Genomic DNA, 71,934 nt, shown 5'->3' on the forward strand with positions numbered 1-71,934 from the left:
TCACCCCAAATCTCCCCCTAACTGACCTTCAGACTGGGCCCCCTTAGCTCATAACAAGGTTACAGATATATAGAAACATTGGGGTGTCACCCTGCTATAGTTCCAGTGGTACCCAGGGCACAAATAAACACTCACCCCAAATCTCCCCCTAACTGACCTTCAGACTGGGCCCCCTTAGCTCATAACAAGGTTACAGATATATAGAAAACATGGGGTGTCACCCTGCTATAGTTCCAGTGTACCCAGGGCACAAATAAACACTCACCCCAAATCTCCCCCTAACTGGCCTTCAGACTGGGCCCCCTTAGCTCATAACAAGATTACAGATATATAGAAACATTGGGTAACAGTCACCCTGCTATAGTTCCAGGGTACCCAGGGTACAAATAAGCACTCACCCCAAATCTCCCCCTAACTGACCTTCAGACTGGACCCCTTAGCTCATAACAAGGTTACAGATATATAGAAACATTGGGGTGTCACCCCTGCTATAGTTCCAGGGGTACCCAGGGTACAAATAAACACTCACCCCAAATCTCCCCCTAACTGACCTTCAGACTGGACCCCTTAGCTCATAACAAGGTTACAGATATATAGAAACATTGGGGTGTCACCCTGCTATAGTTCCAGTGGTACCCAGGGCACAAATAATCACTCACCCCAAATCTCCCCCTAACTGACCTTCAGACTGGGCCCCCTTAGCTCATAACAAGGTTACAGATATATAGAAACATTGGGGGTAACAGTCACCCTGCTATAGTTCCAGGGGGTACCCAGGGTACAAATAAACACTCACCCCAAATCTCCCCCTAACTGACCTTCAGACTGGGCCCCCTTAGCTCATAACAAGGTTACAGATATATAGAAACATTGGGGTGTCACCCTGCTATAGTTCCAGGGGTACCCAGGGTACAAATAAACACTCACCCCAAATCTCCCCCTAACTGACCTTCAGACTGGACCCCCTTAGCTCATAACAAGGTTACAGATATATAGAAACATTGGGGTAACAGTCACCCTGCTATAGTTCCAGGGGTACCCAGGGTACAAATAAACACTCACCCCAAATCTCCCCCTAACTGACCTTCAGACTGGGCCCCCTTAGCTCATAACAAGATTACAGATATATAGAAACATTGGGGTAACAGTCACCCTGCTATAGTTCCAGGGGTACCCAGGGTACAAATAAACACTCACCCCAAATCTCCCCCTAACTGACCTTCAGACTGGGCCCCCTTAGCTCATAACAAGGTTACAGATATATAGAAACATTGGGGTAACAGTCACCCTGCTATAGTTCCAGGGGTACCCAGGGTACAAATAAACACTCACCCCAAATCTCCCCCTAACTGACCTTCAGACTGGGCCCCCTTAGCTCATAACAAGGTTACAGATATATAGAAACATTGGGGTGTCACACTGCTATAGTTCCAGGGGTACCCAGGGTATAAATAAACACTCACCCCAAATCTCCCCCTAACTGACCTTCAGACTGGGCCCCCTTAGCTCATAACAAGGTTACAGATATATAGAAACATTGGGGTGTCACCCTGCTATAGTTCCAGGGGTACCCAGGGTACAAATAATCACTCACCCCAAATCTCCCCCTAACTGACCTTCAGACTGGGCCCCCTTAGCTCATAACAAGGTTACAGATATATAGAAACATTGGGGTGTCACCCTGCTATAGTTCCAGGGGTACCCAGGGTACAAATAAACACTCACCCCAAATCCCTCCTAACTGACCTTCAGACTGGGCCCCCTTAGCTCATAACAAGGTTACAGATATATAGAAACATTGGGGTAACAGTCACCCTGCTATAGTTCCAGGGGTACCCAGGGTACAAATAAGCACTCACCCCAAATCTCCCCCTAACTGACCTTCAGACTGGGCCCCCTTAGCTCATAACAAGGTTACAGATATATAGAAACATTGGGGTGTCACCCTGCTATAGTTCCAGGGGTACCCAGGGTACAAATAAACACTCACACCAAATCTCCCCCTAACTGACCTTCAGACTGGGGCCCCCTTAGCTCATAACAAGGTTACAGATATATAGAAACATTGGGGTGTCACCCTGCTATAGTTCCAGGGGTACCCAGGGTACAAATAAACACTCACCCCAAATCTCCCCCTAACTGACCTTCAGACTGGGCCCCCTTAGCTCATAACAAGGTTACAGATATATAGAAACATTGGGGTGTCACCCTGCTATAGTTCCAGGGGTACCCAGGGTACAAATAATCACTCACCCCAAATCTCCCCCTAACTGACCTTCAGACTGGGCCCCCTTAGCTCATAACAAGGTTACAGATATATAGAAACATTGGGGTGTCACCCTGCTATAGTTCCAGGGGTACCCAGGGTACAAATAAACACTCACCCCAAATCTCCCCCTAACTGACCTTCAGACTGGGCCCCCTTAGCTCATAACAAGGTTACAGATATATAGAAACATTGGGGTGTCACCCTGCTATAGTTCCAGGGGTACCCAGGGTACAAATAATCACTCCCGTAGACTCAGTGAGTGTGGAAGAAAGCAAAGCAATAACAGATATAAAGTGTGACATCATATAAATAGTAGAAGTAATATATATATATATATATATATATTATGTCTGTGTGTTATGTGGCCTCTTGTTACAGTACCGAATCTTCAGAACTGGACCCTGAATGTTGCTCTCACTTTATATAATTTATTTGAACCAAATCAGAACCTGAGAAATGGAAGTCAAAACCTTTTTCTTCATCAGAATATGCAAATAAAGTGTTTGGGATTGTTTGTTATTAGGCTTTATGTGGACACATGGATTTGGGGTCCCCCTACACAAAGACATCATGTTTCAGCAAAGGAAAAGTAAATGGCAGGTTTTATTAGCAAAGCTAAAGACATTCATTATCAGTAGTAGAGTAGTAGTAGATAACATTGATTATCAGTAGTAGAGCTGCACTGCTGGTTGCCCTGTACAATCTCCACTAATCTCAGCGCGTAGATCAGTTCATAGTCGGCCCTATGGGGAGGGAGAGGTGCGGATGAGTCTGTGCCGGAGGATTCAGAAAGACAACAAGATGCAAATCTCCTCCAAACTCAAAATAGTCGCCAGTGACCTCACGTTGGGCTAATCCATTGGGGATGAGTCAGAGGGGCCCTTGTATGAAGCTGAAATAATCTGCAGGGCCGAGTGTTGGATTCTTCAGGGTTCATTCAGAGGAGCAACACCCTCATGTCCACTTTGTGGGGTTCAGCTGTGAGTATCTGTCCCACACTGTAGCACGTCCTTTATATTACTCCTTGATTTATATTACTCCTTGATTTATATTACTCCTTGATTTATATTACTCCTTGATTTATATTACTCCTTGATTTATATTACTTCTTTATACTCAGGTGAATGTCCTGCCAGGCACAGGTAGTGGAGGGGTAACTGGGGAAGTCACAGGCATTTTAGGAAGTAATAGTTACAGTTGCTCCTCCTGGGGCAGTCGCAGAGCTTTCCAACCCGGGCCCCCCTCTTTACTGCGCACACGTCTCCCAGGGTGCACTGCAAAACAACAACCAGTACTCTCCGTTACTCAGGCAGAATTATAGACATGGGAAGAATCAACAGCAAACAGGTATTTGGCAAAAGTCTTGGGCCCCCCAACAGGTTGTGTCACATGATGTGAAGTCTAATTAGATCTGCAAATGAGAAGCCCCTCCTATAAACACCTGTCACAGGTCCCACCCCTATGTCTTGTTTTAGTTTGGAGGGTGAACCAGCAGTTTGGGTTGAACACACCTTGCTACTTGCACCTTTAGGGTAAGGACACACGAGGAGATTCGGAAGATTAGTTGCCCAACGACAAATCTCCTCTTCTTCGGGCGACTAATCTCCCTGAACTGCCTACCCGTTGGCTAGAATCTAAATCGCAGACGGGATGACACTTGGAGTGCTTCGTTTTCTGAAGTTGCCTCTTGACTATGGAAAACTAATCAATATGAGTGCCATACCGCCGGCGATTTAGATTTTACCCAACGGGTAAGCAGTTCTGGGAGATTAGTCGCCCGAAGACGAGGAGATTTGTCGCCGGGAAACTAATCTCCTCGATTACTGAGGCAACTTTGGGCGACTATTGAAAACGCATCGCCGCGTGTGCATTAGCGCAGGCGACTTTTCATTCTAGCCTATGGGGAAAAACGCAGAGGCAGTTCGGGGAGATAGTCGCGCAAAAGACGAGGCGATTAGTCACCAGGCGACAAAATCTCACCGAATCTCCTCGTGTGGCCTTACCCTAAAGGTGCAAGTAACAAGGTGTGTTCAACCCAAACTGCTGGTTCCCCCTCCCAACTAAAACAAAGGTGTTTTATAAAACACTGTGATTGACGCTAAGCCTGTGATATAGGGGTGGGACATGTGATTCCTTCCTCCTGCTGTTTATCTTTATCCAAAGCACAAACAGTTTGGGCCCTAATAAACACCCTCAGCTAAACACTCACATACACTCACATACACACTGATACACATACACACTGATACACATACACACTGATACACATACACACTGATACACATACACACTGATACACAGACACACATACACACTGATACACAGACACACTGATACACAGACACACATACACACTGATACACAGACACACTGATACACAGACACACTGATACACAGACACACTGATACACAGACACACTGATACACAGACACACATACACACTGATACACATACACACATACACAGATACACAGATCACATTGCTGACACTCACCTTGGCAACTTGATTGAGTTTTGACTCCCAGGACAAGACCCTTTTAGACTGAAGTTTCTCCAGAACATCCTGAAGCTCCACCAACTGTATGACGGAGAACCAACATCAGATGTAAAACAATTCGGTCAAAGCATTAATTTCCCAACACCGTGTTTACTTTCTAATGCAAGAACTATTGTGTATTCTCGAAAGTTACACAGGGAAGAACTTAATCCTTCTGAAAATACATTTTCTGGTTCATTGAACTGAAACCAGAACCCTAGGGAGTTGCATCACTTTCTCTATCCCCTGGGGATCGGGTCTGTAGAACTGAACCCAGAGCTCTAGGTGAGACCTTACCAGGGATCTATAAAGTGGTATCACTGTCTCTCTCTGTCCCCTGGGGATCGGGTCTGTAGAACTGAACCCAGAGCTCTAGGTGAGACCTTACCAGGGATCTATAAAGTGGTATCACTGTCTCTGTCCCCTGGGGATCGGGTCTGTAGAACTGAACCCAGAGCTCTAGGTGAGACCTTACCAGGGATCTATAAAGTGGTATAACTGTCTCTCTCTATCCCCTGGGGATCGGGTCTGTAGAACTGAACCCAAAGCTCTAGGTGAGACCTTACCAGGGATCTATAAAGTGGTATCACTGTCTCTCTCTGTCCCCTGGGGATCGGGTCTCTAGAACTGAACCCAGAGCTCTAGGTGAGACCTTACCAGGGATCTATAAAGTGGTATCACTGTCTCTCTGTCCCCTGGGGATTGGGTCTGTAGAACTGAACCCAGAGCTCTAGGTGAGACCTTACCAGGGATCTATAAAGTGGTATCACTGTCTCTCTCTGTCCCCTGGGGATCGGGTCTGTAGAACTGAACCCAGAGCTCTAGGTGAGACCTTACCAGGGATCTATAAAGTGGTATCACTGTCTCTGTCCCCTGGGGATCGGGTCTGTAGAACTGAACCCAGAGCTCTAGGTGAGACCTTACCAGGGATCTATAAAGTGGTATCACTGTCTCTCTCTGTCCCCTGGGGATCGGGTCTGTAGAACTGAACCCAGAGCTCTAGGTGAGACCTTACCAGGGATCTATAAAGTGGTATCACTGTCTCTCTCTGTCCCCTGGGGATCGGGTCTGTAGAACTGAACCCAGAGCTCTAGGTGAGACCTTACCAGGGATCTATAAAGTGGTATCACTGTCTCTCTCTGTCCCCTGGGGATCGGGTCTGTAGAACTGAACCCAGAGCTCTAGGTGAGACCTTACCAGGGATCTATAAAGTGGTATCACTGTCTCTGTCCCCTGGGGATCGGGTCTGTAGAACTGAACCCAGAGCTCTAGGTGAGACCTTACCAGGGATCTATAAAGTGGTATCACTGTCTCTCTCTGTCCCCTGGGGATCGGGTCTCTAGAACTGAACCCAGAGCTCTAGGTGAGACCTTACCAGGGATCTATAAAGTGGTATCACTGTCTCTCTGTCCCCTGGGGATTGGGTCTGTAGAACTGAACCCAGAGCTCTAGGTGAGACCTTACCAGGGATCTATAAAGTGGTATCACTGTCTCTCTCTGTCCCCTGGGGATCGGGTCTGTAGAACTGAACCCAGAGCTCTAGGTGAGACCTTACCAGGGATCTATAAAGTGGTATCACTGTCTCTGTCCCCTGGGGATCGGGTCTGTAGAACTGAACCCAGAGCTCTAGGTGAGACCTTACCAGGGATCTATAAAGTGGTATCACTGTCTCTGTCCCCTGGGGATCGGGTCTGTAGAACTGAACCCAGAGCTCTAGGTGAGACCTTACCAGGGATCTATAAAGTGGATTCACTGTCTCTCTCTGTCCCCTGGGGATTGGGTCTGTAGAACTGAACCCAGAGCTCTAGGTGAGACCTTACCAGGGATCTATAAAGTGGTATCACTGTCTCTCTGTCCCCTGGGGATTGGGTCTGTAGAACTGAACCCAGAGCTCTAGGTGAGACCTTACCAGGGATCTATAAAGTGGTATCACTGTCTCTCTCTGTCCCCTGGGGATCGGGTCTGTAGAACTGAACCCAGAGCTCTAGGTGAGACCTTACCAGGGATCTATAAAGTGGTATCACTGTCTCTGTCCCCTGGGGATCGGGTCTGTAGAACTGAACCCAGAGCTCTAGGTGAGACCTTACCAGGGATCTATAAAGTGGTATCACTGTCTCTGTCCCCTGGGGATCGGGTCTGTAGAACTGAACCCAGAGCTCTAGGTGAGACCTTACCAGGGATCTATAAAGTGGATTCACTGTCTCTCTCTGTCCCCTGGGGATTGGGTCTGTAGAACTGAACCCAGAGCTCTAGGTGAGACCTTACCAGGGATCTATAAAGTGGTATCACTGTCTCTCTCTGTCCCCTGGGGATCGGGTCTGTAGAACTGAACCCAGAGCTCTAGGTGAGACCTTACCAGGGATCTATAAAGTGGTATCACTGTCTCTGTCCCCTGGGGATCGGGTCTGTAGAACTGAACCCAGAGCTCTAGGTGAGACCTTACCAGGGATCTATAAAGTGGATTCACTGTCTCTCTCTGTCCCCTGGGGATTGGGTCTGTAGAACTGAACCCAGAGCTCTAGGTGAGACCTTACCAGGGATCTATAAAGTGGTATCACTGTCTCTCTCTGTCCCCTGGGGATCGGGTCTGTAGAACTGAACCCAGAGCTCTAGGTGAGACCTTACCAGGGATCTATAAAGTGGTATCACTGTCTCTCTGTCCCCTGGGGATTGGGTCTGTAGAACTGAACCCAGAGCTCTAGGTGAGACCTTACCAGGGATCTATAAAGTGGTATCACTGTCTCTCTGTCCCCTGGGGATTGGGTCTGTAGAACTGAACCCAGAGCTCTAGGTGAGACCTTACCAGGGATCTATAAAGTGGTATCACTGTCTCTCTCTGTCCCCTGGGGATCGGGTCTGTAGAACTGAACCCAGAGCTCTAGGTGAGACCTTACCAGGGATCTATAAAGTGGTATCACTGTCTCTGTCCCCTGGGGATCGGGTCTGTAGAACTGAACCCAGAGCTCTAGGTGAGACCTTACCAGGGATCTATAAAGTGGTATCACTGTCTCTGTCCCCTGGGGATCGGGTCTGTAGAACTGAACCCAGAGCTCTAGGTGAGACCTTACCAGGGATCTATAAAGTGGTATCACTGTCTCTGTCCCCTGGGGATCGGGTCTGTAGAACTGAACCCAGAGCTCTAGGTGAGACCTTACCAGGGATCTATAAAGTGGATTCACTGTCTCTCTCTGTCCCCTGGGGATTGGGTCTGTAGAACTGAACCCAGAGCTCTAGGTGAGACCTTACCAGGGATCTATAAAGTGGTATCACTGTCTCTCTGTCCCCTGGGGATTGGGTCTGTAGAACTGAACCCAGAGCTCTAGGTGAGACCTTACCAGGGATCTATAAAGTGGTATCACTGTCTCTCTCTGTCCCCTGGGGATCGGGTCTGTAGAACTGAACCCAGAGCTCTAGGTGAGACCTTACCAGGGATCTATAAAGTGGTATCACTGTCTCTGTCCCCTGGGGATCGGGTCTGTAGAACTGAACCCAGAGCTCTAGGTGAGACCTTACCAGGGATCTATAAAGTGGTATCACTGTCTCTGTCCCCTGGGGATCGGGTCTGTAGAACTGAACCCAGAGCTCTAGGTGAGACCTTACCAGGGATCTATAAAGTGGATTCACTGTCTCTCTCTGTCCCCTGGGGATTGGGTCTGTAGAACTGAACCCAGAGCTCTAGGTGAGACCTTACCAGGGATCTATAAAGTGGTATCACTGTCTCTCTCTGTCCCCTGGGGATCGGGTCTGTAGAACTGAACCCAGAGCTCTAGGTGAGACCTTACCAGGGATCTATAAAGTGGTATCACTGTCTCTGTCCCCTGGGGATCGGGTCTGTAGAACTGAACCCAGAGCTCTAGGTGAGACCTTACCAGGGATCTATAAAGTGGATTCACTGTCTCTCTCTGTCCCCTGGGGATTGGGTCTGTAGAACTGAACCCAGAGCTCTAGGTGAGACCTTACCAGGGATCTATAAAGTGGTATCACTGTCTCTCTCTGTCCCCTGGGGATCGGGTCTGTAGAACTGAACCCAGAGCTCTAGGTGAGACCTTACCAGGGATCTATAAAGTGGTATCACTGTCTCTGTCCCCTGGGGATCGGGTCTGTAGAACTGAACCCAGAGCTCTAGGTGAGACCTTACCAGGGATCTATAAAGTGGTATCACTGTCTCTCTCTGTCCCCTGGGGATCGGGTCTGTAGAACTGAACCCAGAGCTCTAGGTGAGACCTTACCAGGGATCTATAAAGTGGTATCACTGTCTCTCTGTCCCCTGGGGATTGGGTCTGTAGAACTGAACCCAGAGCTCTAGGTGAGACCTTACCAGGGATCTATAAAGTGGTATCACTGTCTCTCTCTGTCCCCTGGGGATCGGGTCTGTAGAACTGAACCCAGAGCTGTACATGAGGCAGATATTTCTGGGGATGTTATTGCACTTTTAGGAACCATAGAAATTCCTCTGATAAAAGAAACTCACCATCTCTTTCTCATTGACTCTTCGTGCTTCTCTGGGAGGAAACAATTCTGCAGATTCCACTTTGAAGACTCCCTGGATGGTGACAAGATAGACTAGGAGGCAAATACATGGGGCAATGGCTGATAAAGTCTGAGCCATCTCTCCGAGGTCTGTACTTGGGGCAGAGCAGACTCACTGGTTCTATCCGTGGCTCTTCCTCATCTTTAGAGCAGGGAGGATTAACTTGAGAGAATTAATACAGTGATTATCTTTCACTCAAGGGGGTGTTAAGCTTTATATCCCCTGATTAGCCTTGATCTTTAGCACAACGACCCCTCCCCGACGCTTTCTCTGTCAGGGCTAATTTGAATAATGAGAAGTCAAATTCTGAAGATCTTTTCACTCTTGTTTGTATTGAAACTATAGGATTTAGCCTAAAATGTTCCAGTTGAAAAGTTGCTTAAAACTGGTCCATATATAATGTATAATGTTACAATAGAGCTTCTTCAGTAAACAGAGCTGATATTGGTGATACCACCCCGATAACATGGGGGTCACATTGATCAGTGGCAGGAGCCTATAGAATTGGATGAATATTTCCAGCTGAGACTGATGGAAGGAGCTGCACCCGCTATTCACACCAACACCCCATTCCTGACCAGTCACTTTCCTCCCTGCCATTGCTCTGCCCTTCATTAAACTTGTCTCCTTTCCCTTAATATTCTTTGTTTTGTTTTAACTTTCTTCTGATATCTAATGACCGTCAGGGAGCAGCAGCGACGTCACTTTTAAATAAAACCACAATCCGCCACCTTTTTATGGTAACAATATAGAATGGTGTGATGATATATGCTCACAGATATATGAGAGGTTCTCTTGCTCATTAACACAAAAAGATTATTCTATTGCCCTGGTTAGTGTGTAGCGTATTTGGATTTGCCCCTGTATTTATCTGCTGTGGGTTCTGGGGTATTATACATGGAATTGGCCCTGTATTTATCCTGCTGTGGGTTCTGGGGTATTATACATGGAATTGGCTCTGTATTTATCTGCTGTGGGTTCTGGGTATTATACATGGAATTGGCCCTGTATTTATCTGCTGTGTGTTCTGGGGTATTATACATGGAATTGGCCCTGTATTTATCCTACTGTGTGTACTGGGGTATTATACATGGAATTGGCCCTGTATTTATCTGCTGTGGGTTCTGGGGTATTATACATGGAATTGGCCCTGTATTTATCTGCTGTGTGTTCTGGGGTATTATACATGGAATTGGCACTGTATTTATCTGCTGTGTGTTCTGGGGTATTATACATGGAATTGGTCCTGTATTTATCTGCTGTGTGTTCTGGGGTATTATACATGGAATTGGCCCTGTATTTATCTGCTGTGTGTTCTGGGGTATTATACATGGAATTGGCCCTGTATTTATCTGCTGTGTGTTCTGGGGTATTATACATGGGATTGGCCCTGTATTTATCTGCTGTGTGTTCTGGGGTATTATACATGGAATTGGCACTGTATTTATCTGCTGTGTGTTCTGGGGTATTATACATGGAATTGGCCCTGTATTTATCCTGCTGTGGGTTCTGGGGTATTATACATGGAATTGGCCCTGTATTTATCTGCTGTGTGTTCTGGGGTATTATACATGGAATTGGCCCTGTATTTATCTGCTGTGGGTTCTGGGGTATTATACATGGAATTGGCCCTGTATTTATCTGCTGTGTGTTCTGGGGTATTATACATGGAATTGGCCCTGTATTTATCTGCTGTGTGTTCTGGGGTATTATACATGGAATTGGCACTGTATTTATCCTGCTGTGGGTTCTGGGGTATTATACATGGAATTGGCACTGTATTTATCCTGCTGTGGGTTCTGGGGTATTATACATGGAATTGGCACTGTATTTATCCTGCTGTGGGTTCTGGGGTATTATACATGGAATTGGCCCTGTATTTATCCTGCTGTGGGTTCTGGGGTATTATACATGGAATTGGCCCTGTATTTATCTGCTGTGTGTTCTGGGGTATTATACATGGAATTGGCACTGTATTTATCCTGCTGTGGGTTCTGGGGTATTATACATGGAATTGGCACTGTATTTATCCTGCTGTGGGTTCTGGGGTATTATACATGGAATTGGCCCTGTATTTATCCTGCTGTGGGTTCTGGGGTATTATACATGGAATTGGCCCTGTATTTATCTGCTGTGTGTTCTGGGGTATTATACATGGAATTGGCCCTGTATTTATCTGCTGTGTGTTCTGGGGTATTATACATGGAATTGGCACTGTATTTATCCTGCTGTGGGTTCTGGGGTATTATACATGGAATTGGCACTGTATTTATCCTGCTGTGGGTTCTGGGGTATTATACATGGAATTGGCCCTGTATTTATCCTGCTGTGGGTTCTGGGGTATTATACATGGAATTGGCACTGTATTTATCTGCTGTGTGTTCTGGGGTATTATACATGGAATTGGCACTGTATTTATCTGCTGTGGGTTCTGGGGTATTATACATTGAATTGGCCCTGTATTTATCTGCTGTGGGTTCTGGGGTATTATACATGGAATTGGCCCTGTATTTATCTGCTGTGGGTTCTGGGGTATTATACATGGAATTGGCCCTGTATTTATCTGCTGTGTGTTCTGGGGTATTATACATGGAATTGGCCCTGTATTTATCTGCTGTGGGTTCTGGGGTATTATACATGGAATTGGCCCTGTATTTATCTGCTGTGTGTTCTGGGGTATTATACATGGAATTGGCCCTGTATTTATCTGCTGTGTGTTCTGGGGTATTATACATGGAATTGGCCCTGTATTTATCTGCTGTGGGTTCTGGGGTATTATACATGGAATTGGCCCTGTATTTATCTGCTGTGTGTTCTGGGGTATTATACATGGAATTGGCCCTGTATTTATCTGCTGTGGGTTCTGGGGTATTATACATGGAATTGGCCCTGTATTTATCTGCTGTGTGTTCTGGGGTATTATACATGGAATTGGCCCTGTATTTATCTGCTGTGTGTTCTGGGGTATTATACATTGAATTGGCCCTGTATTTATCTGCTGTGGGTTCTGGGTATTATACATGGAATTGGCCCTGTATTTATCTGCTGTGTGTTCTGGGGTATTATACATGGAATTGGCCCTGTATTTATCCTGCTGTGAGTTCTGGGGTATTATACATGGAATTGGCCCTGTATTTATCCTGCTGTGAGTTCTGGGGTATTATACATGGAATTGGCCCTGTATTTATCTGCTGTGGGTTCTGGGGTATTATACATGAAATTGGTCCTGTATTTATCCTGCTGTGGGTTCTGGGGTATTATACATGAAATTAATCCTGTATTTATCTTGCTGTGGGTTCTGGGGTATTATTGCAGTTATATATTGGATTGGAAACCAGGAGGTTAATTTGCATTGGAGAATATTTCGGGAGGGACACTGTCCATTCGAGATGAGATTTGGCTTAATCATAGGCTTCCTGAGTGATGCCAATAAGAGATAGCAGAAGACAGATTAGATTATCTGAAATGATTCTGTGGGTTATTGAGGGGTGATTATCTTAGCGCTGGGGGCTACAGACCCATCACATCACTAATAATTATTTTAACTTGCCATACCCCCCTACAGCAGACAAACACAAGGAGCCCGGGGCACATAGAGAGAAGCAGAAAGATTTGTCTGATTTATCCCTTTCTCATCACATTGCTCTATCCAATCATTTCATGGACTTTATGGGAGATCCAATCTCTCAGGGGCGCAGGTCTCGCAGCGAATTCTCATCACTCTCAGATAACAATATCATTTCCCTCTGTCCCCCCCGGGGGCCGACAGATAATGGACTTCAGCGGCTGAAATTCCTCTCCATTAATATCAATTCGCTTGCCGCTCCCCGGCCTCCGGGAACATTTCCCAAATAAGATTTCTGGATAGTTGATGGTACAAAATAAATATGGCAGATTATAACGTTGACGTTCGATGAGACATTAACAGACTTAACCCTTTCTCTCTGGGCTTTGCCCACGGACTAGTGTATGGCGGCCCTCCAGCTGTTGCTGTGCTGCAACTCCCTCTATTTCTATCATAGGACACAGGGAAGTCACCAAAGCCCTTTCAATTAGGGCCCAATCTTTTGGCCCCGGGGCTTGCCTACGTGTCAGGGGAAGGTACTGGTTATATATAGAGGCTACGGGCCCAGATAACCTTTCCATCAGCAGATAATCACTTCCCAATGGCTTTAGCTGATTTAACACTTATATAACCAGACTTGGCCCCTTAATGCGGCCCTTGGCCCCTGGCGCTCCTCGTGTCTAAAATCCTGCTGTCAGGCTCCCTGCCCTGTGTGAGTGTCTGAAATTAGGGACAGATGCACTAAATGGCGCACACATCATCACTGAATCACCACGTTACACCCTAACGTGACATCACTAAGAACTGATGACATCACTGAGTGCTTGTTTATTTGCAGCTGCTGCACAGACTGGAGGGCCCCCAGTAGGGACACTATTATCAATTTGTGCCCCTGGTTGGGTAGATTTGCCACACACGGTTATCACTGCACACAGGCCTACCCCGGTATTAAGAGCTAGCACTCTAATGTTCTCAGTGGCTCCTGTATGGTCTAGCCCTCTGAGTGTTCTGATGCTCTGATAGGTTGCTTCAGATCACTGCAGATACTAATGTGTAGCCTGGGGCCCCGAGCAGGAGGAAGATTGGGGCCAATATTCAGGCAGAGATACTGCCCCTATCTATGATGATGTCATTGAAGCACAATATCATGATGTCATTTAGTTGTTTGATCTTTATATTCCTGTTGCAGACACAGTATAAAGGAATGTACAGAGACCCCCAGACACAGGGTAGGTAGCACTGCTGGTTCTGATAAGACAGCTAAGCAATATCACATGGGAACCAACAGTGACAGCGACAGCAAGTCCCATTACAAATGAACAGAGAGGCGGTTGATTTCAGGTTTTCTTTTCTACATTAAATTATTTATACACAGAGACAGTAACAGACACTGCAGCTAGGGGTCGCCGTCCCAGCAGGAATAACCTGGGACCATCTTCTGGGCTTTATCCAGTGTTAATAACATCTCAGCAGGAATGAGTTGCACGAAGCCCCTCTCAGACAGTCGCACAGCTTCCCGACCCGAGACCCGAGCTTCATTGCACAGCGCTCTCCCACGTCGCACTGCACATACAGGAGAGACTCAGTCACACTATATACACTATATACTCCTTATCCCTGTACTCCTTAAATACATATACATACCCCCTACTGTAATGATAAGGATATTAGAAGTCACTGAGGGGTTGTTCTGTGACCATATAAAGACTCAAGGCTGCAGGCTGAGTTATACAGGGAACTCTGAGTATCACTCATGTATTATAAGGGATAATGTACCCCCTACTGTAAATGATAAGGATATCAGAAGTCACTGAGGGGTTGTTCTGTGACCATATAAAGGCACAAGGCTGCAGGCTGAGTTATACAGGGAACTCTGAGTATCACTCATGTATTATAAGGGATAGTGTACCCCCTACTGTAAATGATAAGGATATTAGAAGTCACTGAGGGGTTGTTCTGTGACCATATAAAGGCACAAGGCTGCAGGCTGAGTTATACAGGGAACTCTGAGTATCACTCATGTATTATAAGGGATAGTGTACCCCCTACTGTAAATGATAAGGATATTAGAAGTCACTGAGGGGTTGTTCTGTGACCATATCAAGGCACAAGGCTGCAGGCTGAGTTATACAGGGAACTCTGAGTATCACTCATGTATTATAAGGGATAATGTACCCCCTACTGTAAATGATAAGGATATTAGAAGCCACTGAGGGGTTGTTCTGTGACAATATAAAGGCACAAGGCTGCAGGCTGAGTTATACAGGGAACTCTGAGTATCACTCATGTATTATAAGGGATAATGTACCCCCTACTGTAAATGATAAGGATATTAGAAGTCACTGAGGGGTTGTTCTGTGACCATATAAAGGCACAAGGCTGCAGGCTGAGTTATACAGGGAACTCTGAGTATCACTCATGTATTATAAGGGATAATGTACCCCCTACTGTAAATGATAAGGATATTAGATATGAGTATCACTGATGTATCTCTCACTATTACCCACTTTCAGGTACCCCCTGCCCCCCAGTATTATCTCCATGTAGTACTTACCCAGGGAAGTTGACCGACTCTTCTTTGGAGTCTGATGCCTTTATCTTGGTTATAGTCCAACATCTCTTCCAGTGCCCCTGCCTAAAAACCCAAAGCAAACAGGTGAGATAAGGGCATCGGGGGGCAGGAGCTAGAGAGTGGGGCAAGCTGAGAACACCAATTATATTCTTATCTTTTATTTCTTATTAATATCTTCAGGAACTTTGCTATTTATTTTACATTTCAGTCTGAAAGATGCTCCCTGGTTGCTAGGGTGATTATCTCATATCAACCAGAGAACAGTTTATTGTACAAGTCAGCTGACAGAGTACAGAGTAGAGGGATACTAAGATTTGAGTTAAATTCCCCACTCCCCAATAGAATTAATTTCCCAGCAGTCATTTCTGTACATGTAATATATAATGAGTATATTATTATTCCTAGTGACACACACAATATACTCACCAGGCTGTTGGGTGCCAGGGTATCATATTCTGATGCCAAGTCCTGCCCAGAGTCCTCTCCTGTCCCCTCCCTGATACTGAGAGACACACAGAGAAGCAGCAGCATCAGACTCCTCATCATTTCCCCTTCACTCAGATGTGCCCGTCCCAAACACTGAATTCACCTCCTCTTGTGTCTTCCCTCACTGTCCCCCTTTATATCACTCACAGGGAGGTGTCTCTGGAGACTGCACATCCCACTCTCTGTGTCTCCAATGGAAATGTATTGTGTGGTCTCTTCCATTCCCTTTATCAGCTTAGTCGCTCTTCTCTGTACTTTCTCTATTTCATTACTGTCCCCCCTTATATATTTATATATAATGATCATATCCCCCTTATATATTTATATAGAGTGATCATATCCCCCTTATATATTTATATATAGTGATCATATCCCCTTATATATTTATATATAGTGATCATATCCCCCTTATATATTTATATATAGTGATCATATCCCCTTATATATTTATATATAGTGATCATATTCCCTTATATATTTATATATAGTGATCATATCCCCTTATATATTTATACATAGTGATCATATCGCCCTTATATATTTATATATAGTGATCATATCCCCTTATATATTTATATATAGTGATCATATCCCCCTTATATATTTATATATAGTGATCATACCCCCTTATATATTTATATATAGTGATCATATCCCCTTATATATTTATATATAGTGATCATATCCCCCTTATATATTTATATATAGTGATCATACCCCCTTATATATTTATACATAGTGATCATATCGCCCTTATATATTTATATATAGTGATCATATCCCCTTATATATTTATATATAGTGATCATATCCCCATATATATTTATATATAGTGATCATATCCCCCTTATATATTTATATATAGTGATCATACCCCCTTATATATTTATATAAAGTGATCATATCCCCATATATATTTATATATAGTGATCATATTCCCTTATATATTTATATATAGTGATCATATCCCCTTATATATTTATACATAGTGATCATATCGCCCTTATATATTTATATATAGTGATCATATCGCCCTTATATATTTATATATAGTGATCATATCCCCTTATATATTTAAATATAGTGATCATATCCCATTATATATTGATATATAGTGATCATATCCCCTTATATATTTATATATAGTGATCATATCCCCTTATATATTTATATATAGTGATCATATCCCCCTTATATATTTATATATAGTGATCATACCCCCTTATATATTTATATAAAGTGATCATATCCCCATATATATTTATATATAGTGATCATATCCCCTTATATATTTATATATAGTGATCATATCCCCATATATATTTATATATAGTGATCATATCCCCCTTATATATTTATATATAGTGATCATATTCCCTTATATATTTATATATAGTGATCATATCCCCTTATATATTTATATATAGTGATCATATCCCCCTTATATATTTATATATAGTGATCATACCCCCTTATATATTTATAAATAGTGATCATATCCCCTTATATATTTATAAATAGTGATCATATCCCCTTATATATTTATATATAGTGATCATATGCCCCTTATATATTTATATATAGTGATCATATCCCCTTATATATTTATATATAGTGATCATACCCCCTTATATATTTATAAATAGTGATCATATCCCCCTTATATATTATATATAGTGATCATACCCCCTTATATATTATTATTTAGTGATCATACCCCCTTATATATTTATATATAGTGATCATATCTCCTTATATATTTATATATAGTGATCATATCCCCTTATATATTTATATATAATGATCATATCCCCTTATATATTTATATATAGTGATCATATCCCCCTTATATATTTATATCTAGTGATCATATCCCCTTATATATTTATATATAGTGATCATATCCCCTTATATATTTATATATAGTGATCATACCCCCTTATATATTTATATATAGTGATCGTATCCCCTTATATATTTATATATAGTGATCATATCCCCTTATATATTTATATATAGTGATCGTATCCCCCTTATATATTTCTCTTCTCCAGTGTAACAATCCCAACTTGTCTTTCCCCATATCTGATCCCTTCCATTCCCTTTATCAGCTTAGTCGCTCTTCTCTGTACTTTCTCTATTTCATCTATTATCGCACTGTGTCAGGTGCTGAATATAAAGAGGCCACACATTTCACTTAGAACCAATTTAAGCCAGGCCTTCAGTGACAGCAGATTATTTAATCCCAGAGGAATCACACACACCTGTAATTATAACATTACTCTCACTCCTTATTTGTTCTTATAATCAGTGACACAATCAGTTCAGTCTCTATGAAATGCTGAGAAGTCCCTGCCCCCTTATTAACTGGGATTCACAGGCTGCACAGTGGGAGATGTAGTTCAGCCACGTATACACAGTTCCCTTCTGATTAAATCCACACCCTACAGGGTTAATGCTGCAGACTGCACTGATTTATGTGTTGCCACATGGTATTAATGTCCAACTGAACTGTCACATGTAGGAGGGGGTTATTCTATATGAGTAGTGAGCAGTGTATGACATCAGTCTGGGACTCACACTGTAGAGAAGTGAGCGCAGCATGAGTCACATGTGATCAGTTATGTATGAAATGAGACAAGTCTTGTAACTATGGGCAAACGTCTAAAGTCCACCCTCCCTGTAATAACTTGTTTGTTTTATACTCAATACTGGGTGTGTCATCCCGGCTTATACAGGAACTGTCTGTCTCTTATTGTGAATTATCCCTACATGTAAAGTAACACTTTATTACTACTGAATTAGTCCTACCACCCCTGCTGGGAGTCTGTTCCCTGTATCTATCCCCCTTTCTGTAAAGTATCACTTCCTTATGTTCCCTTTCACTCTCCCTCCTATTCCTTTACTGTATTAGTCCTACCACCCCTGCTGGGTGTCTGTTCCCTGTATCTATCCCCCTTTCTGTAAAGTATCACTCCCTTATGTTCCCTTTCACTCTCCCTCCTATTCCTTTACTGTATTAGTCCTACCACCCCTGCTGGGAGTCTGTTCCCTGTATCTATCCCCCTTTCTGTAAAGTATCACTTCCTTATGTTCCCTTTCACTCTCCCTCCTATTCCTTTACTGTATTAGTCCTACCACCCTGCTGGGAGTCTGTTCCCTGTATCTATCCCCCTTTCTGTAAAGTATCACTTACTTATGTTCCCTTTCACTCTCCCTCCTATTCCTTTACTGTATTAGTCCTACCACCCCTGCTGGGAGTCTGTTCCCTGTATCTATCCCCATTTCCGTTTCCATAATTAGACAGCAGGTGCAGGTGACACAAGATACAAACTAAATACATTTTTATTAACTCTTTCCAGCCGAACTAATAACAATATAAAGTCATTGTCAGTATAAATATTATAGAATAAGAGTCTCTGAATATCAGGGAGTATCAGGCGAGGATCCTGGGGAATGAAAGAGGCAGTGAGTAGAGGTGCTGAGTGTGAGTGCTGGTTGCTCAGCTGCCGCCTCACATATACCTGGACATCAGGGAATGTACATTCTGCCTGGCTCATTAGAGTCTATGTAAGATTCACGCTGCAGACTGCACTGGTTCTGTGCGGCCATGAAGACTGCCTATGAACTGTGGCAGTGAAATTGGGCAGATTTAAAGGGGTGAGGCGGCAGCCATTAATCCCATGATTATTTCTCCGAATGTATAGAGTAAAGCAAATGAATGATAAATAAGTATAGTGTGGGTACATTAATTCCCATAATCACCTGTAGAGGTGCTGCCTCCTTCCCGGCCAATCAGCAATGAATTTAAATGCATCCCGTACGAGTGAAGAGAATCCAGTGCAGTCTGCAGCATGCATCTAAATGAATTGCTCCATAGCCAATGAATTAACGAGGTGACACCCCTACTCATGAAGCTCCTCCTCCTGCGCCTCACTTGCCGCTGTCTGTAGTTCTTCACATCTCGTCCGCCCGTGCGGTTTTTGACACGTCATTGGCGGGGGGCTCCCCTTTGGGCGCAAAAATGGCGGCATCCAGTTCAGCAAGAACCTGTTCACCTGGAGCGGCTCCTGCTCGGTTACTTTCTGGGGCGGTTTCTTCTGGATTGGGATTGGCCGGGGGAACGGTATGGTGGTCGCTCTCTTGCGGCTGATTAACGTGGGGCGGGGTGTCGGGCGTCGGGGGCTCGGTGGCCTCAGTAAATCCTCCTTTGTTCAGAATGTTACGGGATATGACTGCGGAAAGGGACAACCAATCAGAACCCACGGAGTATCCCATTAAAGGGGTGGTTCACCTTTAAGTTAACTTTAATCCAAGCAACTTTTCCATTGGTCTTCATTATTCATTTTTTAGAGTTTTTGAATTATTTGAAATCTTTTTCTGACGCTTTCCAGTTTTCAAATGGGGGGGGGGTCACTGACCCCATCTAAAATCAAAGGCTATAAATGTATTGTTATTGCTACTTTTTTTTCTCTATTATCCAGACCCTCTCCTATTCATATTCCAGTCTCTTATTAAAATCAGTGCAGGGTTGCTGGGGGAGTTTGGACCCTAGCAACCAGACGGCTGAAATGACAAACTGGAGAGCTGCTGAATAAAAAACTAAATAACTCAAAAACCACAAGTAATGAAAAATGAAAACCATTGGAAATTGTCTCTGAATATCCCTCTCTACATCTTACTAAAAGATAATTTAAAGGTAAAAAACCCCTTTAATGTCCAATATTCATCTGCACCCTAACTGGCCCCCAAGGTTCCGTCTGAAAAGCACCTTCAGCGACCCCGGGATCCAGACCAGGGCGGACTGATATCAGCTATGGCGCTAAGTAATGCTCCTTTACCTTTAAATAAACCTTTATTATGTCATAGATATTATGTAATAGATAGACCTATTCTAAGCAGCTTTTCAATTGGTCTTCTTTATAGATTCAGCATGGTTATCAAGTTATTAGCCTTCTTACTTTGCAGCTGTGAATGCTGTGTAGTTGTCCAGGGTCAGTGACCCTTATAACCAAACAAAAGTAGAACTCATGAACCCAGTACTTGGCTATGATACCCCACTCCCAGCTCCTGGCCAAGCTATGGGGCCCTCCAGTATCTTACCTCCAGTGGGCCGGTAACTGTCTTCTGGGCTTGCGGAGGGCCCGGAGCGAAAAGGGCTGTAACTGGGGAAGACCAACAACGCCAGAGAGAAGAGAAGGATCTGCAAGAGAGCGTCAGCTCTGTGACAAGCACAAGTGCTAAGGGGCAGCCTGTAAAATGCAATGTGATAGGCTGCGTGGGAAGGGGGCGTGGCATTGTTACCGCGTGAGACGTACCAGGACACAAGTGCTTGTCTGCGCCGCTTTGTTAGACGTTTGTTTGATGAGGGTCTGGAGCTTGCGGAGCTGAGTGATCAGAGATCTGCGGGGGAGTGAGAGTTATAGTAACGATCAGTAATTACACTGCAGACTCTACAGCCTTCTAAGCAGCCATGCAATGGGGTTGTTCACCTTCAAATTAACTATTAGTATGATGTAGAGAGGGATATTCGGAGATCATTTGCAATTGGTTTTCATTTTTTATTACTTGTGGTTTTTGAGTTATTTAGCTTTTTATTCAGCAGCTCTCCAGTTTATAATTTCAGCCATCTGGTTGCTAGGGTCCACATTCCCTTAGCAACCATGCATTGATTTGAATAAGAGACTGGAATATGAACAGGAGAGGCCTGAATAGGAAGAGAAGGAATAAAAAGTAACAATAACAATAGATTTGTAGCCTTACAGAGCATTTGTTTTTCAGATCAGGTCAGTGACCCCCTTTTGAAAAACGGACACAGTCAGAAGAAGTCGGCAAATCATTCAAAAACTATAAAAAATGATGAAGACCAATTGAAAGGTTGCTAGAATTGCCCATTCTATAACATACTAAAAGTAAACAGGTAGGGATGCACCAAATCCACTATTTTGGATTCGGCCGACCCAGAATCCTTCGTGAAAGATTTGGAAGAATAACGAACCGCATCCTAATTTGCATATGCAAATTAGGGGTGGGAAGGGGAAAACATTTTTTACTTCCTTGTTTTGTGACAAAAAAGTCACGCAATTTCCCTCTCTGTCCTTAATTTGCATATGCAAATTAGGATTTGGATTTGGTTTGCCCGGGCAGAAGGATTCGGCCGAATCCCCAACCGAATCCTGGATTTGGTGTATCCCTATTAACAGGTGAAGCTCCACTTTAAGTTAACTTTTAGTATGTTAATGGCCAAATCTAAGCAACTTTTCAATTAGTCTTCATTGTTTTATTTGTTATAGTTTTTTCATTATTTTCCTTTTTCTTCTGACTCTTTCCAGCTTTCAAATGGGGGTCACTGACCCCATCTAAAAAACAAATGCTCTGTAAGGCTACAAATGTATTGTTATTGCTACTTTTTATTGCTCATCTTTCTATTCAGGCCTCTCCTATTCATATTCCAGTCTCTTATTCAAATCAATGCATGGTTGCTAGGGGAATTTGGACCCTAGTAACCAGATGGCTGAAACTGCAAACTGGAGAGCTGCTGAATAAAAAGCTAAATGGCACCCCTGGCCCACTGCTGTTAGTCGTCCCTGTTCCCTCCCCTTGGTAGGGATTGGTGCATGGAAAATGTAAAAAATTATTTTTTTTACCAGTGTTTTTGAAGCAATGAGGGTGTGGTTGGGCAAATGCCGCCCTCTAAAATCCTGCCGCCCTAGGCCTGGGCCTTTCCACAAATCTGGGCCTGGAAATAACTCAAGAACCACAAATAATAAAAAATGAAAACCAATTGCAAATTGTCTCAGAATATCCCTCTGTACATCCTACTAACAGTTAATTTAAAGGTACCACCCCCGTCCCATGGTCTCTCCTCAGTTCCCCCATCCTCACATTCTAGACTCTAGACTGTGCCCCCATCTACTTACATGTTGTGTTTCTCCAACTCCACCACCTTCTTGTGCAGCTGCTGATTGTGAGCCGAGCAGGCGGCCACCCTGGAAGCAGAGATTTGAGTCATTAGTCGCACCCAAAAACAATCTGTAATGTTGTACAAGAGGGTCACTGGTTTTGGGAATAAATCCCATACGGGGTGGCTCCTGGTAGTCATGTGATTGAGGAGTCGCAATTGTACCTGAAAGAGGTATTTATGTCTCCCTTTTGTGTTCTCTGGTTCTGACTCTTGAAACAATGTAGCACAGGGGTCCCCAACCACCGGGCCACGGACAGTCCTGAACTGAGCCGCCGAACAATTAACGTGGCGCACCAAATTGGACACCGACCCCTTCGACCCCCTCCATGACCCCTCCGACCCCCTCCCGACTTGGCTCTTTTTTGGTCCCGGGAAAGAAAGGGTTTGGGGAACCCTGACGCAAAATGTCCGATGTTACGAAAAGTAAAATAAAAAAGACCAACTGCAATTATGTTAGGTTCGGCAGAGACATTTCCCAGACCTGCTTTCCAGTCCATCGATATACTCCTTCTTGCGCCTCCGGCTGTCCTGTGCCGACTGCTTGTTCCGTATCTTTCTCCTCACCTTCTTCAGGATTCGTTCCTCAGCCTAGGCCACAGTGGGAGGGGCACATTAGATAAATAAGAAGCCCCGCCCCTAGCATGTCTTTCCAACCTGCACCCAACACTTTTAAAACCCATGCCCACCACCCACCTTCAGTGGCATCAGAAATGGGTGGCTTATAGTTGGAGAGCTGAAAGGACCACCCAAGGCGCATAGCGCTGCTCTATAGGCCCCTCCCACGACTCCTCCCTCAACTACTTACCTTGGTAAGAGGCAGGTTATTGGGCAGTGCCACCCCTTCCTGGGACAGGAGCCTCTTTTCCTCCTCGGTCAGGTGGAGCTCTGGGTACTGCAGACATAAATACCATTATTGAACCCGGGGTCAGGATTAGGCAAGATTTAGGGGGAAAAAACAGGCAACAACCAGGAAACAAATGCTTACGAAGGCGTCCACGGCAATCAGATCCGATGGGGTCACTCTGATGGGCAGCGGGGTGGATTTACTCACAGGGGACAGGTCATTCACTATACAACTATCAGGGATCAGCAGGGGGGCAGAATTCCAGTCCTCGGCTGTGGAACAGACACAAAAGGGCAATTTGCAGGAAATCCAATGAGATTAGAAGAAAGAAGGCAGGTACATTGGATAGTTTTAAGAAAGGGCCAGATGCCTTTTTAGCATGTAAGTAAATACAAGGCTTAGGCTGCTGATATTAATAATCAGGACTGGTCTGACTGCTGTTTTGGGGTTTTGGGGTGAGGAAAGAATTGTTTCAACTTCTAAGGCAAACTAGAGACAGATGATAAACTAGAATCCTTGTAGAAATTAAAGGGATACTGTCATGGGACATTTTTTTTATTTTTCAAAACATATTAGTTAATGTTATTGCTACAGCAGAATTCTCCATTTCTCATAAGAGCAAACAGATTTTTTTATATTTAATTTTGAAATGTGACATAGAGCTAGACATATTGTCAGTTTCCCAGCTGCCCCCAGTCATGTGACTTGTGCTCTGATAAACTTCAGTCACTCTTTACTGCTGTACTGCAAGTTGGAGTGATATCACCCCCCTCCCTTTCCCCCAGCAGCTAGGGATGCACCAAATCCACTATTTTGGATGCCGAACCAAATCCTGGATTTAGTGCATTCCTACTAACAGCAGAACAATGGGAAGGTAACCAGATAGCAGCTCCCTAACACAAGATAACAGCTGCCTGGTAGATCTAAGAACAGCACTCAATAGTAAAATCCAGGTCCCACTGAGACACATTCAGTTACATTGAGTAGTAGAAACAACAACCTGCCAGAAAGCAGTTCCATCCTAAAGTGCTGGCTCTTTCTGAAATCACATGACCAGGCAAAATGAGCTGAGATGCACCTACACACCAATATTACAACTAAATACACTTGCTGGTTCAGGAATGACATTTTATATTGTACAGTCAATTATTTGCAGTGTAAACAGTGTCATTTAGAAATAAAAACTACATCATAAAAATCATGACAGAATCCCTTTAAATGTTGAACATGGTATATTTCCCCTTTAATTTCCCACAGTACCTAGCTGTATTGATATGACGCTGCTCATGTCATTCTGTAACTTCCTTTCTTCCAAGGAACCAATGTCATAAACCAGTTCATACACAGGGGTGGGCTGGGGCAGTGGGGGGCTGCTCTCACTCTGCATGGGGGTGTCTGGCCGAGGGTCGTCTGAGAATCCACTGTCGCTCTCTGGAGATTCAGCAGCAGCAGCTCCACTGCTATAAACCTCATTGGGGTTAATCATCATCTGTAGGAATTCATCTGTGTCTTCCCTCTCGCTCAGGCCCTGAAACCCCAAAAATACCAAGAACGAACCATCAACAAATTGTATTATGTGTATTATAAGGGATAATGTACCCCCTACTGTAAATGATAAGGATATTAGAAGTCACTGAGGGGTTGTTCTGTGACCATATAAAGGCACAAGGCTGCAGGCTGAGTTATACAGGGAACTCTGAGTATCACTCATGTATTATAAGGGATAATGTACCCCCTACTGTAAATGATAAGGATATTAGAAGTCACTGAGGGGTTGTTCTGTGACCATATAAAGGCACAAGGCTGCAGGTTGAGTTATACAGGGAACTCTGAGAATCACTCATGTATTATAAGGGATAATGTACCCCCTACTGTAAATGATAAGGATATTAGAAGTCACTGAGGGGTTGTTCTGTGACCATATAAAGACACAAGGCTGCAGGCTGAGTTATACAGGGAACTCTGAGTATCACTCATGTATTATAAGGGATAATGTACCCCCTACTGTAAATGATAAGGATATTAGAAGTCACTGAGGGGTTGTTCTGTGACCATATAAAGGCACAAGGTACAGGCTGAGTTATACAGAGAACTCTGAGTATCACTCATGTATTATAAGGGATAATGTACCCCCTACTGTAAATGATAAGGATATTAGAAGTCACTGAGGGGTTGTTCTGTGACCATATAAAGACACAAGGCTGCAGGCTGAGTTATACAGGGAATTCTGAGTATCACTCATGTATTATAAGGGATAATGTACCCCCTACTGTAAATGATAAGGATATTAGAAGTCACTGAGGGGTTGTTCTGTTACAAGGTTGTGGGACCCAGAGTTACTTCTAATATCCTTATATTTTACAATAGGGCTTATAATAACTTGTGATATAATTCTAATATGCTTTATATTTCTTTAGAGGCCACAGTAGCTCAGTGGGGGATATGAATAAAAGTAAGTAAATATACAATTCTGATATGAGTTCATTGGCCTCAAGTAGAAGTTCCTGGACCCCCAGCAATCACAGTACGAGTCTGTGGTTTAATTAAAGCTTCCAACTTGGCACCTCCAGACTGGAGCTTATTGGTCCAAGCATGGGACAAGCCGACAGTTGCAGAGGATCGGGCCTATCAGAAGAGGCCGTATCAGTCTATGGATCAGGTCTTTTCCCAACAAGCCCCAATTCTGTTGTGATCATTGGAGGTGAGACTGGTCTGTGCTCCTGATCTCTGGATATCTGTAGGCATAACGTTTATTGCTTTCTCTTGCACCCAGATCTGCCTGTCTGTTCCAAACTGCCAGTTTTGTACCTGTTGAGTGAATAATAGAGAAACTTACCATGGGGCCCCCTACTGGCCATTCCTCATACATCTTCTCTGCTGGGAACTGGAGCTCAGATAGTGGAAAGTTGCCATGGCCGGGCCCCGCAAACCCCTCCGAGTGGAACAGCTCGTCTGTTTGCTCAAACAGGGACCCCAGCAACATGTCAGGCCTGGCAGAGTCCATTTTCCATGGATGGAGGGGAGGATTGTCTGTAATCAGCCCCAAACTGAATAGGCATAAAATAAACAGAACTTACAATACTGGTAATGTCTCCGTATTGTATCAGATGATAATTTGCTCATTCAGAGACCTCAAGGCCTGTCCTTTTGTACTCAAAGAAGATTTACCCTGCTCTCCTTCACAATGTAAGTTGTTTGCCCAACCAAAAGATGTTATTTAGGACAAGGGGGGCAGTCAGTAGTGACGTCTCAATCTTTACACTTCCTTATACCCCCCATCCCTAAATCTGCATTATTTACATACAGTGTCCATGTACCCCTCCCTTTCCTCTTACCCACACTCATTCTTATTAGCTCATAACAAGGTTACAGATATATAGAAACATTGGGGTGTCACCCTACTATAGTTCCAGGGGTACCCAGGGTACAAATAAGCACTCACCCCAAATCTCCCCCTAACTGGCCTTCAGACTGGGCCCCCTTAGCTCATAACAAGGTTACAGATATATAGAAACATTGGGGTGTCACCCTACTATAGTTCCAGGGGTACCCAGGGTACAAATAAGCACTCACCCCAAATCTCCCCCTAACTGGCCTTCAGACTGGGCCCCCTTAGCTCATAACAAGGTTACAGATATATAGAAACATTGGGGTGTCACCCTACTATAGTTCCAGGGGTACCCAGGGTACAAATAAGCACTCACCCCAAATCTCCCCCTAACTGACCTTCAGACTGGGCCCCCTTAGCTCATAACAAGGTTACAGATATATAGAAACATTGGGGTAACAGTCACCCTGCTATAGTTCCAGGGGTACCCAGGGTACAAATAAGCACTCACCCCAAATCTCCCCCTAACTGACCTTCAGACTGGGCCCCCTTAGCTCATAACAAGGTTACAGATATATAGAAACATTGGGGTGTCACCCTGCTATAGTTCCAGGGGTACCCAGGGCACAAATAAACATTCACCCCAAATCTCCCCCTAACTGACCTTCAGACTGGGCCCCCTTAGCTCATAACAAGGTTACAGATATATAGAAACATTGGGGTGTCACCCTGCTATAGTTCCAGGGGTACCCAGGGTACAAATAAACACTCACCCCAAATCTCCCCCTAACTGACCTTCAGACTGGGCCCCCTTAGCTCATAACGATGTTACAGATATATAGAAACATTGGGGTAACAGTCACCCTGCTATAGTTCCAGGGGTACCCAGGGCACAAATAAGCACTCACCCCAAATCTCCCCCTAACTGGCCTTCAGACTGGACCCCCTTAGCTCATAACAAGGTTACAGATATATAGAAACATTGGGGTGTCACCCTGCTATAGTTCCAGGGGTACCCAGGGTACAAATAAACACTCACCCCAAATCTCCCCCTAACTGACCTTCAGACTGGGCCCCCTTAGCTCATAACAAGGTTACAGATATATAGAAACATTGGGGTGTCACCCTGCTATAGTTCCAGGGTACCCAGGGTACAAATAAACACTCACCCCAAATCTCCCCCTAACTGACCTTCAGACTGGGCCCCCTTAGCTCATAACGAGGTTACAGATATATAGAAACATTGGGGTAACAGTCACCCTGCTATAGTTCCAGGGGTACCCAGGGTACAAATAAGCACTCACCCCAAATCTCCCCCTAACTGACCTTCAGACTGGGCCCCCTTAGCTCATAACAAGGTTACAGATATATAGAAACATTGGGGTGTCACCCTGCTATAGTTCCAGGGGTACCCAGGGTACAAATAAGCACTCACCCCAAATCTCCCCCTAACTGGCCTTCAGACTGGGCCCCCTTAGCTCATAACAAGGTTACAGATATATAGAAACATTGGGGGTGTCACCCTGCTATAGTTCCAGGGGTACCCAGGGTACAAATAAGCACTCACCCCAAATCTCCCCCTAACTGACCTTCAGACTGGGCCCCCTTAGCTCATAACAAGGATACAGATATATAGAAACATTGGGTAACAGTCACCCTGCTATAGTTCCAGGGGTACCCAGGGTACAAATAAACACTCACCCCAAATCTCCCCCTAACTGACCTTCAGACTGGGCCCCCTTAGCTCATAACGAGGTTACAGATATATAGAAACATTGGGGTAACAGTCACCCTGCTATAGTTCCAGGGGTACCCAGGGTACAAATAAGCACTCACCCCAAATCTCCCCCTAACTGACCTTCAGACTGGGCCCCCCTTAGCTCATAACAAGGTTACAGATATATAGAAACATTGGGGTGTCACCCTGCTATAGTTCCAGGGGTACCCAGGGTACAAATAAGCACTCACCCCAAATCTCCCCCTAACTGGCCTTCAGACTGGGCCCCCTTAGCTCATAACAAGGTTACAGATATATAGAAACATTGGGGTGTCACCCTGCTATAGTTCCAGGGGTACCCAGGGTACAAATAAGCACTCACCCCAAATCTCCCCCTAACTGACCTTCAGACTGGGCCCCCTTAGCTCATAACAAGGATACAGATATATAGAAACATTGGGTAACAGTCACCCTGCTATAGTTCCAGGGGTACCCAGGGTACAAATAAACACTCACCCCAAATCTCCCCCTAACTGACCTTCAGACTGGGCCCCCTTAGCTCATAACAAGGTTACAGTCTCCCCACCCCCAGTTCAGGACCCTTGGGTTAAATGCAGAGAGGAGCAGGAGTCCCTTACCGAGTGTCAGCGAGTGAGCCGAGAGAGACAGCAGCAGTAGATGAGATCTATGTGTTCCAGGATCTAGACATCCTGGATTAAAGGGCCAAATACCCGGCCCTCTCTCTGCTCAGCAGGGGAACATGGTTGTTGTTTGGCCAGTCCCGCGGGTGTGTCCCTCCCCTGTGTCTCTCCCCGTTGCACCTGTCACACAGGTTGGCTGGGAGTTGCTAATGTCCCCGTGAGACAGGTGAGGGAGTTGCATAGGTGTGTCTGTCTCACTGAATACCTGAATAGAGAACCGACACTGTACCCCGGAAATCTACACCTGGGCTGGGAATAGCAGGGCCTGGGAAGGGATTCTGGGAGCTGTAGTTAAACAGAAAGTCCAAGCTTTGTCCATTAGCAATAGATTCAGACCTGTATTAGAAAGCAATGTAAATAAGCCCAGTACATGTTATTTAACAGTAGGTGTGACATTAAAGGGGAAGTTCACCGTGACCCTAACTTTTAGTGCCTTATAGAGGGATCTATTCAGAGCAGCTTGCAATTGGTCTTTGTTGTTTTGTAAATAATCAGCCTTACTATCTTGCAGCCGAAAATGAGTATCTAGTTGTCAGGGTCGCTGACCCCAGCAACCAAACCTGCTGCAAAGGCTTTATAGTTCTTCTCGTTACTATTGCTGATCCTTCTCCTGCTAAAAGAGTCAGTGTATTGAGTCGGCAGAGCTGTGCAGTTCAGCTTTTCTTTCCTCAGCGTAAACTTGCGTCTAGAAGTGAATGGCGCACAAACGCTCGTGTAAACAAGCTCTTAAAGAGACAGCTGACAATAAATAATAAATAAGTAGGCTGTCTCTTTGCACTGCAATTAATGGGACTTTTGGAACTGCCCAGCTCTTATCTGGGTGGGTAAGAAAACATGGCTGTTTCACAAGCCCCCCTGCAAGCTGCTAGTTTAAAGGGGAACTAAACATAAACTGGAATTTTTAGGGACCCCTGCTTCCTCCCCCGACTTTATACTGGATTGTTAATATGCAAGCACGTGTAGTGAAATGGCTAATTCTAAGCAACTTTCCCATTGGTCATCATTATTTCTTTTAAATATTTGCTTTCTTCTTCTGACTCTTGGGGGGGGGTCACTGACCCCATCTAAAAAAAACAAACAAATGCTCTGTAAGGCTACACATGTATTCTTATTGCTACGTTTTATTACTCACCTTTCTATTCAGTCTCTTATTCAAATCAGTGCATGGTTGCTAGGGGAATTTGGTCCATAGCAACCAAATGACTGAAATTACAATCTGGAGAGCTGCTGAATAAAAAGCTAAATACCGGTAAGTCAAAAACCACAAATAATAAAAAATGAAGACCAATTGCAAATTGTCTCAGAATATCCCTCTCTACCGGACAAACTTTAACTGGGCTGAGTGTGAATTTGACGTGACGCCTGAAGTGAAGTGGTGCGCGCAGCTGACGCCTCCCCCAGGTCCTAGAGGAAAACGAGGCCTTTACACCGGTCCCTGGGGGAAAAAAGGTTGGAGACATGATTCATTTAAAGGTGTACAAGCCCCTACAGGCCGGGCAGGAGGGCTGCTGTATGTTTAATGGACAGGTAACGTTCTTGTGTGAGCTGAGAGCCTTTGGGAAAGTCTGTGGTACTTACTACTCATATGGCGACACGCTGGCTCTGCAGGGGAAACACATAGAACTACATTCAGTGAGAGGGAAATGGAGGCAGCATTAGAGTGGGATCCCTGTATTTTGTCACCAATGGTTTGACCCAGGAAGTTATATAAGGGGATGTGACACATGACTAGGCCAGAGGGCTGGCACCTGAGGGAATGTGAGGAGCTGTGAGGATTTAGTCCCAGTGTAGGAAAGTGCCAGCTGTAGGAATGAGGCGCCAGTGGGTGGCAAGTACTTCAGGGTGTTGCTATTCCTCACTGACTCACATGGAGGGAACTGCCTGAGTGACTGGAGGGAAAGTGCTGAGTGTAGGGGCGTCACTCACACTGGGGTCAGTACTGCTCTTTAGGGTTATGGGGTAAAGAAGGGAACTGCTGGTTACCCTAGCAACACTTCCTGCAGGAACCAATCACACACTTATCTACTTACAGTCTCCTCCCTCTGACATTATCTTGCTAAATAGCTGCTGTGGGCTCTGTGGGGAACCAATAGGAGAGCCCAGAAAATGGTGGGCGTCAACATATTGACACATGAGTTAATTGAAGGTTGGTGCCTACATCTGTCAGTCAGAAGGAGATCCCGCCCCTTTCCATGCCATTGCCCTATTAACCCCTTTTTTCTGGCTGGGCTCATTCACTTACTGCTGGGCTAACACAGCCAATGATTAACCCTCTCACTGCCGGGCCAACACAGCCAATGATTAACTCTCTCACTGCTGGACCATCACAGCCAATGATTAACTCTCTCACTGCTGGGCCAACACAGCCAATGATTAACCCTCTCACTGCTGGACTAGCACAGCCAATGATTAACCCTCACACTGCTGGACCATCACAGCCAATGATTAACCCTCTCACTGCTGGGCCAACACAGCCAATGATTAACCCTCTCACTGCTGGACTAGCACAGCCAATGATTAACCCTCTCACCGCTGGACAAGCACAGCCAATGATTAACTCTCTCACTGCTGGACCATCACAGCCAATGATTAACCCTCTCACTGCTGGGCCAACACAGCCAATGATTAACCCTCTCACTGCTGGGCCAACACAGCCAATGATTAACCCTCTCACTGCTGGACCATCACAGCCAATGATTAACCCTCTCACTGCTTGTCCAACACAGCCAATGATTAACCCTCTCACTGCTGAGCCAAAACAGTCAATGATTAACCCTCACTGCTGGGCCAACACAGCTATTTGCTGTTAACCCTCTCTTGTCTGGGACACATAGCTAATCCATATTAAATTAAATCAAATGTTTTGGTGGGCTCATACAGCTAATTGGTAATTAACTGTCTCCTGATGTGACACACACATAGCTTTCTGCTGGGCTCATGCTAGCAATTACTATTAACCCTCTACTCACTGAGTGTGCATAGCTCATCAATTAACCCACCTTCTGCTGGGCTCACGCAGCTAATTGCTATTAACCCTCTCCTGGCTGGGCACACATAGCTTATCACCATTCACTCCATTTCTACTGAGCCCCACACTGCGAATCAGAATCATTATTAACCCTTCCCTGGCTGGAGCCACACATCTAATTAATATGAACCCTCTCATTGCTGGGCCCACACATGTTATGACTGTTAACCATCTCACTACTGGGCGCACACAGCTAATTGCTATTATCCCTTTTACTGACCCCACACAATTAATAACTATTAACCCTGTCTCTGCTGGACACCATCTCATTCATAGTCCAGCCAGCATATTACTGTTAACTCTCACACTGCTGGATTTACACAGAAACAAGTCTTCTTAGGCTGACAGAACTAATTGCTATTTAACCCTCTTACTACTCAATTAATCTGATCGTTATTTTGCCTCTATCTTCTGGGCAAATGGTTAGAGGGTTTGGGAAACAATTACACTCCCCTGTTCCTCAGTGGTTAAAGCTTTTGATTTATTCTCACTTTACGGCCCTGACATAAGATACTGGCGACCCTGCTGGGGTGTCTGATTCCCCCAGTCAGTCTGCGGAGCATAGAGACCATTTACAATCCAGTTCCACTAGAGGGAGCCCAAGGCTTCACGTTCTTTTATAGCCGTCACCTCCAAGTCATGTCTTCTTTATTTTTACTATGTAGAAAAAGTAGTGATGAGAGAATTTCGCCATGTGCAAATGTTTTCGTGAAACCGACGTCGAAAATTTGCCGCAGAAAATGTTGCTGAGAAAAAACGCCTATTGATTTTAATGCATTAGAAGGAAAAAAGTCGCCATTAAGAAAAAAACGCCCATTGACTTTACGGGTCAGGCTACACAGGACATTTTGGAGAGATTTGGTCGCCTGGTGACTAATCGCCTCGTTTTTGCGCGACCAACCCCCCCCAAACGCCTTCCCTGAATATGCGCCGGTTAAAATTAAAAAAACCGCCGGTGCTAATCACACGCGGCGGTTCGTTTTCTGAAGTCATCTTAAGTTGCGAGGACGAGGAAACTTCGGGCGACTTCGGAAAATGAATTGCTGCGTGTGATTAGCGCCGGCGTTTTTTTCATTTTAGCCGGCGCATATTCAGGGAAGGCATTTGGGGAGGTTGGTCGTTCATAAACGAGGCGTCCTCTGTGGCCTGACCCTTAAAGTCAATGGGTGTTTTTTCTTATGGCGACTTTTTTGTCCTAATCCATTAAAGTCAATGGGCGTTTTTTCTTATGGCGACTTTTTTCCTCCTAATGCATTAAAGTCAATGGGCGTTTTTTACTTATGGTGACTTTTTTGTCCTAATGCATTAGGGTCAGGCCATAAGTAAAAAACGCCTATTGACTTTAATGGATTAGGACAAAAAGTCGCCATAAGAAAAAAACGCCCATTAACTTTAATGCATTAGGACAAAAAAGTCGCCATAAGAAAAAAACAGCCATTGACTTTAATGCAATAGGACAAAAAAGTCGCCATAAGAAAAAAACGCCCATTGACTTTAATGCATTTGGACAAAAAAGTCGCCATAAGAAAAAAATGCCCATTGACTTTAATGGATTAGGACAAAAAAGTCGCCATAAGAAAAAACGCCCATTGACTTTAATGCATTTGGACAAAAAAGTCGCCATAAGAAAAAAACGCCCATTGACTTTAATGCATTAGGACAAAAAAGTCGCCATAAGAAAAAAACGCCCATTGACTTTAATGGATTAGGACAAAAAAGTCGCCATAAGAAAAAACGCCCATTGACTTTAATTCATTAGGATTAAAAAAGTTGCCTTAAGAAAAAACGTGTAAAAAAACGATCTTTGACTTAAATGCGTTTCATGAAATTTCGCAGTTTAAAAATTTTTTCTCAGATTCGCTAATCACTAATAAAAAGTATATTCTTTTATTTATTTTTTATTCCACTTTATTCCCATTTTATTCCCATTTATTTCCCAGGAATTTCCCCCCAACTTGACAACCAAAATTTGAATGGAATTTGTTTCTACTTGAAAGCTGCCTGGGAGCTGTGGTTACAGTGGTTCTCCTATCATAGACAAGCCACATGTATAATGCCATTATAATTCTATTTGAACCGTTTTTCGCCACATAGAAATCTTCATTTACATAATTAGTCCATTTTCTTTTCAGGTGTCAGGATTTATTGTATCCAATCACAGAGCAGAGCAATGGGAGGAATAACAAGGACAATACATGTGTACAAAACTATTTAATGGTTATCAAACATGGTAATTAAAACCACGGATTTCATTCAGGTAAGGCACTAAAGAAAAACACGTTTCCTCTGTTAAATTTAACATTAAAAGGGGAACTCCGCCCCCAAAGAAATTGCCTTTTCTCATTGGGCACATTATTATTTTGGGCTTTACATCCCCTTTAAATTGATCTTTTGAGAATGAGATATTATCAGCCCTTTTACAGTTTGTTGGCTTGCGAATAATTGAACTTAGTTATTTTGCCAATCTCCAGTTTGGGATTTAATTATAATATTACTAATAGTAACTAATTAATGATAATTAATGATAATAACAGTAACAGCATCGAGCTTCACGACTGGTCTGACCCAAGTAACCAGAGAGCCGCTTAAATTTCAAACTGGGGAGAAGCAGAACTGAAGGTCCCGGTATCTAATGATACTTTATTATAAGGGGATGTTTCTATTTAAGCTCCCATCATGGGTTCTCCGCAGAGACGTGTCAGTGGCAATACTATACAAAGGGGGCAAAGGGCTGTACTGGGGGACTTGCTTCCCATTTTATCCAACTGGGAAGATGACGACACAAACAAACTGGTCATTCTTTAGAGCAGCTTCATTGTGAATTTGTTTTCCTCTGTATCTGTTGACCCTCGGTTCCCCCGTGGCACATATTCGATGTGAGCTCTGTGTTTGATGTTCCCCCTTCCCCGGCTCCAAAGGAACATGAAGATGAAGCACAGGGTCACGGAGCTGATGAAGGGCAGAATGCCACCAGCTGTTATGACCACTAGGAGGTGACCATTCATTGTGGCCACTGAAGAGGGCACATTGCTGCCGTTAAAAGGCACGACTTCCAAATGCACCCAAGTGGAGTCATTTCCAACCATGTTGGTGGCCACACAAAGATAAGCCCCTGCATGCTCTGTTTGTACAGGATCAAATTGAAGAGTGTCATCTGGGCTAATGGTGATCCTCTTGGCAGCTGGCATTGCAGGAGTTGGTACCTGTACAGTCCGGTCAGGTATCTCATGAGCATCTGTGGTTGGAAAGACTGTTTGTGGTGATATGTTATAAGGCAGCCTGGTAGTTGGACATGCAGTCACTACCTCTGTTGTCCTGATGTCCTCCAACTGAGGGTTTTGTGGTAGCACCCATTGGATAGAAGGTTGTGGGACTCCCAAACTGTTGCAGGAGATGGTTAGTATATCTCCTTCTCTGACCTTTAACTTGCGTGGTCCAAGATTTACTATAATTGGGGGCTGGCATGTAAATAAGTCTGGGCAAAGTTTTTCTGGATCGTCAGGGATCACCATTCCTCTTAGTGAGTCTGGAGATGCACAAATGGGGGATTTTCCCCCAAAACGAAGTCCACGATGGAGAAGCCAACAGAGCCTGCAATCACAGGACAACATGGTATTAGAGAGGAGAAGAGTCTCCAGGCCTCCAAGAGGAGAAGGCAAGGCATCCTCTGCAAGCCAAGTGAGGGGATTGTCTGAAAGATCAAGCATGCGGAGATGTCCAAGGCCATAGAAGGCTGCAGAAGGTACATAATGCAGCCTCCCACTGCTCAGCCTCAGCTCCTCCAACCTCCGTAGTGTGCTGAAACCTCTGGCTGGGAGCTCAGAGATTGGGTTGTTGGAGAGGTCCAGCGTCCGGAGGTAAATCTGGGCTTTAAGTGCCTCCTCTGGGATTGTGGTAAGATTTCCATGGGTTACAGAAAACGAGCTAAGATTTAAACCAGACAGGCTGTGAGGCTCAAGAATCCCTAAAGAAGGCCAGCAGTCTATTTCTAGCACTCGCAGCAAGGGCAAATCGGGGAAGGAAAGGTCTCGAAGAATGCTCTTGCTGATTCCTCCCAAACGCAGTTCGGAAAGCCGTGGAAGTGCTGTAAGAGCACCTATGGGGACATTATTGAGTTTAGTGTCCTCCAAACCCAATCTTTGCAGCTGAGGCAACGCCAAAAAAGCACCAGGAGATATGAAGAGCAGGGGGTTTTCACCAGTCTCCAGGTGCTTCAGTTCCCCAAGACCTTGAAAAGTTTGGTCTAGCAAAATGACCAACTGGTTTCCACGGACATCTAACCATGACAGGGCTGGCATGCCTAAAAAGATCCCAGGAGGCAACAGTTTGAGCTCATTATGGTGGAGAAGCAGGACCCTGAGTGCAGGCAAACCGCTGAAAAGTCCTGGTTCCACCCTAGAAAGTTGATTGTAACTTAAGTCCAGCTCTTGGAGATACTTAAGGTGTGTGAAGGAGTTCGATGGCACTGCTCTGATATAGTTGTGACTAAGGTCTAACGTTTGAGAAAATATTGGGATGTCTGAGGGAACCATGCTCAGAAAACGGCGCCGACAAAGGGTGGAATTGTCACGAGTGGGACACTCACAGGGGGCAGGGCAGCAAGAACAGAGGGCTCTGATCAAAACTCCAATGCACATGATTAAGATTCGTGGCTCCAGGTGGAAACTGGGCATTGGTGTTGTCCTTCCCATTACCATCGTGCCCTCCACTTCACCAAGAGGCCATTTATCCACAAGGCCATCCGGTGACCGTCTCTATTGGAGAAGCCATCTCTGTCCAGCATTACATCTTCACACCTTAGACACCACCAGCCTGTGGGGGTTAAAGGACAGAGAATTAAATCAATGTCCCATTTTATCTGAAAATCTTGCCAATGTGAACGTTTTAAATGTAAAAAGAAATATATACCAGATCAACACAAACATTGTGCCCCATTGCCATTTTTTACCCAATGGGCATCTATGGAGACTTATGGAAAGTAGGCTTGGATCTCTGCCTAATATACAGAGAAGAAACGTTCTGTACTGTCTAAGGGAATCAATATGGCACCTCCTCCTCCCATATGTATAAATACAAATATACAGAGAAGGAATGTTCTGGGCACACAATATGCTATACCCTCATACTGTACTGTCTAAGGGAATCAATATGGCACCTCCTCCTCCCATATGTATAAATACAAATATACAGAGAAGGAATGTTCTGGGCACACAATAAGCTATACCCTCATACTGTACTGTCTAAGGGAATCAATATGGCACCTCCTCCTCCATATGTATAAATACAAATATACAGAGAAGGAATGTTCTGGGCACACAATAAGCTATACCCTCATACTGTACTGTCTAAGGGAATCAATATGGCACCTCCTCCCATATGTATAAATACAAATATACAGAGAAGGAATGTTCTGGGCACACAATAAGCTATACCCTCATACTGTACTGTCTAAGGGAATGAATATGGCACCTCCTCCTCCCATATGTATAAATACAAATATACAGAGAAGGAATGTTCTGGGCACACAATAAGCTATACCCTCATACTGTACTGTCTAAGGGAATGAATATGGCACCTCCTCCTCCCATATGTATAAATACAAATATACAGAGAAGGAATGTTCTGGGCACACAATAAGCTATACCCTCATACTGTACTGTCTAAGGGAATCAATATGGCACCTCTCCTCCCATATGTATAAATACAAATATACAGAGAAGGAATGTTCTGGGCACACAATAAGCTATACCTCATACTATACTGTCTAAGGGAATCAATATGGCACCTCCTCCTCCATATGTATAAATACAAATATACAGAGAAGGAATGTTCTGGCACACAATAAGCTATACCCTCATACTGTACTGTCTAAGGAATCAATATGGCACCTCCTCCATATGTATAAATACAAATATACAGAGAAGGAATGTTCTGGCACACAATAAGCTATACCCTCATACTGTACTGTCTAAGGGAATCAATATGGCACCTCCTCCTCCCATATGTATAAATACAAATATACAGAGAAGGAATGTTCTGGGCACACAATAAGCTATACCCTCATACTGTACTGTCTAAGGGAATCAATATGGCACCTCCTCCCATATGTATAAATACAAATATACAGAGAAGGAATGTTCTGGGCACACAATAAGCTATACCTCATACTGTACTGTCTAAGGGAATCAATATGGCACCTCCTCCTCCCATATGTATAAATACAAATATACAGAGAAGGAATGTTCTGGGCACACAATAAGCTATACCTCATACTGTACTGTCTAAGGGAATCAATATGGCACCTCCTCCCATATGTATAAATACAAATATACAGAGAAGGAATGTTCTGGGCACACAATAAGCTATACCCTCATACTGTACTGTCTAAGGGAATGAATATGGCACCTCCTCCTCCCATATGTATAAATACAAATATACAGAGAAGGAATGTTCTGGGCACACAATAAGCTATACCCTCATACTGTACTGTCTAAGGAATCAATTTGGCACCTCCTCCTCCATATGTATAAATACAAATATACAGAGAAGGAATGTTCTGGGCACACAATAAGCTATACCCTCATACTGTACTGTCTAAGGGAATCAATATGGCACCTCCTCCTCCCATATGTATAAATACAAATATACAGAGAAGGAATGTTCTGGGCACACAATAAGCTATACCCTCATACTGTACTGTCTAAGGGAATCAATATGGCACCTCCTCCTCCCATATGTATAAATACAAATATACAGAGAAGGAATGTTCTGGGCACACAATAAGCTATACCCTCATACTGTAATGTCTAAGGGAATGAATATGGCACCTCCTCCTCCCATATGTATAAATACAAATATACAGAGAAGGAATGTTCTGGGCACACAATAAGCTATACCCTCATACTGTACTGTCTAAGGGAATCAATTTGGCACCTCCTCCTCCCATATGTATAAATACAAATATACAGAGAAGGAATGTTCTGGGCACACAATAAGCTATACCCTCATACTGTACTGTCTAAGGGAATCAATATGGCACCTCCTCCTCCCATATGTATAAATACAAATATACAGAGAAGGAATGTTCTGGCACACAATAAGCTATACCCTCATACTGTACTGTCTAAGGGAATCAATATGGCACCTCCTCCTCCCATATGTATAAATACAAATATACAGAGAAGGAATGTTCTGGGCACACAATAAGCTATACCCTCATACTGTACTGTCTAAGGGAATCAATATGGCACCTCCTCCATATGTATAAATACAAATATACAGAGAAGGAATGTCTGGGCACACAATAAGCTATACCCTCATACTGTACTGTCTAAGGGAATCAATATGGCACCTCCTCCTCCCATATGTATAAATACAAATATACAGAGAAGGAATGTTCTGGGCACACAATAAGCTATACCCTCATACTGTACTGTCTAAGGGAATCAATATGGCACCTCCTCCCATATGTATAAATACAAATATACAGAGAAGGAATGTTCTGGGCACACAATAAGCTATACCCTCATACTGTACTGTCTAAGGGAATGAATATGGCACCTCCTCCTCCCATATGTATAAATACAAATATACAGAGAAGGAATGTTCTGGGCACACAATAAGCTATACCCTCATACTGTACTGTCTAAGGGAATCAATTTGGCACCTCCTCCTCCCATATGTATAAATACAAATATACAGAGAAGGAATGTTCTGGGCACACAATAAGCTATACCCTCATACTGTACTGTCTAAGGGAATCAATATGGCACCTCCTCCCATATGTATAAATACAAATATACAGAGAAGGAATGTTCTGGGCACACAATAAGCTATACCCTCATACTGTACTGTCTAAGGGAATCAATATGGCAGGTGATATACCAGAACAACAGCATAAATACATAGGGACTGACAGTCTTTCTGATCTCACTAACCGCACCTTTACACATGTCGAGTAAGCCACACAGTGTAACTGTTAACCACACAAAACACACAAGTGCACATCTCACACACATCATATTTCTACCCATATGAGAACGTTAGGCTGCCAACCTCACCCTTTTATCTCTGCCCCCCTCACTGTAAATCCTCCGCCTCATTATATATATATCTCTCAGCCTCAGAGGGACCGTTATAAATTAGGTAACTAAATTTATTTTTTTATTATTTTCTTTTTTTTGGTGACGATTAAGCTACAAATTATTTGTATAAACTATCATAATTTTATGGTTTTTGGACTATTATCTTTCGCTTTCTTGCTCTTGGACCCTGGTAACCAAAATAGAGACGTACTGTGATCTGCAGTTTAAAACACAAGCCTGAGAATTATAGTACAGACCATATAACTGATTCCAAAAGCACTAAAAAGTAACAAAGGAAAACCAATGGCAGACTTTTTAAGACTTTAAGCCCGGAATTTTTTTCCATTGGGCACCCCAAGTTTAATTCATTTCTGAAATTCAGTTGCACCTACCATGAGCCAATCCTGTATTATTCTTAATGAGCCCACCTGCACCTTCCAAGAGCAAATCAGGTTCTTATGTTGGATATAAATTTGAATTCTATATATAAATTCCTTCTTCTCCTCCCTCTTTCAATACAACTCCTTCGCTCGCCCCTCACAGATTACTGTCTTTGTCTGTAGACATAGGGAAAGTCCTCTTCTCCCTCCTGGTGGCTGCATTTTGGTTCCCGGATGTGAACTGAAATCCTAGAGCACCTCCTTAATATTTAATCTGCTAATTTTGTTAGTCCCTGGCTGTTGAGGTTTGTGCCAAGCCCACAAGAAAAAATATTAAAAGAGATGGGTAAGGTTACCGGCTCTTGTGAATAGTAAATACAGTTTATCCAGGCAGAGCTTGTCAGGTCTTCCTCTAATCAGAAACAGTGCCCTTTGGGAGGAGGAAGGTCACCAACCCAAGAGGGTCTTCTCTATTTATAAGAGGAAAGCTAAACACATCACCCAGTAGCAATGCAGCCATGTAATAACCAGGGCTTAATATAGTAGCAATCAACAAACTATGCAAGCAAGCTGGGAGAGAATGTATAGTAATGCCACTAAGGGAATGGCGCAAGATATTCTGGTGCCTTATTAAACAGTAGATCTTTCCAGAAGACATGAGAACATTTCTCGTTAAGTCTTGTTTACGTTTACCAACTCAAATCTTATCTGACCAATTTGTCTCAGTCTCTTGAGACGTCAGAAGGAAGATGACCGTCCTGTAGGGAGAGGGAGATAAACTGAGAAGCAATTCATTCTTATGAATGTCTTGTCCTTATTGGCTTTTGCTGGCACCTGGAAAGCAGATTCTTCCCTGGAAAGGCACGAGAGAGCCAGACACAGCCGGTGTAGCGTTTCAGGGTTGGGGCGATTTATGTTTCCAGAGAGACACATTAGTGTCTGGGAGAAAAGGATTCACTCTGGTTTAGCAAGAGATTGGGTATCTTGTATTTTCTGGGCGATGGCAAAATGTTTTGCTTTGTTTGCTTGGCTCGCTATTCCCTTGGATATTTAGCCTCTAGCAGTTGTAGAACCAATAGTTCACCACTTCAGCACAGATGAGGGAAGAGAAGAATCAAGACAGAAGAACCAGAAGGGAACACTAGGACATGATGGAGACTGAAGGACAAGTTGACAGGACACGATGGTGGCAGTAGAGCAAGTTCACAAGAGTAAAGCAAGAGAATGATAGGAGAGCAAAAAGGAGACAATGGGCCAACTGGTGTAATCAGGGAAAGTGGTGACAGTAGAAAGATGGTGGCATTAGGCTAAAATTGTTTACAGTAGGGCGACAAGAGGGAAAGATGGAAGGATAATGTTGATCTCTAACTTCATCCAACCCACCAGTACCCAGTTAGAGGAGGCCATTAGCAAGGTGGCTGCATAGGATCTTAGGGGTGTGAGCAAGAGGTGTGTAGTAGTGAGGATTCGGTGAGAAGAGGATACAAGAAAGGTGGAAGTGAGACATGAAAGATCAGTATCAAATGTCAGTAATAGGAAGGTTCATTCATACGAGATAGGAGTATAACTAAGAAGTCTCATAGGAGGTGGACACAAGGGTTTGGAGGAGTGGGTAAGAGATCTCATGAGATGGAGACATGAGTAAAAAGAGGTCACATGGGGTGGAGATGTGAGTTAAAAGAGGGTTGGGAGCATGAGTGAGAAGTGGTCTCATCAGAGGAGGAGGCACGAGTAAGAAACAGCGCCAAGGGGTGGAAACATGACTGAGAGAAAGTTATACTGTAAGTAAGTTTCAGTTGTACAAGAAAGAAGTTTTGGGGATGTAAGCAAAACGAGAACAGTCCGACTGTGAGAACCGAGAAAGGATTGAGAGAGTATGTGCAGGAGCAGAATAAGGGTTCAGCTTTTTTACTGAAACATATAGATACTTCAGGTGCATGAACAGAGGGAGGCTTGGTATCAGTTTTACTAACTGAGGCTGTTGCAATAGGTGCAGTGCAATTACGTTAATTGTTCCTTTGCAGCCGCAATGATGGCAGAATTCTGGGAATAAATGCATTGTGAGCAAAAACCATGGCTATTGTGATTAAATTTCACTTTGCTCACGGCACTTGCCAACCTACACTTGCCCTATTATTTCAGGCAGATCAGGAACCTACTGGGAACGATTCTCTTTTGGATCTGATAATTACTAATACCAAATTCATCTCTAGTATTTTTGTGGGTGAGCATTTAGGGATCATGACATGGGGGCAAATTCACTAAAGCCCGAAGTGCCTAACGCTAGTGCAAATTCGCCAGCGTGACGTCATTTTGTTACTTTGTCAATTTACTAACGGGCGCTGGCGTATATTCACTAGCGAAGTGGACCTACTCTAGCGCTACTTAGTGCCTTACGCCAGGCGAAGTTGTGCTATGGTGAAGGGCCGTAACTAGGCTAATTAGAGTCGCCCTGGCAAAACTTTGCCTGGCGAAGTGCGGGAGTAATTGGAAAGATTTGTCACATTATTAAATCTTGGACCTTTTTTGACCATAAACAAAGGTCCAAGACTGGATGAGATTCATGTCAGAGTACAAGCTTAGCTCTGTGATAACCAATTTACTAAATCTTTCAGGATTTTTTGAGGTCTTGCAGGCTACCGATAGACTGGGGAATTGCTAATGTGGTACCACTATTCAGAATAGGATTCAGTTCTCAGCCTGAAAACTATAGGCCAGTAAGTCTGTCAGTGGTAGGAAAGCTTTAGGAAGGGGTAATAAGGGATAAAGGGCCCTAGGGCCCAACAATTGGATCATAATGTAAGAACTACAGGCAGATGGATCGCAGGACTGCATCATCGAACAGATTTTTAGCCCTCTGCGATTGACATCTGCCTGACTTTGGGCCAGATATCGATCGGGGAAGCCCGTCGAAGTGTCCCATACACAGGCCAATAAGGTGCCGACTCGGTCTGTTGGCAGCTTTTATCAGCGGGTGTATGGCCACCTTAAGATACTTGAATACATTGCAAATTACTATGAGTTTGTGCCAGCATGGTTTTATGTGTAATAGATCTTGCCGTACTCATTGAATTGCTTTCTATGAGGAGATGAGCAGGAACCTTGGGTCTGGAGTAGCAGTGGATGTGATGTACTTGTGACAGCATTTGATATAGTACCACAAGTATACTTTATATAAAATGGGGGGGAAATGGAACCTTTTCTAATTGGACCAGTGTTCTTGGTGAAGTATTTTTTTGGGGTCTGTCCTTGCTTTAAGTTGTTTATAAATAATATATACAGTACCTACTCAATCCATTCATGGATTTACCTAGATTGATGCATTGTGTACCGCCCCAAAAATCATTATAATTGGGAACAATCTGTCGGTTTCTACCAACAGCGTGAAGTTCCCTTCATTCAATTGTATTCAATAGTGAGAGTTAATTGGGGTATTGGGATCCCTACCCCCTAAGCAGCGCTGCTTATTTTAAATGGTTTTAGTATATCTGGCATGGTGAAAATAAATATTGCTTTTTAACTCTATTACCTTTGTATGGCCATTGGTTATCTAATACCACATGAATTGCATTGGGAGGTTAAGTCCCATATTGGTGTGGGTATATATTGTTTATAAATAACCTGGAGGTGGGCATTGAAAGTACTGTATTTTTGTTTACAATATAAAATAAGAAAAAAGGGGTTGAGTTCCATGCAGGACGCTGCAGAGAAATTGTACGAAATTGGAAAACTGGGCAGAAAATTGGCAAATGAGGCAAATGATAATTGTTTGGTGATTAAAGGGGAACTATCACGAAAATAAAAAATGAATATAAGCTTCATCATACTGAAATAGGAAACTTCGAAATACAATAAATTAAATATTCTGCATCGTTTCCGAAATAATCAAGTTTATCTTCACTATTCCTCTCTCAACATCTGTTTCTCTTCATTCTGTCTTCATGCAGCAGTTGGGTGTCAGATATTCACTGACAGTTAGATCCAATATATCTTATAGGGGGGCTCCTTTCCTAGCAGATGTATTAGAGCTCACTCAAATAACTGATTCCAGTACAAACAAAATCTAACAAAATAACTGCCTTTTGCACAAATTCTGCATGTAGAGAGACATGATGTCTGGTGAGTTTAATAGAGTGACCTCTAATACATCTTCTAGGCAAAAGGAGCCCCCCTATAAGATATATTGGATCTAACTGTCAGTGAATATCTGACACCCAACTGCTGCATGAAGAGAGAATGAAGAGAAACAGATGTTGAGAGAGGAATAGTGAACATAAACTTGATTATTTCAGAAACAATGCAGAATATTTAATTGATTGTATTTAGAAAGTTTCTTTTTTAGTATGGTGAAGCTTATATAACATTTTCATGATAGTTCCCCTTTAGGGCAGAGACACACGTGGAGATTCGAGGAGATTCAGTCGCCCGGCGACTTCTTCGGGCGACTTATCTTCCCGAACTGCCTTCCTGCCGGCTAGAATTGAAAGCGCCGGCGGTATGACACTCAGTGCGCTTTGTTTTCCGAAATCGCCCGTACTTGGAGAGATTAGACGGAGAAGGTGTTGACTCTGAGACCACTGGAATGAGTTGGTTGTAGTAACAATGGTACAGGTTACACAGGTTAGTGAGAGCTTTAATTACTGTCGATGGAGCGAGACCTATGCAGAGGATTGGGTCATGACTCATCAACACACAATCTCGTGGCTCTGCAACGTGGGCGGCGAAACGCAATCCTGTTTCTCTGATTGACGGGCTGTAATTCGCCACTGTTCTCCCACTCCGGACTTCTCCATTACTGTAGTTATATTCAGCCACTCTGGGGTCTATTCCATCTGTCCTCACAGGGGGGATTGTCTTACACCCTTGTGACACTGCCTCGTGTATATTAACAGTGGCATGTGAGAAGCCGCATGATTTACCTTTTTGTGTCACGTTGGATTTCGGAACATCCAAGTACAAAAGTTCTACCTGTGATACATTAATGGCAGTTTAAACATCTTTCAAGGACAAGTAAAAGCTCAAGTAAGTCCAGGTGCCTTTGTTTAATAAGAATTATAGCTTTGGGGAATGGTGGCACCTTTGGGAGAGTGTGTTGGGTTTATTGTCTCTATTTTTACTCCACGTGCTGGATGACTGAAGTACCCACCTTATTAACCCTTTTAAGGGCAAAGACACACGCTCAGATTAGGGGATATTTAGTCGCCCGCCGATAAACCGCCTCTTTGTTTTCCGAAGTCGCCCGAAGTTTCCTTGTGAGGCAGCTTCTGGCGACTTCGGAAAACTAAGCGCATCGAGTGCCATCCCGCCAACGATTTACATTCTAGCCGACGGGAGGGAGTTTGGGGAGATTAGTCGCCCCAAAGAAGAGGAGATTTGTTGCTGGGCGACTAATCTCTCCAAATCTGAGCGTGTGTCTCTGCCCTAAAACCTGGGCTTATTCCAGACCTTGGGCAAGATATCATTCATTCCTGTCCTCTAATGTCACCTAAGCACCCTGCCTGCCATTGCACCAGCACCCACGTCTAATAGACATGTATTCAAAAACATTCTATCAAACATGATGGGGATAATGACAAGCCGTGAGGATATCTGGATTTTATCTTTCTTTCTTTGTGTGTGAAATGCGTTGGATTATATATTTATATATAGTGATCATATCCCCCTTATATATTTATATATAGTGATCATATCCCCCTTATATATTTATATATAGTGATCATATCCCCCTTATATATTTATATATAGTGATCATATCCCCCTTATATATTTATATATAGTGATCATATCCCCTTATATATTTATATATAGTGATCATATCCCCTTATATATTTATATATAGTGATCATATCCCCCTTATATATTTATATATAGTGATCATATCCCCCTTATATATTTATATATAGTGATCATATCCCCCTTATATATTTATATATAGTGATCATATCCCCTTATATATTTATATATAGTGATCATATCCCCTTATATATTTATATATAGTGATCATATCCCCCTTATATATTTATATATAGTGATCATATCCCCCTTATATATTTATATATAGTGATCATATCCCCTTATATATTTATATATAGTGATCATATCCCCTTATATATTTATATAGTGATCATATCCCCCTTATATATTTATATATAGTGATCATATCCCCCTTATATATTTATATATAGTGATCATATCCCCTTATATATTTATATATAGTGATCATATCCCCCTTATATATTTATATATAGTCATCATATCCCCTTATATATTTATATATAATGATCATATCCCCTTATATATTTATATATAGTGATTATATTCCCTTATATATTTATATATAGTGATCATATCCCCCTTATATATTTATATATAGTGATCATATCCCCCTTATATATTTATATATAGTGATCATATCCCCCTTAACTGTCTCTTCTCCAGTGTAACCAATCACAACTTGTCTTTCCCAATAACTGATCCCTCCCATTCCCTTTATCAGCTTAGTCGCTCTTCTCTGTACTTTCTCTATTTCATTACTGTCCCTTATATATTTATATATAGTGATCATATCCCCCTTATATATTTATATATAGTGATCATATCCCCTTATATATTTATATATAGTGATCATATCCCCCTTATATATTTATATATAGTGATCATATCCCCTTATATATTTATATATAGTGATCATATCTCCTTATATATTTATATATAGTGATCATATGCCCCTTATATATTTATATATAGTGATCATATCCCCTTATATATTTATATATAGTGATCATATCCCCTTATATATTTATATATAGTGATCATATCCCCCTTATATATTTATATATAGTGATCATATCCCCTTATATATTTATATATAGTGATCATATCCCCTTATATATTTATATATAGTGATCATATCCCCCTTATATATTTATATATAGTGATCATATCCCCCTTATATATTTATATATAGTGATCATATCCCCCTTATATATTTATATATAGTGATCATATCCCCCTTATATATTTGTATATAGTGATCATATCCCCCTTATATATTTATATATAGTGATCATATCCCCTTATATATTTATATATAGTGATCATATCTCCTTATATATTTATATATAGTGATCATATCCCCCTTAACTGTCTCTTCTCCAGTGTAACCAATCATAACTGATCCCTTCCATTCCCTTTATCAGCTTAGTCGCTCTTCTCCACACATGGATTGAGTGGTCATTTTGCAGGAAAACTGGTTGAACAGCTGTTTGGGAATAACTGGAAAGTCATCATTGGGCAAAGGATACAGTAACACCTATAGCAGTGATCCCCAACCAGTAGCTCGTGAGTAACATGTTACTGACAACCCCTTGGACGTTGCTCCCAGTGGCCTCAAAGCAGGAGCTTATTTTTGAGGCAAGTTTTAGTTGCATAAAAACCAAATGCACTGTCAAACAAAGCCTCAATGTAGGTTGACAATTCACATAGGGGCTACTAAATGGCCAATCACATCCCTAATTTGGCACCCCAATAACATTTTTGATGCTAGTGTTGCTTCCCAACTCCTTTTAATACTGAATGTTGCTCATAGGTTCTAAAGGTTGGGGACCCCTGACCTATAGGATACTTGATAATTCAGCCGAATTTTGGGAAATGACGAGACCTGTGGGACAGAAGTATTTAATGCATGACGCTGACAGTTACTTGTGAGTGTTTCAGTGTAGCTATGTGGTGTTTAATTTACATTTGTGTCGCCAACACATGGTCATCATGGGGTTTATTATAGAAATTAAGGAAGACAGAAAAACAATATAGCTTATTAACAGTGGGTTAAGTACATCCACGATTAATATTACATGTACAATGCCACAAACAAAAACCTAAAATATCTAAGTTACAGTCAACGCTTACTATCCAGGTTATTCTTTGCCAAGGCTTGGAAGAGAAGGCCCACACTGCAGACCCTTAGGAGGAAAGTAGAGTTGAAGCAGAAGAACCTGCAATTAAAGTGAGGTTATAACCTAAGAGGCATAAAGATGAAGGGATGGTGGGTAGTAAAGCAGCCCTATAGTTATGCAAGGCCAAATGCCAAAGAATGCAGGTTATAAAAGTAAAAGCACCAGTTGGAATGCAGTTTGCTTATTCTGCTGTCCCTGACTATAGTTCTACTGCAACAAGAAAAGGACCGCTTAAGCGAGAATATTATACATGTGATTGGTTCAGTTTGTTTATATTCACTTGTGCACTTTCATATGATATCAAGCATGAAGGTTCATTATAGGAGAATCCTGGTTCCTTTGTTCCTCTTTAACATTAACAAAACAGAATGCCCTAAAAAAATGGTGGAGAGCGAAATGACTCATTTTCTAAAGGAGCAAAGAGAGCAATCCAGGTCTCCATTGTGTTTCAAGGGTTCTCTGTCTCGGAAACAAACAACTCTTTGTAAAGAGGGGGGAATCTCTCCCATGCGATGCCGGGATACATGTGCCGGAAAATATTCAGCTTCTCCATATGCAGCTGACAGATGCTGAGCAGTCTCCCTTTTTGTGGAAGCTAGAAAAACAATATACAGTAAATATCAATACAGATTAAAGAACGTTGCTGTTGGAAGGAAATATAAAACCTTTTTTTACAATGTTTAAGGGTCGGAAAAAAAATAAACAGCTGCAATTCAGTTGCAACAATTCATGCATCTCTGAGCATCACTGTCCTGCATTAGGTCAAAAAACCCAAACTTTTTGTCATTTGAATGAAAGCTAGGCTCCATGAAGGAAAGTCAATGAGGTTTCCTCAAGTAAGGAGGACTTGCAAGGTTAAGGGAGCATTTTCCCTATGAAGGAATAACTTTTGGGGTTGAGATCTCTGTATTCATGAAGGACAGACATCTGAGGTTTGTGAAGCTCTGTGTACAGTAAGGAGGGGCCCGAGAAGTTTGGAGACTTTGTATATGTGAAAGAAGACCTGTGAACATTGGGGGAGCTCTGTAGCCATGACGAAGAGATGTGTAAAGTTTGAGGAATTCTGTAGTTATGAAGGAGACTTCTGTGAGGGTTAGAGTGCTCTGTGCCTATGAAGGAGGGACTTATGAAGTTTGAAGAGTTCTGTACTCATGAAGGAGAAGCCTAAAGTTCAGGGTGCACTCTATTCATAAAAGAGAGAGTTCCGTTCCCACAAAGAAGATACTTGTGAGGCTTGAGGAGCATGAAGGAGAGACCTGCGAGAGTTGAGGAAGACCTATGAGGTTTGGAAAACTTTGGGGCCGATTCACTTACTTCGAGTGAAGGATTCGTAGGTAAAAAACTTCGGATTTCGAAGTTTTTTTTGGGCTACTTCGACCATCGAATGGGCTACTTTGACCTTCAACTACGACTACGACTTCGAATCGACGGATTCGTAGTAAAAATCGTTCGACTATTCGACCATTCGATAGTCGAAGTACTGTCTCTTTAAAAAAAACTTCGACCCCCTAGTTCTCCATCTAAAAGCTACCGAAGTCAATGTTAGCCTATGGGGAAGGTCCCCATAGGCTTGCCTAACTTTTTTTGATCGAAGGACATTCCTTCGATCGTTGGATTAAAATCCTTTGAATCGTTCAATTTGAAGGATTTTATCGTTCGATCAATGGAATTATCCTTCGATTGTTCGATCGAACTATCTGCGCTAAATCCTTCGACTTCGATATTCGAAGTTGAAGGATTTTAATTCCTAGTCGAATATCGAGGGTTAATTAAGCCTCGATATTCGACCCTTAGTGAATCGGCCCCTTAGTGTCCACGAAGAAGAGTTGAGTGGGGGTTGAGAAGCTCTGTGTGTATGAACAAGAGACTTAAAAGCATTGGGGATTTCTATATCCACAACTAAAGACTTGGTTTGGGAATCTCTCATTGATCGATGAGAGACCTGTGAGGGTTTGGTAGATCTGCACCCATAAAGGAGATACTTGTGATGTTTGGGTAAATCTGTATCCATGATGTACAGAGCTAAGAGAGTTAATGTACTCTGTAGCCATGATGGAGTGACCTTTGAGGTTTGGGGAGCTCTCTACCCATGAGAGACCTCTCTGTCCATCAATGACACAGTGATGCTTATGTTTGGGAAGCTATGTGTCCATAAAAAGAGATGTGAGGTTTCAGAAGATCTGTGCCCATGAAGCAGAGGTTTGTGAGGTTTAGGGGGCTCTATATATTAAAGGGATACTGAGGCAGGATAGTCTGTCACCTTGCAAAGAATAGATTCTCGATGAGTCCTCCTCAGCAATTGTCTGAAGGACAGTTCTAGCTTCACGTGGAGATTTTCTACCTTCTCTTTCTCTTGTAGCCAGGGCTGGCCTAGAAAAGAAAAATAAAGTCGATCTGAAGAAGATACTTGTGAGGCTTGAGGAGTTTTCTATCAGATGTTCAACACAGCTGTTTTGTTACATTCAATTTCTAGTTTAGTAAATGTTTAGCTATCATATACAGTACTAGAGTGGATGACAGAAAACCTAATATTAACTCCTTTAAAGAATTTCTGCTTATATTACCTCACAGGTTAGGTTATTTTAGGTTATTTTAGCTCATGGTTAACACTTTTTTCTTTAACCTGTTTTTTTTCTACGTAATCACCACCCACTGACCCTTTGGAGAAGACAAAAAAGAGACATCGGCACGGTAACCTGCACTATGGAGGGGCCATTAGTTTCTAGTCAATTTACAAGAACATCTAAAAGAAAATGGATAAGGCCCTTTTCATAAGAACTTCACATTTCCTTCCATAAAATCAACATAACGAAGAGTATGGGATTATGGATCGTTTCCCTAATTAAATGGATCACAGAAAATCACTGAGCATAGGATGACAATACTGAGAACTAATTAGGTGCTAAGGATTAGAACGGCACATGTTTGACTATAAACAAAGGTTGCGCCTACATGGCCTTGTTTCAGTCTGTAGCCCTGTCCATAGTGAACAAAATGGCTGTACTCATGCCAATGAGATGGGGAGTGGAAGGGTGTACTAGGATTGAGGCCAGTCACATATGGAAAAGCTATGGCTGAATAAAGTTTATATCACACACATCGACTGGAGTAGAACACTGCCAAATTCTTACTTGGATCCAGGAGAACCATGGAGCTGAAGAAGGCCATTTCATGTTCAGTTAGATTCAGATCACACAAAGAATGGCACAGGTCAAACATGGCACTAATGAGGTCATTGCAGCCTGTAGGAAGAAAAATTAAATGATTTCATACATTGGGCATCTCATACTCATGGGCATCTCATACTTAGCAACATCTCCAAACATTTTAACTTGTCAGAGATGGGAAACATGGAGCCAGGGTCAATATATGAGTCCAGTAATACTTTAAACTAGTAAGCTTCTTGCGTCTCACCTAGTGATTGGAAAAGATCCAGAGGAGCATATTTGCCTTCAAAATATATGGTGCTGTTGTAGCAGTTGAAAGCACAACTCATTCTAATAAGGAGCAACTCCATAGCCCCTAAAAGAAAAGCACAAAGGTTATCTGAAATGCAATATAGAGATCTAGGTACACACTTATGGCTTAGAGATCTTTACTCAAGGGTTAGCCAGGCATATTTCTATCAATAAAGAAGAGACATGTGAGGACTTTACTCATGAAGGAGATAGCTGAGAGGTTTGGGAATCTATTAACCATGGAAGCCACCTGTGTGTATCCAAAAAGGAGAAATCCCTTTACTAAGACGAAAGACCTTTGAGGTACGCTTTGCACCCATGAAGGAAAGACCTGAAAGGATTAAAGTGTTTTGTACCTTTAAAAGAGAAACGTGTGAAGTTTGTTGAGTTCTTTACTATTGACTGAGAAGCTTGTGAGGTTTGGGAATGCTAGATCTTTAAAGTATAAGTAAACTGTAAAAAATATCATGTAAAATTGCTTGGGCACTCTTCTCTTCTTCAGAGCTATGTACGTTTTTATTAACTGCCAATATAATTTTGTAAGAGCACCACCTGCTGGTCAGTTCCTGTAACTGTAAAGTCAAAGAGATTCCTTCAGAAGGAAAACAGAGGCGTTTTCTGGTGTTCCTCTGCTGAGGAAGGAGATTGGAAAGGGCATCTGAGGCTTCTCATCTCTGTTGGCCTTCTCTTTGACTGTACAGTTACAGGAGCTGACCAGCAGGTGGCTCTGTTCATTAATTAATTCACTATGTTGGCAGTTAATAAAAACTTAAATAGCTCCGAAATGGCAAAAAATAAATAATGTAAATTGCAAAAGTGCTTAGAAAAGCGCCCTGAGCAATTTTACATAAACATTTACTTATTCTTTAAAGAAGAGACCTGTGAGAGATCGGAAGCTCTGTACTCATAAAGATAGACCTTTGTGGCTTGAGGTGCTTTTTAAACATGAAGGTGAGACCTGCAAAGTATGGGATGCTCTGCAGCCATAAAGGAGAGATCATTTGCCCCAATCAGTATAGATCTATTGTGTTTGAGGAGTTTGGTTGCCTCAAAGAGACCCCAGATATGATGTTTGAGCAGTGTAGGACTGGGCCATCCCAGACCCAAAACCCGCTGGTGATCCCCTAGGCCACTGATCTCTCCTCCCCTGAAGGTAAGTTTAATTTATGCATACTCGGGGGAGGGCTCCTGTAGGGGGGTGTGGCAGGGGCTCCTTGAAGGGGGTGCAGGGGCCACTGCTGCGGAAGCCCCGGTGGGCCCTGCACCCACCAGTCCAACCCTGTGTTTGAGAAACTATGTGCCTATGAAGGACACACCTGGGAAAGGTTGAGGAGCTCTATTACCTGTAAAAAGACCTGTAAGGTTTGGGGACTTCTATAGCTATAATATAAACAACTGTAAAATGTGGGTGGTTGTGTACCATGACCTGTGAGAGTTGGGAAGATATTTACCCATGAAGGGGAGACTAGTGAGGTTTGGGGATCTCTGTACCCATGAACTAGAGACCCCTGAGGTTTGTGGATCTCTGTACCCTTGAACTAAAGACCCATGAGGTTTGGAGATCTCTGTACCCTTGAACTAAAGACCCATGAGGTTTGGAGATCTCTGTACCCTTGAACTAAAGACCCATGATGTTTGGAGATCACTGTACCCATAAAGGAGAGACATAAGGTGGATGAAGAGCTCTGTACCCAGTAAGAAGAATCATATAAGCATTGGTTAGTTCCTTATGTATGAATCAGTGACGTGTAAGGGTTGGACTAGAGAGATCTATTATGTTTGGGAATATTCTAAAATAGAAGGGTGAACTATTTATTATTAATTTGGAAAATGGAGAGGAAACATGAAGAGAAAAGAATAAAATGCAAGGTTACCAGCTTTTAGAAGAACGATCTGGTCATTGGGATTCAGTTCCATGAAGCCATTAAGACGTTTGGCAAACTCTACAATATACTGGATGGCATCGGTGATGTGACACACACAGCGTTCCCACATCTCGTCCATTGTCTGCCCAAAGATATACACACTGGTGAACTCTCTGGTGCCCCAGCAACACCTATTCTACGATATTATATTTGCACAATTGTTTGAGAAATGAAGGGTAAGGAGGGAAATTAAGACAGTAGATGGGGGGTTCAACACATAAATGTAAGAAAGTACATGCGTACCAAGAGTTATTAGCCCTAAGCAACCCCAAATACCCTCTAAACCCTCAAGTTCAAGCATCTTCTCATTTGTCTTTGACTCATGCTAACATGGGGTTGTTACCTTCTGTTGGAAACTTTGTATTTCAGCTGGGCTAAATGCTTCCCACCTCATCACTTGTAGATTCTCCTGGTGAAACTTACACGTCTCTCGGTGGGCACATACAACATTCTGCATGAGGAGGTCTGCGGGTGTAGAAAGAGGAGGAGAATGTAGGGCGAGAGATGCAAATGGTTGGGGAGAGGAGAGGTTGGCTATTAGAGGAGACCTCTGCTTCAAATTAGAGTTTTGTTCTCCTTTTAATGGGAATTTTAGTTTCCCAATGCCTGGACAAGGACTTGCTGCCAGTACACAATTCAAAGCATTCTGACAACTGACAGTTTACTGAGGTTCTTGGGAATTGTTGTTCTGCAGCCTCTGGAGGACTGGCAGTTGCCCTACCCTCTTGCTGGAATCTAAATAACACTGACACTTGATTTAATTATTTAACAGGAAGCAATGCTGCCTCACCCGGACACTTAATTAAATCTACACCTACATGACTAATTATTAATTCATTTAGAGGCATGATGCAGGCTGCACTGGTATAAATGCAGGTGACATTCAAAATTGATCATTGGCCACAGAAATAACTCTTGCAGGAAATATCATCCTTTAGTAAGCAGGGGACTCCCTCTCCAACAAGAAGCTGCACCACCAATAATGCAACATTTTATGTTAAAAAAAGGGCACAGGGAGAACCATGACCCCCTGACCTGACAATCAATGCAGCGCTATAACATGAAAATGACTAACATCAGAAATTAGAGGGTCTCATACTAAATGGTCAGGGACCAATATATTGCCTTGTCTGCCAAAGGACAGAGGGGGACAACTGCAGTTAAAACTGCCTTGGACCCCATACAGTATTACCAACCCTCTCCTTAATGGTGGCCATGATTGGTCTAGCTGAATGTGTGTGGTAAATGGCGCTGGGCACTTTATACTGATGGATGAGATGTTATACCAACCCCTGCACTTACCTAACTCTACAGTAGAAATCAAACGGTCTGAAAGAAGACAGCTGGAAAAGTTTGGGCTCCCATAACATTCTGGACTCTGGATAGAGGGAGGAAGTCTTTGAATGATGTTTAGCCTCGAGTGCTCTAGGTAAGTCTGGTGGTCCCTAAAATAGGACTTCCGGCTCCCCATCTCTGTCGGAAGCTTCTCTGGGTGGTGATTCTGGACTGAAGGATGAGTTTTGGGCACTGGGCATGGCCGAGCTGAACAGGAGGTGTCCCATTTGCTGTGCCCAGTCCATGAGACAGATACAAAGGATGGTGGCCGCTCAGAAGATGAGGGAAGAGCAGTTTTGTCTCCTTGGGTATCAGCACTGAAGGGAATAGAGGGAAGCTGCATTTGTTGCTCTTTCATCAGCTGTATCTTCACCTCAGCTTGCAAAAGATCCCGCTGCTTCTTCGACATGCGCCCAAATTTCACGGCTACAATGGATAATTGAAAACTGATTAAGAAATATTGTCCTACTCTCATAGAGAGACAGTGTGAATGCCGTCTAGTACACAAAATAAGTTGGCATGAATTCCCAGCCAGCACCATGGTTCCCTGCTTAATTCTAGACTCCAGAAAGTGTTTTGAACCTGGACCTGTTAAATCACAGTGTGGTGTATGAATTGTCCATTCATAGCATGGGGCGCTGATATCCAATAACAGCAGGGCATGTTTCTCACCATGGCCTTACCAATAACTCAATGTTCTTGTGCTTATACAAGTAGTCCATCAGTCCCCACCCATTACTTTTAATGTAATTACTATTACTTTATGGCCCCAAGCCAGAAGTGAAGGTTCTTGTACAGTGGAACCCCCTCTTAAAGTTGCTCTACTCCTGAGTGGGCTATACAGGCAGGGGTGGGGAAACTGTGGTGGCCAGACCATGAAAATAGGGTGGGAAAGACAAGGGGGAATTAAAAAACAGAAGAAAGAAAAGGGGAAGGAGAAAGATCAAAGGATCAGGGCAATAGAGTTGAATGAATTGGTGGTTCTCTAGTGGTTTAAGAGCACAACAAGTTTACATGGTAGACACTCAACTGTGGACCATTGGTCAGATGACTTTGCAACCATGGGTTAAGGCAGAATATTTCATGGATGACAATTGATATTGATTAACAATGTGTTAAGAATAATATGATGATTAGCAGCTCAGTCCACCGAAACGTCCCCAGAAAGAAATAAAATCAGTTTCTATGGGACCAGGTTGTTAATCCCATACCCATGTGTCACTCAGGAACCCATGTCTGCTTTTATATTACTTGGCCAGTTCTGTTGGTAGGACCTTGTTTCGTGCAAGACTGGGTTCAGAACATCCTGTGTCTGGGGCTGGGATGGAAAACACTTGCGTGTTTGATACATATTTTGTCTTCACTTTCCTGCCCCCCTGCTCATGAGAGGGGCCATTAGCCAAAAGAGACATCCTGTGGTTGCCCGGGGATATGTGTGCCGGATAGGCGGTCAGCTATTGGATTGTTGAGTGACCCAAATTCTCACCCACATTCACCTAAACAACAAAGAATTAGTGCAAGGAAAATGTCTCTGTGATTATTTAGCATCAGTGTTTACTGATGAAGTGCCCACATTCTTTGCTGTCGGTAAACAAGGGGAGGAATGTTGGCCCATGTCCCATAGTTTGGGCAATAGTGTTGTTTAAATATTTAAGGTGTCATCCCAAAAGTACTGTAGAAATCAACATTATGAAAAAGGAGGCCTATAAATGGGAACCTATAAAATGTGCAACCTCCAAAACTTCATGTGAGCAAGTGAGTCAATTCCAAATAGTTTACCTGCTCCCGTTTTTTGGCTTTTTTTTGTTTTTTTGGCTTGAAAAAGATAGAAATTCAATAAAAGGAAAACAGATTGAAATTCAAAATGGAGAGAGTAGTAAATGGAAAACGAATGGAGGGAAGAATGGTAGGAAGGTGGGAGAGAATAAACTGAGTATGCAGATTCTCCCGGGAGCCCCCCTGACTTGGATGGATTCTGTTCTCAAGCTCTTGGTTACTAGTACCCTGGCCTTTAGGCAGAACCATCTGATTGGCTATAAGAGCAGTTCTTTGTTTTTTGTGCTGTGGAGCAATATCTCTATGCTGGTCAGAAAAAGTACATTAAGAGGGAGGAAATGATAAAGGTGATGATGGAGAAAGAACCAAGATGGTGAAAACTAAGAGAAGAAGATGGCAATTGAAAATTAAGAGCAGAAAATGGTCAGAAGAAGTATATTAAGAAAGAGGAAATGTTAAAAGTGATGATGGAGAAAGAACCAAGAGGAGAAGATGGGGATTGAAAATAAAGAGCAGAAATGACCAGAAGAAGAAAAATGAATGGGGAGAAAGGAGAAAAAAGTTGATATGGTGCACCAAATAAATAATTCCTTCAAATATTGAACCCTCCATAAAGGATTCATCTAATTGATGAACTGAAATTTAGCTCTAATTTGAATATTTCAAATCTGTACATATAACAGACCAAAATTACATCACATGGAAAGAAAATGGCACTTTCAGCTGTCCAGTTCTGTAAAGCTACACACATTGGGGTTGGGTTTAGTATGGCAGAACACTCAATTCTGTCACATCCGGATCCTCGAAAAAATGCTTGGGATTCAAACAAATCCAGGATTTAGTGCAACCCAAAGAAAATGGAAAAAAAGGGCAGAGATGGAAAGATACAGAAGGTGAGAAAATGAAGGGAAAACTGAACAAGAATTGCAAAAGAGAATTGAAGTAGGAAACAGAAGAACAGAAATTTAAAGAAGAAAAGGAACTACAGGAGAGAAGTTGGAGAGAGGAAATTATGAAAAGCAAAACAGGTCTGAGAGAGAAGGTGAGAAAAAAAACAAAAAAAGTAGTGAGAGGAGATAAATGTATGGAAAGAAGAAAAATGATAAGGAAATAAAGGGTAAAATAAAAAGGTAATGAGGAAGAGAAGGAGCAATGGAAATAGGAGAAGAGAAAATGAAGGAAAAGAGAAAAGTGAGAAGGTAAAAAGAATGGTGGAGAGAGAGGAAGAAGAAAACTTTGCAAGATGGGCAGGGAATTGTATTAGTTTCCATGGCACAGGGTGGCAGAGCCAGGACCAGTCTGTACATGGGGTGTTGGCTGATAGACGACAGAAATATCTCACCTTCCCGTGACATGCCCAGTGCTATGCATTTCTGCAACCGGCAGTGTTGGCAACGGTTCCGGCTGGAACGATCAATGTGGCAGCTTTGCTGTTGACTACATGAGTAAATCGGCTTTCCCTGCTGGCTCCGCCGGAAGAATCCCTATGCGAAAATAAAGGTCAATAAACACCCTCACAAAAATGAGATGTATTTGAGTTGATTTATTTTCTTGTAAAATGTAAAATGCAGTAAGTATTTATATTTATATGAGTAGGAGGTGCCATATTGATTCCCTTAGACAGTACAGTATGAGGGTATAGCTTATTGTGTGCCCAGAACATTCCTTCTCTGTATATTTGTATTTATACATATGGGAGGAGGTGCCATATTGATTCCCTTAGACAGTACAGTATGAGGGTATAGCTTATTGTGTGCCCAGAACATTCCTTCTCTGTATATTTGTATTTATACATATGGGAGGAGGAGGTGCCATATTGATTCCCTTAGACAGTACAGTATGAGGGTATAGCTTATTGTGTGCCCAGAACATTCCTTCTCTGTATATTTGTATTTATACATATGGGAGGAGGAGGTGCCATATTGATTCCCTTAGACAGTACAGTATGAGGGTATAGCTTATTGTGTGCCCAGAACATTCCTTCTCTGTATATTTGTATTTATACATATGGGAGGAGGAGGTGCCATATTGATTCCCTTAGACAGTACAGTATGAGGGTATAGCTTATTGTGTGCCCAGAACATTCCTTCTCTGTATATTTGTATTTATACATATGGGAGGAGGGAGGTGCCATATTGATTCCCTTAGACAATACAGTATGAGGGTATAGCTTATTGTGTGCCCAGAACATTCCTTCTCTGTATATTTGTATTTATACATATGGGAGGAGGGAGGTGCCATATTGATTCCCTTAGACAGTACAGTATGAGGGTATAGCTTATTGTGTGCCAGAACATTCCTTCTCTGTATATTTGTATTTATACATATGGGAGGAGGAGGTGCCATATTGATTCCCTTAGACAGTACAGTATGAGGGTATAGCTTACTGTGTGCCAGAACATTCCTTCTCTGTATATTTGTATTTATACAAATGGAGGAGGAGGTGCCATATTGATTCCATTAGACAGTACAGTATGAGAGTATAGCTTATTGTGTGCCCAGAACATTCCTTCTCTGTATATTTGTATTTATACATATGGGAGGAGGAGGTGCCATATTGATTCCCTTAGACAGTACAGTATGAGGGTATAGCTTACTGTGTGCCCAGAACATTCCTTCTCTGTATATTTGTATTTATACATATGGGAGGAGGAGGTGCCATATTGATTCCTTAGACAGTACAGTATGAGGGTATAGCTTATTGTGTGCCCAGAACATTCCTTCTCTGTTATATTTGTATTAATACATATGGGAGGAGGAGGTGCCATATTGATTCCCTTAGACAGTACAGTATGAGGGTATAGCTTATGTGTGCCCAGAACATTCCTTCTCTGTATATTTGTATTTATACAATGGGAGGAGGAGGTGCCATATTGATTCCATTAGACAGTACAGTATGAGAGTATAGCTTATTGTGTGCCCAGAACATTCCTTCTCTGTATATTTGTATTTATACATATGGGAGGAGGAGGTGCCATATTGATTCCCTTAGACAGTACAGTATGAGGGTATAGCTTATTGTGTGCCCAGAAAATTCCTTCTCTGTATATTTGTATTTATACATAAGGGAGGAGGAGGTGCCATATTGATTCCTTAGACAGTACAGTATGAGGGTATAGCTTATTGTGTGCCCAGAACATTCCTTCTCTGTATATTTGTATTTATACATATGGGAGGAGGAGGTGCATATTGATTCCCTTAGACAGTACAGTATGAGGGTATAGCTTACTGTGTGCCCAGAACATTCCTTCTCTGTATATTTGTATTTATACATATGGGAAGGAGGAGGTGCCATATTGATTCCCTTAGACATGTACAGTATGAGGGTATAGCTTATTGTGTGCCCAGAACATTCCTTCTCTGTATATTTTATTACATAATGGGAGGAGGAGGTGCCATATTGATTCCCTTAGACAGTACAGTATGAGGGTATAGCTTATTGTGTGCCCAGAACATTCCTTCTCTGTTATTTTGTATTTATACATATGGGAGGAGGAGGTGCCATATTGATTCCCTTAGACAGTACAGTATGAGGGTATAGCTTACTGTGTCCTTCCAGAAGATCGCTTCGTCTGTAAATTTTCTGTATTTTATTTACATATGGGAGGAGGAGGTGCCATATTGATTCCCTTAGACAGTACAGTATGAGGGTAATAGCTTATTGTGCCCAGAACATTCCTTCTCTGTAATTTGTATTTATACATATGGAGGAGGAGGTGCCATATTGATTCCCTTAGACAGTACAGTATGAGGTATAGCTTACTGGGGTGCCCAGAACATTCCTTCTCTGTAAATTTGTATCTTATACATATGGGAGGAGAATGGTGCCATATTGATTTCCTTAGACAGTACATATGAGGGTATAAGTATTGTGTGCCCGAAATTCCTTCTCTTATATTTGTATTTATACATATGGGAGGAGGAGGTGCCATATTGATTCCCTTAGACAGTACAGTATGAGGTATAGCTTACTGTGTGCCCAGAACATTCCTTTCTGTATATTGTTTTATAAAGGGAGGTGCCATATTGATCCTTAACAGTAGTAAGGATAGCTATTGGCAGACATCTTCCTGTATTTGTATTTATACATAGGAGAGAGTCATTGATTCCTGACAGTACAAGAATAGTCAAACATCTTCTGTATATTGTATTTATAATGGGAGATGCCAATTGATCCCTTAGACAGTACAGTAGAGGTATAGCTTATGTGTGCCGAACATTCCTTCTCTGTATATTGATTTATACATATGGAGGAGGAGGCCATATGATTCCTAGACAGTACAGTATGAGGTATAGTTACTGTGTGCCAGAACATTCCTCTCTGTATATTGTATTACAGGGAGAGGAGGTGCATATGATTCTTACAGTACAGTATGAGTAGCTTAGTTGCCCGAACATTCCTTCTCTGTATATTGTATTTATACATATGGGAGGAGGTGCATATTGTCCTAGACAGTACAGTATGAGGTAAGCTTATTGTGGCCAGAACTCTCTCTGATATTTGTATTTATACATAGAGGAGGAGTGCCATATGATTCCTAGACAGTACAGTATGAGGGTATAGCTTATTGTGTGCCAGAACATTCCTTTCGATTATAACAAGGAGGATCATACCTAACGCAGTATGAGGGTATGCTTATTCCAAACTCCTCCTATTGTATTATACATATGGGAGGGGTGCATAGTTCCCTTAGACAGTATGAGGAGTATCTGTGTGCCAACACCTTTTATATTATTTAACTAGAGGAGAGGTCCATTGATCCTTAGCGTACAGTAGCATACTTGTGTGCCACATCCTTCTCTTATATTGTATTATACATGAGAGGGTGCCATTGTCCTTGAACAGTTATTTATACATATGGGAGGAGGAGGTGCCATATTGATTCCCTTAGACAGTACAGTATGAGGGTATAGCTTATTGTGTGCCCAGAACATTCCTTCTCTGTATATTTGTATTTATACATAAGGGAGGAGGAGGTGCCATATTGATTCCCTTAGACAGTACAGTATGAGGGTATAGCTTATTGTGTGCCCAGAACATTCCTTCTCTGTATATTTGTATTTATACATATGGGAGGAGGAGGTGCCATATTGATTCCCTTAGACAGTACAGTATGAGGGTATAGCTTACTGTGTGCCCAGAACATTCCTTCTCTGTATATTTGTATTTATACATATGGGAGGAGGAGGTGCCATATTGATTCCCTTAGACAGTACAGTATGAGGGTATAGCTTACTGTGTGCCCAGAACATTCCTTCTCTGTATATTTGTATTTATACATATGGGAGGAGGAGGTGCCATATTGATTCCCTTAGACAGTACAGTATGGGAGGAGGAGGTGCCATATTGATTCCCTTAGACAGTACAGTATGAGGGTATAGCTTATTGTGTGCCCAGAACATTCCTTCTCTGTATATTTGTATTTATACATATGGGAGGAGGAGGTGCCATATTGATTCCCTTAGACAGTACAGTATGAGGGTATAGCTTATTGTGTGCCCAGAACATTCCTTCTCCCTGATTTAGCTGAGAACAAGGCAGCACTCGGGATTTCATACCTTACATCCCTCGCAGGTAATGACACCATAGTGGATCCCCGATGACTTATCTCCACAAATCTTACACGGGATCACTTCGATCTGGGCTGGGGAGATAAAAACACAATAAGTAACAATAGTGGGGAGACAGATTCATCCGATTGTTTGTTTTGTGAACATTTCCACTGACGCCGCTGTCAAACCCACTTCAAGGGATCCTCCCACGGTCTGACTGATGGTGCAGATATCGCCTGGATATTTCCGTGCCACAACAGCCGCCACCCGACTCTTTCTATCACCGGCGCTGCCCACTATCATTAGACTTTTTGCTGATCGTGCAGCTGGAAAGTTCCCACCGTTACGTTCACAAATCGTATTGAAAAGAAGGTTCACACAAATGTAAGCTGGCTATTAAAGGGCAAGTAAAGCCAAAAATAAAATCTTCTGCCGTGAGAGAAAATGCCATTCTAAGCAACTTCCCAATATCCATTCACCTTTATATTTCCAGTTGTTTATATATTTATTTATCAAGGGCATTGCTATCAGCAGTTGTGTCTGTCTCCATTTCTCTCCTCTGGGTCTGTCTCTTGAAACAATGTAACAAGTTTTCTCCAGCTTTGCGCCTTTTGTTACATTGTTTCATTATAAAATTGACAGAACCAGAGGGCAGCAATGGAGACCGACCGTGACGTACAATAGCAATGTTATTTACACATACCTATAAATCCAGGGAAGATGAGGAATGCATGGATATTGGAAAGCTGCTTCGAATGATATTTTCTTTCATGGGGCTAAATGTTTTTCTTTGGTTTTGCTTCCCCTTTAAGTCTAATTTTTTTTTTCTGTGCAACCTTGTTCTCAGTCGAACAGCTACAAACTCTCTGAGGCTGCAGAGCTTTTCATATCGTTTCCTTTGAAGCTCTCCTGCTGGGCTTTGTTGGGCCGCTGTGGTCGGTGAGGCAGCGTGAGTAACGCACGCGCAGGTGAGAGGGAAATAAAAGTGATTCAAAGACAACGAAAACCACATTTAGGTGACAAAGGAACAGAAATGCAGACACTGCTCTACTATATTAGTTAGTGCTTTATTATTACACAGAGGAAATCACTTTGATATTAACTTTGAAAGATGGATATTTATGTTCCTGCACTGCTGTTTGTGACTCATGAAACAATGGAGCAGAAGTCAGCTGATTAAGAGACCTGGAGGAGAAGGGACTTCTGCCTGGTGTGTATAGTATTAGGGTCTGTAGGGAGAGCTGGGCAGGATATTTCAGAAGCCGCCCCCGGGTGGCAGTTGTGTAAGTCTAGGTTTTTTCTGTGGGTGTGAAACGGTGCAAAGCTGAGAGAGAGGTGACATCTCACTCTGAGTCACAGTGACAAACCTGCGGCCAAATATTATTACTCAGGAGCCTCTCTCAGCCACGGCTGCCGGTAACTCTCCCTTTTTTCTGCCCCATCCTGACGGGAAGCCTGAGCCCTAGAAAAGGTCAACCACATCCCAGCACTCGAGGAGCGAGACCTCCATCCACAGCTGAGCTCTCACCCCAAGGGGCCACTGTCTGTCCACTCTGCTCTCCTACCTGCCCCTACCCAGGAACCACTGGTCACTTTTTTATTCATAATAACATTACAGACTTAGTTACTTGGAAGATGAGTTTGAAAAAATACACGTCCATCAACATTTTGTCCAAATAAAAACTCCCAAGTGCACATGAACCATTGGACTGAGCTTTTTGGGTCCCACTTGGTAATGATTAAATGTTATTTTTCCTCCTTTGCTCCCTATTTCTCTCCTGATATGTCTTCCCCTTTTCCTTTGTATTTATCTCCTTCTTTTCCTCATCAATTCTCCTCAACTGTTTGGCCTTACTCTCCCCATCCTCCCTCTTCTCTCCCCTTCTATATTTCTCCTCTCCTCCATTTGTCTCTCTACACCCTAACCCCCTTCCCCTTCTCTCCTTCTGTCTCTCACCCCCTCTCCTTTCCTTTTCTCTCCCAACTGTTTGGCCTTACTCTCCCCCATCCTCCCTCTTCTCTCCCCTTCTATATTTCTCCTCTCCCCCATTTGCCTCTCTACACCCTAACCCCCTTTCCCTTCTCTCCTTCTGTCTCTCATCCCCTCTCCTTTCCTTTTCTCTCCCAACTGTTTGGCCTTACTCTCCCCCATTCTCCCTCTTCTCTCCCCTTCTATATTTCTCCTCTCCCCCATTTGTCTCTCTACTCTCTAACCCCCTTTCCCTTCTCTCCTTCTGTCTCTCATCCCTCTCCTTTCCTTTTCTCTCCCAACTGTTTGGCCTTACTCTCCCCCATTCTCCCTCTTCTCTCCCCTTCTATATTTCTCCTCTCCCCCATTTGTCTCTCTACTCCCTAACCACCTTTCCCTTCTCTCCTTCTGTCTCTCATCCCCTCTCCTTTCCTTTTCTCCCCCAACTGTTTGGCCTTACTCTCCCCCATCCTCCCTCTTCTCTCCCCTTCTATATTTTTCCTCTCCCCCATTTGTCTCTCTACACCCTAACCCCCTTTCCCTTCTCTCCTTCTGTCTCTCATCCCCTCTCCTTTCCTTTTCTCCCCAACTGTTTGGCCTTACTCTCCCCCATCCTCCCTCTTCTCTCCCCTTCTATATTTCTCCTCTCCCCCATTTGTCTCTCTACTCCCTAACCCCCTTTCCCTTCTCTCCTTCTGTCGCTCATCCCCTCTCCTTTCCTTTTCTCCCCCAACTGTTTGGCCTTACTCTCCCCCATCCTCCCTCTTCTCTCCCCTTCTATATTTCTCCTCTCCCCCATTTGTCTCTCTACTCCCTAACCCCCTTTCCCTTCTCTCCTTCTGTCTCTCATCCCCTCTCCTTTCCTTTTCTCCCCCAACTGTTTGGCCTTACTCTCCCCCATCCTCCCTCTTCTCTCCCCTTCTATATTTCTCCCCATTTGTCTCTCTACTCCCTAACCCCCTTTCCCTTCTCTCCTTCTGTCTCTCACCCCCTCTCCTTTCCTTTTCTCCCCCAACTATTTGGCCTTACTCTCCCCCATCCTCCCTCTTGTTCTATATTTCTTCTTTCCTCTTATTCTTCTCAACTTTTTGGCCTCTCCTCTTTCCATCTGTCTCAGACCCCTCTCCTATACTTTCTTCCACACTCTTCTTTTCTATTCTACTTCAAATATGGACCCTTTTCTGATCTGTTTGTACTTATTATCTCCTGTGCCTGTATAGCCACTTCAGCACGAAAGAACCATAAGGGGATAATGGGGTCCCTTTTATAGGGTCCCAGAAATGTAACCATGGTGTGATTGGACAGAAACACAACATACTGAAACTGTCAGGAGTACACTGCACTGTGATTGGACAGAAGGTCCAGCTGTGGTACATCACTAGGGAATGGCAGGAGAACGACGGTGCTGCCATTGAATTTGGCCGACTGGCTGAGTAGACTCATTTCTTTGCCCTGGGCAATTACCTGCTGTGGGAGACGACACAGGACTGACCACTGGACTGACTTGGACTTGGAATTTCACATCACAACAGTTTCCATCAATATTGGGAAATTCCTTCATGACTCCAACGTGCCAATCGGACCAGTCCCTCCATCAACTTTGTACTAAGAGTTCATGTCAGTAGCCCTGTATTTTCTCCCTTACTTAAAGCTATTGGCCCCTTTCTTAAAGATATTTAATGTATGTGCCAGTACAAGTGCTTCAGTCATAGAGTTCCATAAGGTCTTGTTCTATACATATTAATACTATCAGGCTGATAGCGATATATAATGTGTTATTTGGTTTTGCTAAATTACTATATGGCGACTGATATTGATTGTTCTTTTCCCCTGAGCCTTCTTTATCTCTTTGGACCAGTAACCAGTGGTGTAACTGGATATTACTGGGCCCCACGGCAAATCAATTTTCAGACCCAAAATGTTTAGAGGTTGACTTGTTTTATCAATATTTATTGCACCTGTATATGAATTAGGGTCTCATGGGGCCCCTATTCCTCCTGGGCCCCCCTGTAGTCGTGGGGTCTAATTCCTCTATAGTTACGCCCCTGCCAGTAACCCTAATATTGTACTATAGGAAACAACATGGCAGCTCCCTCCCATATGTATAAATAGAAGTATAAAGAGACACAGTGTGTGTGTATTTATAATGTATTTATAATGACTACAGGAAAGTGAGTTGGCTGGGCTGCTGTAAGTACATTTTCTGAAGGCATCAGCTAAAACAAAGAATAGCACAAATTAACATTTTCTGTCGCTGCAAAGGGAAAATATTAAAGAGACGGTGGCAAAAAAAGCGCTTCCTCCCCTCCAATTCTGCATCTTGCAGCGACTGTTTCCCAGCAGCGACTCGTGAAGTTTTCCATGGCTAGAAAGTGGGTCAGACAGGCGCATATTATGGGTTAATTTTGGACGCCTTATTTCCGTAAATGAAACATTTGGAGCGATCAGTTTGCGGACAATAGCCTTGTACTGCTTGGGAACATTGAAAACGGGAAATTATCCTCCGAATATGTTCATATAAAGAGACACTTTGCCTTGAAACGAACACTTAGTACAACATCGGTCTGGAACTATTCTGTCACTCAAACCGCAACCCAGTTGCTAGGGAAGTGTGACCCTAGCAACTTGATAAAAACCCAGAAAAGATATAGAAGTGAAGACAGGAAGTCTCAGCGCGCCATTGTCTCTCTCAGCTAACTGTCAAATAAATAAAATAAATATACAGTTATAGTGTATGTCTTTAAATTCCACTTTATAAGTACAAGAGGCGCTGGGGCTGCCGAGAAGATAAAACAAACACCAGGTGTATTTATAACTTGTTACACTCGGGGGTCTCCCCCACAGGTGTCACAATGTGACTGTTTCAGTCTAAGTATCCCCAGATCTAACAGAGAGATAGCGCCCCCCACGCACCACATCAATGGGGTCCAGATGGTTGAGGGGGGCGGTTAAGAGATGACAACAGGGGGCTGGGTGACAAAACTATTGTTAATGATAGGACTCCCCTGTAACATGGGAACAGCTGCAAATCTAATAATAATGGCACTTTCATGGCCCCACTAAATATACAGTATATATATATATATATATATATATATATATATGACCCAAAAATACATGGGGAGTTGGCAGTTGGCGCAGCCCCGTCCTGTTATTCTTCGCCTTCCCTAAAAGTGTCACATTCAGCTACTGCCATATGTTTGATCATGATTAGTAATTCTATAGAATTGAACATACACCCCAAAAAAAAATGTCCCAATATAATAAAAATCTATTTCTTGCCCCATATTTTGCAGCGTATCCTAACGGCTAACAAATATGACCTTTTTCAACCAAAATTTAATTATTTGGGGTATTTAATGGCATTTTAGACTTCACTTTTTAGTATGGTGTTGGGAACAGCATTCAGAATCATTATATCTTTTATGTTCCAACACAAGATTCTTTTTTTATACTGCAAATTTGTCTAAAAATGTTGCATAATTGACATTTCTGTGTCTCTGCTTTTAGTTATGCCCCCAAATAACACTTTATGGTATGAAATGCGGAAGGCCTAGTGTTTATGACTGTATTATACTGTAACACAAGGAATCAGTGGGGAACATTAATTACAGGACCCACTGCCCACTTTCCCTTATGCGCAGTACATCCCCTTGTGTAACATGAGTCCAACTTGCACCTATTGTTTTAATAAGGAAATAGCGATGGTTTTTGTTATGTTTTGATCTATACAGGTCAAATATTGTAACTGAAACGTATCCATGTTTGGCCCTTAGAGGTTAGATAATTAGATTCCCAGTTCATGACATAACCCCCTTTTCCTTCTCTCCTTCTGTCTCTCATCCCCTCTCCTTTGCTTTTCTCCCCCAACTGTTTGGCCTTACTCTCCCCCATTCTCCCTCTTCTCTCCCCTTCTATATTTCTCCTCTCCCCCATTTGTCTCTCTACTCCCTAACCCCCTTTCCCTTCTCTCCTTCTGTCTCTCATCCCCTCTCCTTTGCTTTTCTCCCCCAACTGTTTGGCCTTACTCTCCCCCATCCTCCCTCTTCTCTCCCCTTCTATATTTCTCCTCTCCCCCATTTGTCTCTCTACTCCCTAACCCCCTTTCCCTTCTCTCCTTCTGTCTCTCATCCCCTCTCCTTTCCTTTTCTCCCCCAACTGTTTGGCCTTACTCTCCCCCATCCTCCCTCTTCTCTCCCCTTCTATATTTCTCCTCTCCCCCATTTGTCTCTCTACTCCCTAACCACCTTTACCTTCTCTCCTTCTTTCTTTAATCCCCTCTCCTTTCCTTTTCTCCCCCAACTGTTTGGCCTTACTCTCCCCCATCCTCCCTCTTCTGTCTCCTTCTATAATTCTCATCTGCTCCTCAAACACTTTTCCCTTCGCCTCTCCCCTTCTGTCTCATCATCTATCTATCTATGTATCTATGTATCTATTATCTATGTATCTATTATCTATCTATCTATCTATCTATCTATCTATCTATTATCTATCTATCTATCTATCTATCTATCTATCTATCTATCTATCTATCTATCTATATGTCATCTATCTATCTGTCATCTATCTATCTATCTATCTATCTATCTATTATCTATCTATCTATCTATCTATCTATCTATCTATCTATCTATCTATCTATCTATCTATATGTCATCTATCTATCTGTCATATATCTATCTATCTATTTATCTATCTATTATCTATCTATCTATCTATCTATTTATCTATCTATCTATCTATCTATCTATCTATCTATTTATCTATCTATCTATCTATCCATCAAACTATCTATCTATCTATCTATCTATTATCTATCTATCTATCTATCTATCTATCTATCTATCTATCTATCTATCTATTTATCTATCTATCTATCTATCCATCTATCTATCTATCTGTCATATATCTATCTATCTATCATCTATCTATTATCTATCTATCTATCTATCTATCTATCTATCTATCTATCTATCTCTCTATCTCTCTATTTATCTATCTATCTATCTATCTATCTATCTATCTATCTATCTATCTATCTATCTATCTATCTATCTATCTATCATCTATAAGTCAGTCTTTCAAACTACCAACCTAAATCCCTCTCCCAAGCTACCCAAAGAAAGTAACTAGAAAACTTGTGAACTATATGCACCTATAGTACATCATCATCATCATCATCATCATCATCATCATTTATTTATATAGCGCTGCCCGATTCCCTTGTAATTCCTCTTTTTTCCTCAAAAATTTCCTTTAGTGCCTAATTATCCCATTGCCACCCTGATTGCTAATCTTCACACATAATTGACACAGACTTTAAACACAGCACAAATCCTTGCTGTCATGGTAATGCCCTTTTCTATATGGTTTCACTTTTAATCGCATTGGTAGTGCTATGATTTTTTGTTTTTGAGCTAATTCAGTGATTAATTTCCTTTCTTAAATACCTAGCATTTATTTTATTTTCTCTCCGTGTAAAAGGTTCATTAATGTTCTACGTGAATGGAAATCTAAAATGAATAAAATAGTTTTTAGGAGATAGGTGTAAATATCAGGGTAATAAAGAGAGAATTTATTTTCCGTATTCATTTCACTATTGTATTGTTTTCTTATTTTTCATATTAGCGAGGATTTTAGCCACCAGCCCCCCTAAAAATGAATTATAATATGTGAATTAAAGTGAAAAATGCAATAGTAAACCTATTTTTCGCTCACTTAAGGTATGTGCATTATTTTTACACAAATGGGGTTTAATTCTCCTTTAATTTTTTACTCTATATTAAATGATTTGTTAGTCTTTTATATAATTGCAGTGTTTACCTGTTTATTACACACTTCCTTTAAATTGCTCAGTCTGAATTTTCATGAAAAATCGACCCACCGGGAAAAAATACAGAACTAGTTTTACAGTTCCGTTTTGGGTGCTTATTTTTCCAAAAAAAGGAGATTTCTAAATAAAGCAGAACTCCTAATTATAGACATTCTCACAAGTGCATCGTCTAGACGTTCTATTTGGCTGAAATGACTTTTTCTTTCATAAGTAACAATCAGCAATTTGCTATGTTTCTGCTCGTGTTTCACACGTAGAAGAGAAAGTGAAAACAAATTCTTAAAAAGAGTTTGTAGAATTTCGGTTTTTCACCTTTTTGTCCAACAAATTATTTTCAGTGTCCCACAAAAAAAAATTTTAAACAGTCAACTGCTTTTGTAATGAAACAAACATTCACAAATTATTTTTATCTCTGCTCTGGACAGAGTAATGGAGTTTTTTGGAGAAAGTTAATGCAATTTCTGTTTTTTTTATATCAATGCCATTATTGTTATTTTGTGCCAGTAAAAACTCAGTAGAAACAAACTCTTTTTTACTAATCGAAAGGGTGCTATAAATAGATAATAATGATTTTAATAAAATGTTAATTATTAATATATGGTATTATAAACATGTTGTAAAATGAATTCCCACATCTGGTGATTTTTTTTAAAATTATAAATACGGTTTACAAATAAAAAAACTGCAGTGTAATTACAGAGGGGAAAAATCATTATTCCTTTTAATAATTTATTTAAATGATAAAAGAATTCAATCAATAATACATTTTTAAAAATGTAATTTGAAAATTCACGAATTATTAGCAGAAAATTGATCAGGAAAGGGGATTATATTATAGAGCGAGAAATATAAAAGTCGACAAATTATCCTAATTCCGTATTAAAGGCACGGCATTACACTTATTACTTTTCACTTATAAAACAGTCATTTTTAAACCAGATTTGCTGCAATTTTCTTACATCTCACCCGCAGGGTTCTCTCTTTTTGTTTAGAACACACTGATGGCATTGTATAAACATGATATAAAGAATTATTATTTAAAATAACAGTAGTAGTGGAAAGGCCCCTTCTATATCTAGTAGAAGTAAATCTAGAGCTTGCTGAGTAATCATTGATCCCCATTT

At 42.4% G+C, this 71,934-nt stretch overlaps 5 protein-coding genes across 6 annotated transcripts in view; all 5 read right to left on the minus strand.

Moving 5' to 3' along the window:
- Positions 1 to 2,854: 2,854 nt before the first annotated feature.
- On the minus strand, positions 2,855 to 9,492 carry LOC121397261 (cocaine- and amphetamine-regulated transcript protein-like). Its single transcript, XM_041573801.1, has 3 exons — positions 9,278 to 9,492; positions 4,765 to 4,848; positions 2,855 to 3,543 (listed from the first exon to the last, which is right to left on the minus strand). The coding sequence occupies exons 1-3, from the start codon at positions 9,413 to 9,415 to the stop codon at positions 3,436 to 3,438; spliced, it is 330 nt and encodes a 109-aa protein (XP_041429735.1). The 5' UTR covers positions 9,416 to 9,492; the 3' UTR covers positions 2,855 to 3,435.
- A 4,741-nt stretch (positions 9,493 to 14,233) lies between these two features.
- LOC121396971 (cocaine- and amphetamine-regulated transcript protein-like) lies at positions 14,234 to 16,089 on the minus strand. The gene is made up of 3 exons (XM_041572646.1): positions 15,901 to 16,089; positions 15,457 to 15,537; positions 14,234 to 14,465 (listed from the first exon to the last, which is right to left on the minus strand). Exons 1-3 carry the CDS (start codon positions 16,018 to 16,020, stop codon positions 14,358 to 14,360), a joined length of 309 nt encoding a protein of 102 aa, XP_041428580.1. The 5' UTR covers positions 16,021 to 16,089; the 3' UTR covers positions 14,234 to 14,357.
- A 3,198-nt stretch (positions 16,090 to 19,287) lies between these two features.
- Positions 19,288 to 29,725, minus strand: creb3l4.L (cAMP responsive element binding protein 3-like 4 L homeolog). Its single transcript, XM_018231728.2, has 10 exons — positions 29,452 to 29,725; positions 26,605 to 26,815; positions 25,029 to 25,296; positions 23,910 to 24,040; positions 23,730 to 23,816; positions 23,406 to 23,512; positions 22,881 to 22,949; positions 21,279 to 21,363; positions 21,064 to 21,163; positions 19,288 to 20,195 (listed from the first exon to the last, which is right to left on the minus strand). Exons 2-10 carry the CDS (start codon positions 26,770 to 26,772, stop codon positions 19,918 to 19,920), a joined length of 1,293 nt encoding a protein of 430 aa, XP_018087217.1. The 5' UTR covers positions 26,773 to 26,815; positions 29,452 to 29,725; the 3' UTR covers positions 19,288 to 19,917.
- Positions 29,726 to 34,870: 5,145 nt separating this feature from the next.
- On the minus strand, positions 34,871 to 37,340 carry lingo4.L (leucine rich repeat and Ig domain containing 4 L homeolog). Its single transcript, XM_018231721.2, has one exon. It carries the CDS (start codon positions 37,237 to 37,239, stop codon positions 35,344 to 35,346), a length of 1,896 nt encoding a protein of 631 aa, XP_018087210.1. The 5' UTR covers positions 37,240 to 37,340; the 3' UTR covers positions 34,871 to 35,343.
- Positions 37,341 to 48,763: 11,423 nt separating this feature from the next.
- The window catches only part of rorc.L (RAR related orphan receptor C L homeolog), a 26,085-nt gene continuing 2,914 nt past the window's right edge, over positions 48,764 to 71,934 (minus strand). Inside the window, exons 1-9 of one of the 2 annotated variants that reach the window (XM_041572105.1) lie at positions 63,015 to 63,139; positions 58,798 to 58,939; positions 55,647 to 56,105; positions 54,688 to 54,809; positions 54,294 to 54,426; positions 52,376 to 52,483; positions 52,093 to 52,203; positions 51,222 to 51,331; positions 48,765 to 49,556 (exon numbers count right to left, since the gene is read on the minus strand). In XM_041572105.1, coding sequence (XP_041428039.1) covers positions 49,410 to 49,556; positions 51,222 to 51,331; positions 52,093 to 52,203; positions 52,376 to 52,483; positions 54,294 to 54,426; positions 54,688 to 54,809; positions 55,647 to 56,105; positions 58,798 to 58,810 — 1,203 coding nt within the window. In that variant the 5' untranslated portion in view covers positions 58,811 to 58,939; positions 63,015 to 63,139 and the 3' untranslated portion in view covers positions 48,765 to 49,409. 2 annotated transcript variants of the gene reach the window in all.

Source organism: Xenopus laevis, chromosome 8L (assembly GCF_017654675.1).
Source record: "Xenopus laevis strain J_2021 chromosome 8L, Xenopus_laevis_v10.1, whole genome shotgun sequence".
Lineage (NCBI taxonomy): Eukaryota > Metazoa > Chordata > Amphibia > Anura > Pipidae > Xenopus > Xenopus laevis.

What these genes read in the sequence shown, in the direction of transcription:
- LOC121397261 (XM_041573801.1), bottom strand. Translation starts at nt 9,415, where the DNA reads ATGGCTCAGACTTTATCAGCCATTGCCCCATGTATTTGCCTCCTAGTC. An exon ending in GAGTCAATGAGAAAGAGATG is followed by an intron (nt 4,849 to 9,277) that starts GTGAGTTTCTTT and finishes TCCGTCATACAG; the next exon opens with TTGGTGGAGCTTCAGGATGT. An exon ending in AACTCAATCAAGTTGCCAAG is followed by an intron (nt 3,544 to 4,764) that starts GTGAGTGTCAGC and finishes GTTGTTTTGCAG; the next exon opens with TGCACCCTGGGAGACGTGTG.
- LOC121396971 (XM_041572646.1), bottom strand. Translation starts at nt 16,020, where the DNA reads ATGATGAGGAGTCTGATGCTGCTGCTTCTCTGTGTGTCTCTCAGTATC. An exon ending in CCCTGGCACCCAACAGCCTG is followed by an intron (nt 15,538 to 15,900) that starts GTGAGTATATTG and finishes TTGGGTTTTTAG; the next exon opens with GCAGGGGCACTGGAAGAGAT. An exon ending in GAGTCGGTCAACTTCCCTGG is followed by an intron (nt 14,466 to 15,456) that starts GTAAGTACTACA and finishes CTGTATGTGCAG; the next exon opens with TGCGACGTGGGAGAGCGCTG.
- creb3l4.L (XM_018231728.2), bottom strand. Translation starts at nt 26,772, where the DNA reads ATGGACTCTGCCAGGCCTGACATGTTGCTGGGGTCCCTGTTTGAGCAA. An exon ending in TGATTGCCGTGGACGCCTTC is followed by an intron (nt 23,817 to 23,909) that starts GTAAGCATTTGT and finishes TTATGTCTGCAG; the next exon opens with TACCCAGAGCTCCACCTGAC. An exon ending in ATCGATGGACTGGAAAGCAG is followed by an intron (nt 22,950 to 23,405) that starts GTCTGGGAAATG and finishes CTCTGCTTCCAG; the next exon opens with GGTGGCCGCCTGCTCGGCTC.
- lingo4.L (XM_018231721.2), bottom strand. Translation starts at nt 37,239, where the DNA reads ATGGTAATGGGAAGGACAACACCAATGCCCAGTTTCCACCTGGAGCCA.